Below are 58,187 nucleotides of genomic sequence, written 5' to 3'. Positions count from 1 at the left end.
GTTTAAATTGTTAAGCCACTACTTCGGCAAGCAAAAAAAAGAAAAGTGTCACGATGTGAGGCGTTGCCAAAGCTTGTAAATCTGCTATTTTGGCTATTTGGGAGAAAAGAAAATCACACCCGTGTGAAGTGAGGGGTGCTCTTATGATCATCGTACATCATGATGACGTAACAACAATAACGTCTATTTGCTCAGATACTATGACGTAAAATTGTCCATTCATTGTCAATTGGAATTGAATCTTTGTGTAGGACAAAATACCGATTTGCTCAGACACATATGACGTAAATTCTCCATTCATTGTCAATGGGAATTTAATGTTTGTGTAAAACGAGAATCTACACTAACAGCTAGGAGGAGCTAGCGCCCCTCAAAAAAGAAAGACAAAATTAGGCTAATGTGGTTATTCTGTAGCGAGCTAGCTGCTAAATCCTTTCACTTCTGGTGCAGCAGCTGTCTGGTTCTGCTGCTAATCACCAGTATTGTAGATTAGAACATGCAGGTCTTTTGCTGGAGTCACCTCGTCAGGCACACGCTGTTCCTGCCACAATTCAATAAACTTTTCTCTTCCAGCTCAATAGGCATTATTGGTACATTTCAGGAATAGTATAGATAATAAAGGATACATAATATTTCAAGGCCAGGTACTGCTTGGCTCTCATTGGCTGTTGCTTGGTACTTTCTTCAAGACCTTAGCCTTCTTCATTTTTATCTTTTGGGCTTGTTCCGTCTGTATTGATAGGCCACAGTGAAGAATTACAGGAAACAGGGAGAGAGAGTTAGACATTTAGCAAAGGTCTGCCCGGAACAGCTATGAGTGTGTATGTGTGTGGCACCATACAAATATTTAGATTTTTGATTATTGATTTATTTAGAGCAGGGGTTTCGCCAAATAATATTGGGGGTCCCCAAATTATTTTGAAGATTTTTTATTATAATTTTTTTTGCAACTGAATGGCTGGGAAATGGAAATTAAGAGTTGACATAGTACACATAGTTATGCATAAACTTTCCTTAATGATTAGATATATGGTTTCAGTATTCATTAATGATATATTTTCTCTATTATTAAGGTTATTTTTGCAGTCAGTTTGTCCCCAGCCAAAAACGTTGAGGACCCCTAGCTGATTTAGAGTAGCCAATAATTTTTTACCCTGTTTTTTCTACCCAATTTAGCCGTTAAGCCAATTAATTAACTCTCTCCTTACTGGCCTACCGGCACTTCCCAATATTGCAATCAGAACTGCAGACTCACTCCCAATCTTCCGGCATAGTCTGAAAACCCACCTCTTCAGACTCCTTCTTAGCCCATAGCACTTGCCATAGCACTAGCCTTGATGACCTTGCAGGCGTATACAAAGGCTCAACTTATGTAACTTAGATTTTATGTAGACATAGAACTCTATAGTTGTCTATAGTTGTTTCATTATTGCGACTGAAGGTTGCAGATTACTATATAGTCCATCCGTCGATCTGTCCGTCACGCCTCCATATATGTTTGTCAGTCCATCACGCCTCGTGACACGTCACGCAACCATATATTGGTCGTCATTCCGTCACGCCTCGTGACACGCTCCATGGCCGGCGAAAACTAGAGTTTTCAACAGGCCCGAAAATGAAGGCCTGGCCCTACCTGGGCCCTCATCAAACCCTGTACACTCAAGACACGCTCCATATATGGCCAGACCTCATCAAACCCTGTACACTCAAGACACTGCCCCCGCTACCACCCTTAGATCTCCATATGGAGCTGACCTGTTCTGACATTCCAAATGTTGATCTGACCTCATCAAACACTGTACACTCAAGACACGCTCCATATATGGCCAGTACAGAATTCATTCCATATGTTGATCTTACCCCCCATGCCAAAGCGCCAGCCCAGCAGTCTCCCGTCACCCACACAAATGCGTGCACGAGGCGCCCTCAGGGTGTCTTACTGGTATAGATATTCCACTGTTCTTAGCTTACCGGTATGTATGAGTCTTGATGACTGTATTTGATGTATTACCATGTTTTTATTCTTGCTTATTGTCAGTCGCTCTGGATTAAGAGCATCTGCTAAATGCCTACATTTTAAATTGTAATTCTCCCCACACACATTTCTGTGTTGTATCCCACTGACTCATGTAGGCCTACCTGCCAGTGAGGAGCCCCCATCGGGAGGACATAGGGCTTCTCTTGTCCTACTCTTCATATCCACCATCCCCACCTGGCTTCCCTCCCCTGAACACAGGCCAATTGACAAAGCCAGATGCACCATGATTTGAACCCACAACTGTGTGAATCTGCTTTGATTTCAGAGTGCAAACATTCTGGTATAGCACCAGTCTAGAGATTTCTGCAGGGTTGGTTTCAGGGTCCAGCATTCACTGCTGTATAGGAGAACAGACTTTACCGCATAGAAGAAGCTGAGCTTGATTTGACGGGGGAGGTTGGAGTTCTATACACTGGCAATGCTGTTCAGGGCCCTCCATGCAAGTGCCTTCCTCACGTTAAGATCTTGCTCAGTTGAGTTGACCCATGAGCCCAGGTACTTGAAGTCCTTTGACCAGTTTTATTGTATATTTTGTTTCTTTTCTTTTTCCCCCCATCTTTTTTTAGGTGTTAAAAAGGTCTTAAAAGTCCTTAAATTCACTGTCATCCTTGGATCCCCCCGGGCTACCCCCCATGTGTACTGATGATGTAAATTAGCCCTTTTGAAAGCTTACTGTACACCACTGTATACTGCCCGTTTGTGGTGCAGCTACAGTAAAGGTAAATATAATATGTTGCGGGTGGCATATGCTCTCAGAATCCTGCTGAGGCTCCCGAGGTGGACAAGTGCCAGACAACTGTTCGTAAACAGTGGTGTCCCACTCTGAATGCCGTCCTCCAGAATTTAATGTTCAGCTTTAAGACGAGGTTAAAAGTGAAATTATAATGACAATGAGCATGCCTATAAGAAGAGCAGCGTCTGCTACTCTTCCTGTATCTGGAAACACTGGAGAGAATGTCTATGTTTTTTAGATATTTGTATATCTTTTTGTTTTTAATTCCTGTTGTGTTGTCCCGTGTATTGTTTATTGTTATGGACCTTGGCGTCTGAAATAAAAATTGATTGATTGATTGATTGATTGATTGATTGATTTACCCTCCTGTAGTTTTTTTAAACTGAACTAGAAAATAAACTACAAAATCATCTCTGGTTTCATCACTCTTTATGTGGTGAATTCAAGGCTCATGATGAAGTTCTGGCAGGAATGTAAGGAATTATGTGCTGTCAGATGGTGTATGTCTCATCCTCCTGATTTAACCAATCATATCAACAGCAGATCAGACTGACCCTTGCTGGTTTGATGCAAGACTATCTGCTATCAAGTTTTTGTTTTCCCCCTCTTTGAACAATGATATATGATTAAAATAAATAAAATAAAGACAAAAGACAATCAAATAACTGTTTGTTGCCTTTGGCAGGATATGTGGTGACACCATCAATCATACATGGTATTCATTTTGAAACTTTCCTTGGCTTTGTTTACCTATTGCTTGCCATTTTATATTTATTTTATGACTTTTGTTCTGACAAAAAGGTGCACTTTTTGATGGCACCTTTTCATTGTACGTATATTTTTGACCAGCACCTGTAGAATTTCTGGAGATGTGCGTGCTTCCTGTTGGATCTTATCTCTAAAACGGCATTCCACATTTTTCTTGGCATAGAAGGAATTCTGTCTGAGGTTGCCTCTCTTGGAAAACAGATTTTTGATGTCAGCTGGATTAAATAATTAAACGAGAGGGGGTGGGGGGCAGACCATGACAATGCTGAATGTTGCTACTCTCCTGTCATTCTCATGGTTCAGGCCTTCAGGGTCATGTCACCCTCCAGTGGAGGTTTAGTGAATTACACACTCCAAACAAAATCTCCATGTAGTCACAGAAGGCTTGCATAGAAAGAAAGAGTGTATTTGATTGCTTACGTAATATGTGGCTGTGGAAGATATTTAAAAAAATGAACTATATTAACTAGGCTACTTTATTATCCTGTGAATGGGGGACTGGGATTATGATGCTGTTATTTTCTTATTTTATATAGGCCTACCTAAGACCGGCTGTCACAATTTAAAACAGGTCTTTAACCAAGAATTGGAGAGTCTGGATTGGTCTGATGAGCTTAAGAGCACACTTGTCGAAGATGCATGGCTTTGCTTCAAAACCAAATTTACAGTACTGAACAACATGGCTCCTTTGAGAACCATCGGGGTCAAAACCCGCTCGGAGCCATGGATGAATAGGCCTACTGACTGCAATGAAAGCCAGAGTCAAAAAATGCTCTGAATTTCTAAAATGCAAGTCAAAGCTTGTCAAGCGCTTCGACCGTGATCTCCAAGCTCAGCTGGACAACCTATATACCCAACGAAACAAGCTAAGAAACATTGTTACTGCCATGACCAAATCCGCTAAAAGAAACTGTATCAATGATAAAGCTGAGGAAAACAAAAACAATACTCGGGATCTCTGGAAGCTTGATGTGGCCAACTACTTGAATATCTTCTTTACAAACATAGCAACAACGCTGGTTAACAAACTGCCCTCCCACTTGTGGGCTCTTTGGTGTAGAGCACATTAAAACCTACAGAAACCTAGGTGTTTGTAAAGACGATTTTAAAATGGTAATGAGGTACTGATGAGGTACTTAAGAAACTGAGTGCCCTTCAACCCAACAAGGCCACTGGCCATGACAATATTTCCCCCAAATTTCTCAGAGACTCAGCCATCTCTATAGCTCCAATCATCACCGACTGGCGACATAATAAACCTCTCCATCAAACCGGGACAGGTCCCCCATGCACGAATTCCAATCTGGCTTCAGAACATCCCACTCCATTGACACATGCTTCCTCTATTTGAGCGACCACATCAAACACGAGGTGGATGCTGGCAAATACTGCGGCATGGTCATGCTGGACAAAGCTGGTCAAGCTGTCAAAAGCCTTTTGGAGGATTTTGACACTATGAACCACTCCATACTGGTTAACAAGCTAAAAGCAATTGGTTTTGATAGCACATCAGTGAGCTGGATGCAATCCTACCTGGAGGCGGTGCACGGAACACTGTCGCTATTGTAAACAAGTGTATGTATGCAGTGGTTCCCAAAGTGGGGTCCGGGGACCCCTAGGGGTCCTTGAGGGAGTTCCATTTAGTTAGTTAGTTCAAAGTTTGTTTAGTAAACGCAATAAAAGTGAAAATTTACATCATAATGTTTTTCCCGTCACTGTATATGTTTCTTTTCCCTTTTGACCTCCTTTATGATGAATTCTGTTCTTTGACTATATAGAAGTGTCTATTTGTACGTCTCTAAATGTTTTGATGAATTGAACAAGGTGGACCAAGTGTAATGCTTAATTGGGTCGTCCACTCACAGTTAACAGTCTTTGTATTGAGTTTGTGCTTGAAATGTAGGCTACTGTAATTCTGCAAACTGTTAATAAATATTTCAATCAATCAATCAATGTGTCGTTTACGTCATATTGTCTCTTTATTGTTAATGGCGTTTAATGTTTGTGTTGGCACCGTTTGTTTTACATCACCATCACCTAATCAACATGAGGGCTGGAGAGACATGGTTCTGTTACTGAACAATTTATCATCTATAGCAATGAGTACTATCAGTATATAAAGCTATTTAACACGTATTTAACCAAAACAAATTATTTTACTCTACCTTAAGTAAACAGCAGGCCACCAGTGCAGGGGGTGGGGGGGTATGCCTTCTTCCAGGATGCTCCTGTCCTGTCTGCCTGATACGAAAAACTAACGGACACCTTCTCGCGATGTTAGATGGATGTGCTATTGTCCTCCTACGGCGAGGTCGGCAGTCGCGCGAGATTTGGATCAGTTGACTAAATGCCACGTCTGTGTCTCTCTGTGTGAGAGAATGAAACAGACTTCCAGACTCATCAACAACACTGTCGTGGACCAATAACAGTTCAACATTTAGATCTGATATTTGACACGTCGTATAATAAAGAGTGTATTCAACGGTTTCTCCAGACGCTGGTCATTAGGAGCAGCCAGGTAAGAAACAAAGGAACATATAAGGAGCAACATGTCATGATGGTAGCAAGTTGGTTAGCCAGGGCTAGCATGCTAGCAGCTTTGATGAACAACTTGATTGATTGAGTTGGACTTTGTGTTTTGTTTGCGATCAGACTTATTTACTTTGCTTTTGTGAGCTTTGCGATCAACGAATAATAAGGACTTAAACCAACTAGGATAATCAATGCAATTACACCTAAACATAAGCTAAACATCACACACTGACTGGAGTTGTCTTGTCCAGCCTGCACGTTCCAGTTTAGAACATTATGTAGATTATGCCGTATGTTAATCATGGTTTGAGATAGCCTTGGATCAAGAATATATATATATATATATATATATATACACACACACACACACACACACATACATACATCAGGGTCCTCCATTTTCAATTCATCAGAACATTTCAAGACGTACAGATATACACTTGCAAAAAAAGAAATCATCATATATATATATATATATATATATATATATATATATATATATATATATATATATATATATACAGTTAAAATAGTACAAAAACATTCTGACTATGAGCTACCTTCTGTGTAAAGACATTCCGTGCATGTCATTATTTTCCAAGTGTTGGAGTTTGGAAGCTCCTGCATTTATTATGTGCAATTTAAAAACAGGTCGTACGTAGGGCCGTTGTGTGGTTAACAATGAGCGCTTCCAAACTCCAACACTTGGAAAATAATCACCTGTCCTGCTCTGAATTTATTGACACAGTCAATGTGTTTTTGCATAGTATAGTCTGTCATTAATGTCATTCAATGTTTTGATGAACCCCAATGGAAACAAGCCATAGTGCTTTCTCAGGTGTTTAATACTATTAGCACTAGCATCAGACCTTGTATTGAACTGTACTTTCCTGTGCTTGTCTTTGCAAACTGTTAATAGTGAACTTGTGTGATTCTCAACCCTTTACTACTGTTGTTGTTGTTCTGTTTGTTACAGGTGGGTTAACTATGGCCTGTGTACGTCTACTCACACTAACACTGTTTACATCATCATTGCTGCTGCTGCTGCTGCAAGCGACACAGCTGACAGTCGCACACGGCCACTCCCACGATCACCACGGCCACTCCCATGGTGAGGGAGGTTGCCATGGACACGGGCCTCAGGTGAAGATGCACCAGGGGGCGAGCAAGTGGAGTGCCCAAGCCAACCTGGACCCAGAGGAAGAGGAGCACCACGGGCACGCCCATGATCACGGGCACGATCACGGGCACGATCACGGGCATGCCCACGATCACGGGCACGCTCACGAGCACGGGCACGCTCACGAGCACGGACACGCCCACGATCACAAGGACGTTGTCCGCGTGCACAAGGAAGAGGAGGATCACGGGCACGCGCATGACGGAGGGGAGAGGGTGAAGAGGGACGCGGAGGGAGAGAAGAGAGACCTGCTGGAGCTGTGGATGCAGGTGTGTGATCACATTGAAAGAGCCTTGGTGTTGTTGATTCATTATCCCATTAATTTTATTTTCCACTGTTTGACTGATTCTAGAATTCAGTCATACGCAATGAGGACATGTGAGAATGTGAGAAAATAAATGTCTTCTTCTAGTTGTCCATAATTATATGGGCTTAATTAATGATATTAGTATGTTTTGGGTTATACTCCTGGCCGGGGGGGAAAAGATGAGAGTAACAGACCTGTCCATTGGTTCCTAACTATCAATAATTTAGCATGGCCTATTGGCCCCCCTACTAGAACCCAACTCAATGATCCCTGGGGTTCCCACGTTGAATACCAGTGCTAGTCTAGACTAGACACTGCGCATGTAGTGCCCTAACGAGAGAATCACCAACCATTACCATTCATGGCATCATTGCATGTCCCTGCCCTGCTCAGTGCTTCCACTGGACAGTTCCCTGGTGGGATTGTGTGTAACTGTGTCGGCGTCAGAGCATGTGCTCTCCTCTCTCCTTTAGTCCTTTCCCTAGCTAAATAAAAGATTACAATTAAAGTTTTGTCCAGGATGTAGGAGTGGCTCTGCTGAGCAAGGCTGCCACTTTCCCCTTGTTCTCAACACGGACATATTTTTACCTAATTGGAAATCTGAGAAAATGCAGAGGGCCACATGTTTTTGGCAGATGAGTACAAGGTGCTCTTGATTTATTGGGACTTTGTCGACCAAGTCACTCTTGTGGAAAAATGGGTATGAGGATGATGTCACACGCATACCCTCTAGGAAACTACACCATAGTCTCATAGTCATTACCATATTAGTTTTGAGGAGGTGACTAGATAAAACACACGTGTATGCTACAAAATAGCCTGTGGGTAAAACCCACCATGGAATTATTGACATCGTTCCGGTTGTTTCTCCATTCTCCAGGCTATAGGGGCCACCCTGCTGATCAGCGCCGCTCCATTCCTCATCCTCTTCCTCATCCCGGTGCAGTCCAACTCCGACCAGCACCAGAACCTCCTCAAGGTGCTGCTGAGCTTTGCGTCCGGAGGCCTGCTGGGAGACGCCTTCCTTCACCTGATCCCCCACGCCCTTGGTCGGTGGATGACCCGCTGTCTGTGTTTCTCTCCACGTGTCTCTCTCGCTTTGTTTTTCTCTCACTTTCTCTCTGTTTTAACACACCGCATTGCTTGCCAAAAATAGTAGATCTACAGTAGGCCTGTCACAATTATTACATAATCGTCTAATCACAATTATTTGAGATAATCGCAATTGATTTGCCATAATCATTTCCATGTTGGGGGGGGGGGAAACCCAAAAGCAGAAATAGCCAGTAAGCTTGTAGATCAGCTATTTAACTCTTATTTAAAAAAAAAAAGGGAAAATATAAAATTATTAAATGTCAGTCATTTCTTTGTATATTTTAGTTATTTGTCGTATGTGCCCTGTGCATTTTTTTATTATGAATCCTAAAAGAAATAAAAATATATAGGTTTTTTTTCATATACATACAAGCTCACATTGCGGTATGCTGTCGATTGTGAAACTTTCATACGACGTAGAAGCCAGGCTTCACTCTGTCTCCAGCCATCCCTCTCTGCCTCTTTCCTGCTTTTGCTGTCATGCTCATATCTGTTACATAATGCTGCATGCTGCTCAGATGAGTGACACAAGGCTAGGCCTGTCACAATTGTTACGTAATCGTCTAATTGCACTTATTTGAGATGGTCTTAATAATGTTTGTATGTCTTCCTATTTGCTCCTTACAGCGCCACACTCACACCATGGAGGCGAAGAACACGGCCATTCACACGCCAGTGAAGAGTCACATGACCATGGCCACTCCCACGGTATGGAATCATTATCTGATGGCATAGAACAGTGGTACCGGTTAATGTAACTCTTTGTGTACTACATATGGAACCAAACGGACCCTTACAGGTCCATTTGGTTCACACTTGGGGGGTAAGAAGGGGGCAAAGAAGAAGTGCTGCGGTCAAATGCCACCAGTGAGTTTCCCCCTGTAAAACTCCAGTATTGTTTCTGTCTGTGTCCAGGTGCGGCCCACGACCACACGATGTCAGTAGGCTTGTGGGTTCTGGCTGGGATCGTGGCGTTCCTGGCGGTGGAGAAGTTTGTTCGCCTGATGAAGGGTGGCCAAGGACACTCCCATTCCCATTCACATGGTACGCTGCTGTTAGCGCTGTGCATTTATCAAATATCAAAAATGTGTCAATGTTCCAGTAACTGACTGGTAGATTTCTATTTTATACTTCTATTCCCCATTATCAGATATATGGAACAGATATGCAAAGGGGCATAATTAGTTATTAGTAAGGGCATTTTATCAGGTATTTGACCAATCTGGGAACTAAATCGTTACCAAGAAATTTCTTCACCAATGTGTTTCTAAAGGTGTCTAATAACATGTACTAAAAGTTTGAAATTCAACTCCCGTGGGAAAGTTGAGTTATTAGCATAATATGTGACCATACCCTTAACATCCTATATAAGGCAAAAAAGTCCAAATTTCATCATTCTTTAAGTAGCATGTGACATATGCAACTAGGGTGATTTCATGATTCTGAATCCATTCCAAGCATTAGTTTTGCATAAAAAACACTCCTTGGGCTAAATTAGGCCATATCCACTTGACCAAATGTGCTGACCTCATCACGTTTGTGTGGCTGTTTTCCTCCCAAGGAGTGTTTTTTGTGCAAAACTAATGCTTGGAATGAATTCAGAATCATGCAAACACCCTAGTTTCATATGTCACATGTTACTTAAAGAATGATGAAATTTGGACTTTTTTGCCTTACATAGGATGTTAAGGGTATGGTCACATATTATGCTAATAACTCAACTTTCCCACGGGAGTTGAATTTCAAACTTTTAGTACATGTTATTAGACACCTTTAGAAACACATTGGTGAAGACATTTCTTGGTAACGATTTAGTTCCCAGATTTTCATAGATTTCTCTTACTATATTGATTATGCAAGTGTATAAAAATGTATGGGCCCATGCACAAGAATATTTACTACAGTGTAACCTACACAGTATGTATCATATCGTTGCTGTATGTCCATATTGCTTCTTTTTCCAATGGCATTACTCAAACGGTGCCGTGTCGTTAGTCAGAAGGTTCCTTGTTCCGAAATTACTATCCCTATCTCTAATCCTAACCTAAACATAACCGCAAGCACGGGAGCAGTGCATGTTCGGACTAACGGGACTTCGGATCTATGGGCAGTTCCCACTCAAACCACCGTTCTGCTGTTCTCAGCGGGAGGCATACTATAATCCGACGGAGCATTAGTTCGACATGCGTCCGCATCTCGGACTAGCGCCTGCTCCCGTGCTTGCGGTTATGGTTAGGTTAGTTAGGGTTTGAGGTGGGTTGTCGTTTTTCGGACCAATGACTAACTATGTCTAACTAAAGTACTGCACCCGTTCTCAGCTGCTACCAAGGCCAAAGACAGTGACACAGAGGAAGATAAGGAGGATTCGAAGGATGAGAAGAAAGACAAGAAAGAAATCAAAGAAGAGACTGCACCAAAGACAGAAGGTAAGAGCAGCACAGGTGAAAATAAAGAACTCATTGATTCGAATGATTTATCTTACTAACTTCAAACAGGCTGACACAATCACTAAACACATTTCAGACAAGCACACAAGCAACCAATCAATCACAACAGAAAACACTTGTGCTGACAATCATGGTCAAGTGACCTTAAAGGTGCAGAACACAAGCGCCTCTGAACATCCTAATGCATCATTGGAAATAATAAATTACGATAATGCACTTGCAGGGAAATTAACATGTCATGCCAAATTAACTATTATATCCCTGACAACCCTCTGGCCCCAAATAAACTAAAACATCTGTTTCTGATCTCCCCAAAGTGCAACTACAAAATAAAGTGACAAATGAATATGCAGTATATTAATTAACAAATGCAGAGACATTTACTTACTAAACTTTGTTTATCTTAACTCTTGATCTTAGTCCCAGACATCAAGGTGTCTGCTTACCTGAACCTGGCTGCGGACTTCACACACAACTTCACGGATGGTCTGGCCATCGGGGCGTCATTCCTAGTGGGGCCAGCGGTGGGCGCTGTCACCACCCTCACCATCCTGCTGCACGAGGTCCCCCACGAGATCGGAGACTTTGCCATCCTGGTGCAATCGGGATGCACCAAGAAGAAGGTACACCGGCTGACAGTGAATGGGTGTTAGACAAGACAAGATTGGACGACTTTAATTTATGATCACAGATCGCTTAGGGTGAGATTGGACGTGATATGGGTTTATAGTGTTCAAAAATGAATTTGACCGGCTTTTGTTGTGATCGTCGCTTGGCAACGGGTCCCTTCCGTGGTCGTGACATCATTGGTTATTTTCCATGCACTGGTCCTCGGCTATCGCGAATCCTAAAAAACGTTTTGTATTAAAATTGAGCTCAGATTGAGGTGATAATAGAAAACATCCATGTTTTCGGAGGTCAATAAAAAACATTTGTGACCGTGTGGGACGGTTTCCAGTGCTTCTGATAAAAAAGGAAGTATGTGCCCTGTCCGGTCTTGCACACCTCATGAAGAAAGTTTAAATTCAAGTTTAATTTTACTCTTTAGATTATAGTTAGTTTTTTATTTGATGTACCTTGGTTGTTGTTCTTTCTGATTTCAATTAAATTTCTCCTCTGACCATTACCCATCAGGCCATGTGTCTGCAGCTGCTGACCGCGCTGGGAGCTCTGGCCGGCACAGCTTGCTCCCTATTGGCCGAGGGCGTGGGTGCCGCGGCGACCGCCTGGATTCTGCCCTTCACAGCCGGCGGCTTCGTCTACATCGCCACGGTGACTGTGCTTCCCGAACTGCTGGCAGGCCGCTCCAGCTTTGGCCAGTCACTTATGGAGATTCTGGCCCTGCTGTTCGGCGTGGGCATGATGGTGCTGATCGCAGAGTATGAGTGAGACGGGGGGAGAAAAGAAGAGAGGGACTGATGCTAGCGTAGGGCAGGAGGGGAGACGGGGAGAGAGAATGAGCGACAGATGGTTGGAGAGAAAGAAAAAGATCATCATACAGAGACGAAATGGAAGTTAAAAGGGGTGAAAAATGGGATTGAATGTAGGAATGATAAAATAGCTCTTGAGGACATACTTTTGTCTTTTATCGATTCAATCCTTTCTGACGCACATCCCCTGTCGAAACGGATACATTTGTCATTTTGTTCTCTCGTATGTACTCCTGCTCCTGCTGATTTATTTTATTTTATTTGTACCTGTTGAATGAGAATGAGCACTGTGGAATTCAAAGAGTGAAGCTAAGAAGGTAGGCTTACAATTGGGGGGGGGGGTTCATAGTGTACCAACCGGCCATCGTGTCTCATTTATCCCAAGAGACATTAGCCACTTTCACTGCATTTTTCCTGCCAAACAAATTCTTACCCTTACCCATGACGGAACTCACAACTGAAATACTTAGTAAATTGATTAGTAAAAAAGAGAGGAAGATTACTTTGCTGAAGCTTATTTGCTTGTCTGCTCTATTGGATGGCTTCACAGTGAGTCAGGACGGAGGATATCAGTCAGTGGTGGCAATCATTTCATTTTTGGTAGTTTTGTTTTGCGACCTCAGAATTGTACGGTTGTATTTATAGACATTCCAGTGAAATGGAATATGACATTGTATTGTAATTGGTGTTTATTGATGGCTTCTGTTTTCAGACATTGTCGACAGTAAAGAGACCAAAATGTCCTAGCCGAGAGACATTGTGGCATATTGTCATCAATGTCGTCATCATTGCCACGGAGGAAGGTTTACATAGAAAGTGTAAAAGGTCTATGCTGCAGTTACTTTTGCCACTTTTTCACACCAGTCCACTAGAGGGCACCCATTCATATTACATTTTAAATTGAAGGTTCAGCTTCATGTGTTGGCTGTTTGAAGCTGTGCAAGTGTACATAGTGTTTCAGATCCCATGTTTGTGCTGACCTTGAAGTCAACGTCCAATATAATAATAATAATAATAAGACAATATTGTTATCTGATTCTGAATAGACAAATCCACAGAGCGCTGCCCTGTAGTTGTGCACTCATTATTTCCGCCTGACAACGCAGTTATGATTGCCGTTCTGTGCATTCGTCTATACTGTTAATTGTCTGCAACTCTGCAATAATATCAGATTAGTCGTGCATTCTGACCCATTGGTTGACAAACTATAACAGTCATCACACATGTGGTATTGTGGTTGAGGAATATGATCATGTCTAAAGTCTTGTAATTGGGGATAAAGTTGGGTGAGAACTTAATCAGCTCACATGCCCATGGTTACACAAAGGTTGCTGGGAAGTGAGTGTCTTCAGAAAAGACTACATGATGTAATTGTAGACCCATTCCATTCTCATTTGATTTTGTGATATCTGTATCTTGGAAACATCAGCTATGCAGTGATATGGCCTAGTTGAGCCATATCCCCAGCCACCATCAGTGCATCAACACCAAGCAGAATCCAGGTTAGGCTATATGGAAATGGCATTTTAAATGCACATTCAAACTGGATGAATGCATTTTGCAGCACATTTGTAGACATAAGATTAGCAGAATGACTTAAGTTGAAACTTCAAAATGGTTTTCTGATTTATTTCATTTTAATCATTCCAGACTTTATTTCTTTTACCTTTGCAATTCCAGAGTAGGGTTACTCAATTAGGACAATTCAGATAGTGATGTATTGGTTGTCTTTTTTTCTCCCGGTCAAATTGTGTACTGTAGGTATAACATTTTACCATGTTGGGGGTTTTCAACAATGATATTGGCAGATCTACAAGGCAAGCTTAGAGTGACCTGAGTTTGTACATGTACGCCATTTTCACTATTTTTTAAGTGAGGCTTAAGTCGTTAAAGGAGCATTTCACAATAGGCTACTTACTACTTAGCTATTTTTTGATAGAATAACAGTAGTTTGACAGAAAAGGGGGAGAGATGGGGGGGAAAGACGCAGCAATGGTCGTCGGGATCGTGACACGCTGCCAGGCGATTACCAGCCTAGGTGCCTGGACCGCCCGGTTGGCCCAGGCCAAATTGGCTCTCAGTCTCATTTCTTCATTCATATAGTCAAAGGAGTTGAGCTAAGACAGTTTATGGTCGTGGAAATCTGTTTTGAGTTAACGTCCAGAATATACTTGTTTTGATAGTGTCGATAAATGACAAGCTTGTCAGATTAGATGACTTCGCTGCTCCTCACTACGTTACAACGGGCATGAGACTGGACGTGGTACGCAAGTAATCTTGTGCAACATGTGGCGTGCTATCAAGCCAATGCTTGATTCAATCTGATTGAATTGAATTGACCTGTCCGGTAACAGGTACGCTCGCCCCTTTTCCAACTCGCCCCCCGCGAAAAGTGAAACGGTCGCCCCGTAATTTCGAAAAGTGAAGACGGCTCGCCCCAAAGCCATGGATAGCTCGCCCCCACAGCGTGGATATCTCGCCCCACAGCGTGGATATCTCGCCCCACAGCATGGATATCTCGCCCCATGTTTATTTCATGTTTATTTTACCTTATTACCTTATTTTCCACCTGTCCTAGTGCACACGTTGATGGAGAAGGAATTATTAGGCTAAATGTATCTGGGTCAGCTGGCTTGGAAGCATGGCAGCTGTGGTGTTTCAACAGTGGTTGCCAGTAGCTGAAAGAATACACCTGTTGGGCCAACAAAGAAAAGAAAGTTAACTGCATCGTTTCTCCTCCCAAATATTATAGCATCACCTTACCACAGAAAAAACAGCTTTCTTTGTCTTGTATTTTGTCATGAAGGAATAAGTAACAGTCACAATTTACTCCTGTTGTCATCACTTGACATTGGCATCACCATGTGATGGTTTTAAAGGATGTTCTGTGTCCAAACGATATTTTTAAATTGGGAGTGTTGGTTATGGGGCTGTAGTGCATGTTTTCTTTCTTTCTTTTTTTCTTCATTTTGTCGAGTTCATTTTTCGTAGAAAATATTAAATGAAAATGTGAACACAGTGTCATATTGAATGTTTTCCGTTTTATATCTGAATCAAATAAATATATACCAATAACAGATGTGCAGAACTGAAGGTGAGACATATCCAGCTTGCGTGTGTAGTTTCATTGGAAAGCCTAGAATTGACATTTTATGTAGGCCTACCTCTAGGCGTTCAGATAGTCTGGCCATGCCAGGCTAAGTACTAACTGCATAGATATTAATCTAGAACTTCTGTGTGGAAGCAAGACAGTCTCACTTTGAGGGGGCTCTCATTGGTCACCCACAACTCTGGGGTGAGCGAAATATAATTCAAACTGAAGAGTGCCAGACCAATCTCCCCAGGGAATCTTCTTTTCCTGTGGCAGATTTGTCTGGTTTTCAGGCTAGCGTTCAGAAAGTGATCGTATGATATCAAATCAAAGAAAAAGGCACCCTGTCTGGAACTTTACCTTTTTCTTTGATTTGATATCCGTAAGGGTCCATTTGGTTTCATTTTATGCTCTCAAGAGTTAAATGTCTAAGGGTCCATTTGGTTACCAACTCTCCATCATTTAGAACCCCCTCAAGGACCACTGGTTGAAAACCACTGTCCTACGCTCATGTCAGTTGTCACTAACCTTTAAGGTGTGCATCAGCTCTATGAAGTAAGTAAAAAGTATTGAAATACTCTGCAAGTAAAAGTCTCTTAATCCATTGAGACTTTTTGATTGATTGATTGAAGAATTTATTAACAGTTTGCAGAATTACAGTACATTTCAAGCACAAACTCAATACAAAGGCTGTTAACTGTGAGTGGACGACCCAATTAAGCATTACACTTGTTTCCAACAGGGTCCACCATGTTCAAATCATCAAAACATTTAGAGACGTACAAATAGACACTTCTATAGACAGAACAGGAATTCATCAAAAAAGAATTCATCAAAAAGGAGGTAAAAAGGGAAAAGAAATATATACAGTGAGGGGAAAAAAGGGGGGGGCGGGGGGGGGATTAAGATTTTACGGGGGCCAGTTTCGAATTGCAGCCATCCGTAGGTGCCCTTTGAGAGCGGTTTTGAAGGAGTCAAGGGATTCGCATGTCTTAATGACAGTTGGTAGGGCGTTCCACATTTTGGTGGCATAGGAGCGAAAAGAATTTAGTCCCTTGTTTGTGCCGAATCTGGGTTGTACATGGTTCGTTGCACTCCCTCTGGTGTTGTGGGTGTGGACTTCGTTAACATTAAGGAAGTATCTAGACAGGTACATGGGTATCTTGGTGGTGTATCGAATCTTGTGGACCAGACCCATTGCAAGTTGCTGTACTCTGTCGTCGACCCTAAGCCATTCCAGCCTGTCGAAGTGGGCAGGGGTGAGGTGGGTTCGGGGGGCTAGATCAAGTAGGAGCCTGACCAGTTTGTTTTGGGAAGTCTGGAGCCTGGTTTTAAGGGCCTTTGAGGTGCTGGAACGCATCCATGTCACGTTAGCGTTTAACCACATTAACCATTAATAAAAATGTACTACTGGGTTCTCCGAGTAGTACATCTTCTCACAGGTCCTCTTACAGGTCCTTCCTTTAAACGGCATGCCAGGAATACCAGTGTCATCTGAAAAGACAACAATGGTATTACAAATACACCATTGTATGAAATCTTCAGTTTCCTGCATGGCAGACTTGGCGGTCTCTGACAAAATCCTTTTTTTTCTTCTTTTTTGCAAAACAATAGACTGGTGTGTTGCTGTGATCCTTGGGTGAAGCCTTTTAAAGTATCAATTCCCATCAAAAATGTAAACGTTACTGTGTGCTTTTGTGGAAGCTGAGTGAATTCATGCAGTCCCTTTTAATCACTTTTCAAACAGCACAATGCGCTTCTGATTGGCTGTAGCTCTGGCTCACCACACATGCGGCAGTGGTGTTTATTGTAATTGACAGTGGTGTAACTCGCAAGTACTCAAATGTTTTACAGACTTAAGTAAAACTAAAGTAGCAATACTGCAGTGCAATATAGAAATACTCTGTTACAGAAAAGTCTGTGCTTGAGTAGGCTACAAAAGTAATTGGCATCAGATTGGCCTGCAATCTGCAGGCCACATATCTGTTTCCCAATGTTTATGTACTGTTTCTGACTCTGGCCGTCAGTAGCTCTGGTCATATAGCCTTAAGTAACAACTTAGTTTCTTTCCACCATGAAGTAGTGATGTTATATGAATTGAAAATGGTGGACCCTATTGTAAACAAGTTTTCTTTATGGTGTCGTCCACAGTTTTTGTATTGAGTTGTGCTTGAAATGTACTGTAATTCTGCAAACTTAATAGGCCTACTTCAATCAATCACTCAATCAAAGTCCATAAGGCTATGGACCAGAGCTATATGCTGTCAGTAATAGCGAAGGGGGCAGTCATTCTTCTCTCTTGTCCAGAATATTGTGCCAGGGCTGGCCTATATTCCGCCTATGATAAAGCAAAAACAAAAAAACAATAAAAGGTTTATTTCCACTGTGGTCCTGAATCTGGTGTTGAATCCATGGTTGGGATCTACTAAAATTATCTTTCACTGTACCAGCACATGATCATCTGCCTGACATAAAATTGATGTCAGGTAGATAGAAATATGTCAATGTCACAATAATATAGTTATTATTAGAGCATAATAGTTCTAGTCCGGGAGCTAGGCCCAGCCCTCATACTATTTTTTGCTACCTTTTTTTTCACTATTATTTCCTGTTAGCATATACCTTGGGCCATCTCAAAATGAAGGGACCACCCCCAACTCGGCTCCGTTTGGTTTCAGGGGCCCCAAAACCCCTTTTTTGGTATATGTCTCTGGTGGAATTGTGTAAAGGCAAATCAAAATTCACTAAAATTACATAAATATTAAATACACATGGAAGTGTGAAATTTGGCATGGAGTATCCTGAGTCCTGACACATAGGGGTAAGTAGCAAAATAGGATTTTGGGGCTATCTACCATTGTATTCTTAAATATGACCTACATCGTCTCCAGAAACATTTATTATGGGAGCGTTCTACCCATTGCTGGCTGTCTGAATACCAAAAAAATTAAAAGGTCATTAAAATTGACATATTATTGCTTATAGCAGCTTTAATTCATGTTTTAAATAAATATATCATTGTATACTTTTAAACAGCCGTGTGTCTTCCTCCTTTTGTTATGGCATAAGAGCCAGGTCATAACACAACAAAGATGGTTATTTTCCAGCACATTATGGTGAATATCACTGCCTCACTTATATATAGAAAACTTCCCATATCCTTAAGCTTCAATTTAAGCCCAAGATGACCTTTCTATCTTGAAAATTGCTCTTTCTGTAGCCACAATTCTGCACTATACCTCAAATCGGTCAGTCAGTATACATTTGGAATACATTAATGAATGACTGAGTTTCAACTCACTCCACATCATGGAATATTTCCTACTTGAATGAGCTATGTTAAAAAGCTGGCAAAGTGTCCCATCTGTCATTTTTGTGCCGCAATTATATAAAAATCATAGATATTATCCCATCTGAAGTGAGTGTACTGTACTGTACTGTACTATAATTCATAGTACTGTACTGTACTTCATATAACTGTACTGTACTGTACTGTGCTGTAGTTGTTGAGCGCCACTGTCATGTGGTGTGCACGGCAACACGTGAGCTTTCTGAGTAGAAATGCTGTACTGTACTCCTCCCTGGCGTGTGTGTGTGTGTGTGTGTGTGTGTGTGTGTGTGTGTGTGTGTGTGTGTGTGTGTGTGGCCACTTCATACATACACACATAGCTCTGCATAGCACCACTCAAAAATCTATTTTCACTATATATATATATATATATATATATATATACAGTAACTATATATATATATATACAGTAACTCAGCCAATATTGCATTTAAAAGATCAAATAAGGTGTCACTGTCAATGTTCTCTTCTATTCTTAAACGTTAATGTTAACTTATACAAGCGAGCTGATGAAGCTATTGTGGAAAAACCAAACCCCTATGATGAAGGGCAGGGATGGTTGAAAACCAAAGGGGGGTTGAATCCAGTGTGGTCCTGCAGTCCAGTCCTACCAACCTGACTGGCTGATCTCCTTGTCACTAGAGAGCATGGACAAGAAGACGAAGAAGAAGCGAGTTCTATGAACACGATGACTGATTAATGTGACTGTGCATTTTGTTCTGCATGGTGCAGAAGTCAGAAGGCAAAGCTCTCTGTCTACCGAGCAATCTTCGTTCCTACTCTCACCTATGGTCATGAAGTGTGGGTCATGACCGAAAGAATAAGGTCGCGAATACAAGCGGCCGAAATTAGTTTTCTTCGACGGGTGGCTGGCATCTCCCTTAGAGATAGGGTGAGAAGTTCAGTCACACGAAAGAGACTCGGAGTAGAACCGCTGCTCCTTCGCCTGGAAAGGAGCCAGCTTAGGTGGTTCGGGCATCTGGTTAGGATGCCTCTCGGGCGTCTCCCTAGGGAGGTCCTCGACGCACGTCCCACTGGAAGGAGACCCCGGGGCAGACCAAGGCGCAGTTGGAGGAAACACATCGACTCACTGGCCTTGGAACGTCTCGGGATACCCTCTGGAGAGGGAAGTCTAGAGCACTCTGGTGGAGCTGTAGCCCCCGCGACCCGACTACGGATAAGCGGTTGAAGATGGATGGATGGATGGATGGATGGTGCAGGCTAAAACATTGTAAGTTTTGGGTCTGAGATCAAATGGTGGTCCGTGGCTCAAATGCCAAACAAATAATGGAATATGAAAAGGGTTGAAAACAACAGCTATAATGCTCACTTTAAAATGCAGCATCTGTCTAGATACCATATTTGTAAAGATATGTGGTCACTTTAAGAATAGTTTCACTGAGATCCTTGACCCTCAAAACCTACCGGTAGGTCTAGACACCTTATTTGTTCATTTAAGTGCAATATTGGCTGAGATATATAGTGAAAATAGATTTGCATAAAAATGGTACAACATTTTTTAACATAGTTTATTCAAGTACGAAACAGCAAGAAATATTCCATAATGTGGAGTCAGTTCAAACCCAGTCATTCATTAATTTAATTCTAAAAGTAGGTCTATAACTGACTGAATATACAATTTTCACCGATTTGCAGTGCAGACTTTTGGCTACAGAAAGAGCAATTTTCAAGATAGAAAGGTCATCTTGGTCTTAAATTGAAGATTAAGAATATGGGAAGTTTTCTATATACAAGTGAGGCAGTGATATTCACCATAATGTGCTGGAAAATAACCATCTTTGTTGTTATTTGTTAAGCGGAAAGTATATATTTTTGTGTTTCTGGAGATGATGTAGGTCATATTTAAGAATACAATGGTAGATAGCCCCAAAATCCTATTCTGCTACATGTGTCAGGATACTCCATGCCAAATTTCACACTTCCATGTGTATTTATGTAATTTTAGTGAATTCTTATTTGCCAATTTCGTCAACAGGAAATAATAAGTAGGTTATAATAATATAATAAAAAGGTAGCAACAATAGTATGAGGGCAGTTCCTGACGGGAAATGTGTCCACAATGTGATAGTGATACCACATCAAATATGATCAACTTTGGCTAAAGTCTGCACGCCTTTTATGGTGTTGACAGAGGCGTAGCCTATGCAAATGCTGTGAATAGGCACCCACATCCGATCCAATTTAGTGGTATACCTGGGCCAAGTCTAGGGGCATGTTTTTCACAGGCTCTTCTATCAAGAAAAAAGGTAAGAAGTATATTTTAGAAAGGTTTTGTGAATGAGGCCCAGTGATTTTTTTGGTGATAGGATGTATGATGAATAGCACTACTTTGTTGCAGTGATGGACCATTTGGACTTCATGAATGTAAAACTGTTATTATCAGAATTTTGTGCATTTTAACGAAAAAACAAAAAACAAAAACAAACGTTTTGTTTTAACCAAAAAACATTTTGGCAAAGTTGTGTCACATCCTGGAAACCAGAATTGTCAGTGCCAAGAGCATTAAACAGGGATGGTGTTTTATCCAGTTCTGGAAATCTTTAAACGTTACAATAATTGATGGGTATGATTGGCTTCTGACTAGAGGTGCTCCAATCGATTGGCCACCAATCAGTGATCGGCCGATTTTCACTCCAAATGACTCGATCGGTGATCAACAATTTACCCGATCTGGAGAAACCGATCTTTTATACCATTTAAGTGGTATAAAAGTCAATCAGATATATCGTTTTGGATCTTTGTGACAGGCCTAAACATTCTCCCCTTCCTCCCCACACACACAGGAACTGTTTTTTCTTTAAGATTTATTTTTTTATTATTTTGCTTTTCTGCCTTTATAATTTTATTGATAGTTTCAAGTGAAGACTGACAGGAAAGAGGGAGAGAGAGGGACATGCAGCAATTATATAAGGGTCATCATGAACGGGACTCAAACACGCAACGCGCTGTCAGGCCAGAGCATGCGCCTGGACCGCTAGGCCAACGTGCGCCCCAGGAACAGTTATGATATATAATATTTTTGGAAATTTTCCCCTTACACACAAGATCGGTATTGGCCGGCCCGATCATGAGAAAAACAATCGGGATCGGTCCCAAAAAAACCTGATCGGATCACCTCTCCTGCTGACAGTAGAATGGAAGCTTAGGATGATATTCAGCAAAGCAAATGTAAATATTTATAACTCATCTGTTGCTCAGGACACATCCATCATCCACAGCTGGCATGTCTGAAGAGAAGGAAGGCATGTCTGAAGAGAAGCACATAGTAAAGTAAGTGCACCTTTGAATATTTGCATGCAGCACGCCACAAACATGCACACGCACACTCATGCACACACACACACACACACACACACACACACACACACACACACACACACACACACACACACACACACACACACACACACACACACACACACAACACACACACACACACACACACACACACACACACCCACACACTCAATACTGTACTGTATGTATAGGCTACTCAAGTGGCAGGAATTATGTCATTCCAGCACTGTCATTGCTATATTGTGTGTAGCAACAAACACAACACACATGCAATGTGATATTTGTTAGTAATTGGTGTGTGTGATGTAAAATAATAATGTTTGCATCTGTTGTTTTCTTTTTAAAATCCAACAACACATGTTGTGTTTAATAGTAATATGAATCCTTTATTCATTAGTAGACCTTGGGACACTTGTGTTTAATAGTAATATTAATCCTTTATTCATTAGTAGACCTTGGGACACTTGTGTTTAATAGTAATATTAATCCTTTATTCATTACTAGACCTTGGGACACTTGTGTTTAATAGTAATATTAATCCTTTATTCATTAGTAGACCTTGTGTTTAATAGTAATATTAATCCTTTATTCATTAGTAGACCTTGTGTTTAATAGTAATATTAATCCTTTATTCATTAGTAGACCTTGGGACACTTGTGTTTAATAGTAATATTAATCCTTTATTCATTAGTAGACCTTGGGACACTTGTGTTTAATAGTAATATTAATCCTTTATTCATTAGTAGACCTTGTGTTTAATAGTAATATTAATCCTTTATTCATTAGTAGACCTTGGGACACTTGCCGTGAGGTGCCAGTGGTCCATGATGAACAGACGCCTTGGAAAGTGATCAAGTTGCTTAAATTTGTCACTTTGTGTGTGGTGACACTGATGGTGTTTGGACTGGCAATATGCAGCAAGGTACCACACACGATTCATATTCAGAGAATATACAAAAATATACAATATGTTAGTTATTTTTTGGTGTATTATGACAACATGTGCTAAATCTGCTAATACTGTATAGCGCTATAGTGTAATATTGGTATCCTTGGTCTTAAAGGAGTAGTTCACCTAAATAAATACTTATTTTCTATCAATTACACACCCCACAAAGCCTTGAATTCATGGAGAATGTTTTATTATTGTCACATTCCGAAGCCTATAATTTGATGACCGGCAGAGTCGGGTTCTGGTCGGAGACTCAAAGAGACTCAAAGAGTGTCTTATACTGAGCCACCCGTTCAACGAACTTCACCACTTTTCAACCTATCTTCATATAATTGGTCCTCACTAATGTTCATGATAAAATAGCACCATTTTCTTCTACTTGGTCTGTGTCTCATAGGAGGGCTGTGGGCAGTTCAGAAACCCGTCCACACCATTGTTAGGTTGATTTGTTTTTTTGTTTTTTTTAGATTTCTATTGTCGTGAGAATGATGGCTTCCATTTTCACATTGCAACTTTTCAGGAATAGAAAGCCTGCAGTTAGCGTGGATTCCCCATTGATGATGTCACTGGTGGACGGGCTTCTGAACTGCCCACAGCCCTCCCATGAGACACAGACTGAGTAGAAAACAATTGTGCTATTTTATCATGATCATTAGTGAGGACTAATTATATAAAGATAGGTTAAAAAGTGGAGAAGTGGTCCTTTTAAGAATGTGACAAAAAACAAATAATCTCCATGAATTTAAGCTTGGGTGTGAACTTAATGCTCATTCTGTGATTTCAACTTCTTGTAAGGTACTGTGGAATGAGTGCTAACTAAATAACATTGTAAACTAATTTATATCAGCTTGTATAAAATGTGTTTTGACTGTTTTCAGACCTCTCTCCTGCTGCTCATCACGTTGTCAAGTAATGCCATGCACACGGTGCCTGCAGACCACAAACCCTTGACCCTGCTGTGTGTGGGCTGCACCGTGGTCACTCCCAGCATCCTTCTGCTCTTCAAGAGCCTCTGGAAGGCCTGCTTCAAAACCTCCAAAATACCAGCCAGAGCAACCTCTGTCTTTGTAAGAAACACTGATATTAATCCAAGTGCTTTGCAGGTATAAGAGTACAAAGGTGCATAGAACGATGCCCTACTTGTAATAATGACGTACAGTTGGAGGCCATCGATATTGTCCTTTTCTTTTTGCTGAGGTTTGCGTGATCTGCGCAAAAGGACAGTTAACCCATTTTGGGCGGGAACCCCTTTTGGTGTTTTAAACATTATGTTATAATTTAGCTATTGAAAAATAGCAGATCTACAAGCTCATAGCGCGCCACCGAGTGGCGCGCTACGAGCTTGTAGATCTGCTATTTTTGAAAAATCGTGAAAATATTTATTTCAGAAAACTGGAGGATTTAGAAGGATTTTTTAAAATTTTGAGGTCAGGCCTAAATGGGTCAAATGATAAGGGACAATATCGGTAGCACCCAACTGTATGCAGTTAAATTTCAGCTATGAAAGAATAACATGGCATATGATTACCAGTTGTACCAGTGTATTTCCCGTCTTCCCTCCTATCACTCTCTTAGTCATTGTCTACCTCTCTCCATATTTCTCATTGTCTGGGTCATGTAATGACAAGGTTTTGGGGTTGGGTATGAGACTGCAAGTATGAGAAGGCATTACATGGTGCAACCAGAGTAGATAGGCTATTATTTAAGACACACATACGGCTATTTGAGGGGGTGGTAATTTCCAACTGTGAATAACACAGGTATCAGCTTTGCGTTTGTGAGTCAAAGCGTTGACAGTGTTAAATAGTAGATACAGTATCCTTTTGCTGTTCTAGCGCAAAACTATTCCTGCAATCTCTGGGCCAATTCTGAAGGGTCACCATACCTGTGATTAAAACTAATATAGGCCTACAAGATAATACGATAAAGGTCCTTGCTACAAAATATTTTTGTGTGTGTTTACTCGCAAGTAAAGAAGACAGAGTGCAGAAGTTGTTTCTTCCACGCTGAGTTGTCGACCCACAGTGTACAGTTGAGTACACTCATAGAAACGTTTCAATGTTTAAAGACTGGCAAAATATTACAGTCCTACAGGTTTGATTTTCAGTCTAGGGGGGTCACTGTGACACTGAGTGCATAATAAAAATCTTCCCCACACTATATGCATTTTAATTGAAGTGAATTGAATAATACAGTTTATTGGGGTCACACACTGTATAGCCTCGGAAATCCAGACGTTTTAACCATAGCGAAAAGATATGTGAACCCCAACAACATTTTCCCAACAAATGAGAAACACCCTATCCACTATAGACAAAAATATGTTTCTATAATATGTTTTCTTGTCCACCTCCTTCACCAATACCTGGGTCTTCTTCTTATTATAATCTTCCTCTGATTCATGCTTTTTCTCTGTGTTCTTCTGATCTGCAGGTTCTCTTCATAGACATCCTGGTGGCACTGGGTTCAGCTGTCCTCCTCATCGTGGTGATGCCATCCCTGGATATCATCACCAATGTGATGCTTCTTAATAGCATTGCTCTCCTCTCCGCTGTCTTCCAGGTGGCAGCCCAGTGCTCTGCCAGGGAGAGGAAGCGTTTCCTTTTACCACCCATCTCTGCGTTCGTTCTCATCCTACTGGGACATGTTCTCTTTCTTCTCTCAGTGCGGCTGGATGAGAAAAGTGGAGAGATAGTCCTATGGTCGGGCGTGGCTGTTGTCGCGACCGTCTTGGTGTCACTCAACTGGTGGGAGAATTATGTTAGCTTGTTCAGTAGCAGCAGGAACAGCATTGGTACCTCATTGGGTATACTACATGGCTTTTTCTACCGGCTGTCTGAAGATTTAAAACACTCCCAGAACATTCAACACATCATGTCCAGTCTCATGAGGATCATGGTGACGGCTGTTGTGCTTGGAGCATTTGTCCCTCTGTCCGGTAGAGAATGGACCTTACTCGCCACTGTCCCTGTTGATGTGAAGAAAGTTTTGCTGACCCTCACCGTGGTCCAGCTCGTCTCTTCGGCCCTGTGTCACTGGTTTGCCGTGGCGGCCTGCAAGATGCATGCCGTGCGGCGGAGTTTCCTCCTGCCCATGTACCTCGCCTCCCTGGCCGTTCTGGTTCTTTTTGTTTCTCCGGTGATGGTTTCCTTTCAGAACCACAGAACCGACAACAAATTGACCCATAACTTCACCTTCACAAATTACTGCAATGACACTGTTCGTGTTTGGAACCGAGATCTTCAGGGCGGTTGGTACCAGCTGTTGGTTTTGGACACAACGCACACTTTGTGTGGTCGAGACCTAACCCAGGTGACTGAGATGGTTCTACTAGGAGGTATGAGAGTAATATTTGTCAATAATTTGTTATTTTTATGAAATCATAACATAAGTTTCATGTTCACAAATACAACAGAGCCAATTTGACTCGACTCTAATTGCCATTGTTAGTTTGTAGATCTGCTCTTTTGACTTGTTTGGGTCCCGGGGAGACCTCTGGGTCTCAAGCTAAAACTGGTGGAGGACACTGGTGTTAGGGCCTCGTAGTTGTGTGGAGAATATATATAAATGTGGTGGTCAGCATTAAGTGATTCTGTTTGATGATTGGACAAATGGGAGAAAGAAATTCCGATGTCGTCAAACTTCTTATCAAAGTTGGTGATGAAAGCTTCAGGGAGGGATGGGGGCAGGTACTGTAGAGGAAGGAGGAGAGGCATAGGTCTGAAACTGTACAAAGTGAATGAAGGAGTGAATCAAAGTGGGAAGAGGTCACCTAAGACGTGTTTGCCCTGCAGCTCTGAAGGTTTCAGATAACCAAGGAGCTGGCAGATACTGCTGGCTTGCAAGGGAGAGGACAGTGACAGGATATGAGGATGTTGCAGGGTCAGTAGAGAGGGACGAGAGGAGAGGATAGAAGAAGAGAGAGCCTCCGGGTTTAGATTAGAGAACTCAGGTTCCATCGAGACAGTTTGAGGTTGGGTTCAGGTGGCAGAGCGAAGCGAGAGAAATGGATAAGGTTATAAAGTGGTGATCTGAGACATGAAGTATAAGAGAGGGCAGAGGGATAGCGGAGAACACTAGCTCCAATACATTACCTGCCAGCCCTATGTTAGGAGGGGAAAGGAGGAGGTTAAAGGAAGACAAAAGAAGCAACATGAATATCTATGTGGGTAGGTGCCATCTTTTGTGAAGGAGCTGAAAAGAGCTATCCAGTTCTTCATGAATACAATGGACGTGCTCGTGCCGTTATATCAATGAACATACACATGTCTAAAATGTGCTGTTCTTTAACTTATCTACTCACTTTGAAGCACATTACATTTATCTCTCTCTGAAATGGGCATCACTTTAAATCGATTTAGTCTGGATGGCATGCTTTAAAGCTACTCTATTGTACTGTGCCATAGGTTCAGCATTGGCTTGGTGGCTGGGTCTTCTGCTGTCCACCATCTACATTAGCTCTCTGAAGCTGCAGCGTATCCAGAGAACAGAGCAGCTGTTTGTCAGGAGAATGTACGAGGGAGCATTTCTGGAGCAGTCCATGCTGCTCAACACACGCTTTGAGATAAAGACGACTGGCACACGCAAGTTGTACAAGTGAGTGTGTGCGTGCGTGCGTGCGTGCGTGCGTGCGTGCGTGCGTGCGTGCGTGCGTAACATGCTTTACTGCATGTTACCCCCCCATCTCTCTCCCCATTTCCTGTTAGTCTACTGTCTATCCCTCCATAAAAAATATAAAATAAAGGCGAAAGCCACAAGAAAAACATAAAAAAAGGCTAATCTACCAGTTGCCAGTTATACTAAGGCTCTACGGCTCGATCTGATCCGACCTGCCAGACCCAAATGACCACAATAAAACACACCCAAACCTGTTAGGGTTTTGTCTCGGTTCGGGTAGAGCAGTGAAGACCTATAGATTTGTACACTTGTATATCTTCATAAAATCTTGTTCTAGTTTCACAGAATCAGTGACCGTGTTCGTGTGTGCAACCATGTGGCACGAGAATTTTGATGAAATGATGAAGATTATAATTTCACTATTCCGGTGAGTTACTGTATGTTATATGACACAAATTTGATGAAACAATAGTCCAATTAGACAGACTATTGGTTCAGACCATTTTCGAATGCTTCTGCCTAACAATTTGTACAACGCAAAGAAATTTGTGAAATAATGCAGATGTAATGCAGATGTAAATAGTTTTTTTTACATACATACACGTATACTCACATACACACACATACATATACAATATAATTTATATTCATGTGCATACCACATTTCACATGTCAATACCTGCTATATGCCAAATGTATCCAGGTTGGACCGATACAGACCAAAGATGGCTCCAAATACCAGCGATGTGAGTTTTGAATGCCATGTCTACTTTGACGATGCTTTCAAAGACGTGCCAGGGAGTAAAGGCCGCCATGTCAATGAATATGCAGAGGACCTTGTGGAGGTCATCAAAGAGGTTTACAGGTACAATGTCTTCACATTTGAGTCAATCATAAAAAAATATTCTTTGTTCTTTGTTTGGAATATAAAACTATAATTACACAAAGTTGTCTTCTAAATCTTCGAAACAGTTTTCTGAAATACGTGTGTTGCTATATCAGTAGTTCTCAAACCTTTTCATGTCAAGGACCCACAAAATTTACCCATGTATTTGGCCGCCGACCCAATCTTAAAATATTTTTTAAGCAGTTTAAAAGAAAATCACTTAAAAAAATATATATATGCATTATGCATTCAAAGATTTGCTCACATTTTCATGATTTTTCAATAACAACAGAGCTACAAGCTCATAGCGCTGTCACTGTGTATATCTATTTTTGAATAAAATATGGTTCAAGTGCTTTAGGATGATTGTAACACTACTACTACTACTTTTGTTGGGGGCCCCACAGGTAATTCAAGCCTATACCTAACTGTCTTTGATTTGATGGTCAGTATTTTCACACAGGTCAGTGGGAGACTGTTCACATTCAAGCCACCGATACCTGGACAGCGGCTGTTGAGGACGCCGTATGGAGGACGCCTGGAGGTCACAATGCCTATGGGGAACAGCCTGGTAGTTCATTTTAAGGACAAACACCTCGTACGCCACAAGAAGAGGTGGTCCCAGGTATATACAGATTTGAGGCCTGAGTGCCTTACCCCTTATTCCTAAACTCTTTGACTTTTTCACAACGTGCCGATGTAGATAGGTTAGTTGAACAAAAAAAGGCTGTTTAGGGATAAGGTGTACACTGTACAGCATGGCGAAAATAGGGAACTAAATGCTTATGTAGTACCCCAGAAAAGACCCGGCCACAACAACTCAGCTCTAGTGGCATGGTCTTCAATATATTTTCAGGCCAAAGCCCCCTAGCTGATAGAGATGAAGCAAAGATTCTCTACTACATATTGGGTAAATTGTGTTACATTTCTTTTTTTTTTCTAATCATAGATTTCGTAGATAGACTTGTTTGACATACATTATCTTTTTATTAAATTGTTGGATTCATGCTAATGTGTATTTTTAGACAGTTACCTTTTATACCCTCAATGCTCTTTTCCACTCAGACAATAGCCAAGCTGCGAGCTTGTAAATCTGCTATTTGTGGCTAATGTTCCCCATCACACAAATATTTGGCGGACCCCCCTGGCGGTCACATGGACCCCTGTTGAAGACCCATGGCTTAGAGAGATGCAAGCTATCCACCTTTTCATTAATGAAATAGTTGATACTGATGTCACTTTGTTACAGGGTTCTGTGGAGATTTGACCTAATTCCATTGTTGAAGTTGCTGTTGAAATGAATAGGAGATCCAAGCAGGCACATATCCTTCTTTCCATTTATTGGTCAGCAGTCAGTTACAGGTTACAAGCATTCGTTCCATGGCATTGGTTACAGCATATTGAGGCCTTCGTCCCAGGCAGAGCGCCTAGGTCCCCCCTTGTCTCTCTGCTGTCTCTCACTCACTCTCACAGTCCTAACTGATTCCCTGTCCCATCTTATACATCGCTAATATGTGGGTGTCACCTTGTTCGTGTGTGTGTGTGTGTGTGTGTGTGTGTGTGTGTGTGTGTGTGTGTGTGTGTTGACCCTTAAGGCTCAGTCAAGTTACCACAGGTGGTCTGTTTTGAAAGCATTCTTGAGTCATAAAACCTCACAATGTCCACTATATAGCAGGATGAACTCACAGCTGTTGTAAGCTTTAACAGATCTTAAAGTGTCCCTATAGGCCATCTTTAGTGACTTGCTATCCTAGATGAACTCTTCACTAAGGGCTTCCCTGCATGTGACCTATAGGCCGAAGTGTTGTGTGTACAATTATGACATTTGTTGAGAGGCATAAGCTATCAAAATATACATCAATACGCTTTTATTAGCAAAACTGCTAAGTTTTGATAAGACTTATGATAAGACTGGTTGATTAACAAAGATTCCTGGAATACCTTACTGTATGAAAACAAGTGAGATTTATTTTTGTCAGGTGAAAACCTGACCTAACAGGCCAGTCTTTAACACCTTAATTGCCCAGGGTTATTTAATCCATTAAATAAATGTGCCCAGCGATTTATAGCAGCGGAGCACTTTTACCGACGGACCGGATGTTATCCTGGATGTGGGTGTAGCAGCTAAATGTAGCCAAAACACTAACGGCAATCGACAACAATGGGAGGTATGATTAAATCTACCGCTACTAGCGACTGGACAGCAGGGGGCCACATGATCTTTTCTTAGAATTAGACGGGATGATTTAGATCGCGAGTTATTAACGTTTTAAGATTTTCAGTCTCGTCGGCTAAACAGGGGGGAACATTTTCGATGACGTCCCACTGTTGTGCAACATCGAATGTTACACAACAGACGCTCCTAGCCTGTGTAGCGATGCGATCGGTTTTGGAGACCTCCGTCTGGGGCCCTTAAACTGTTAATAGTGACCTAGTCTACCTAGTCTTCATCAGTCATCATCATCCTCATGCTGCCTAAGCCAATGGGAGTCTGACCCATACTCTGAACCGCAGCCAGAAACACAGCCAGCCAATCCGCGTAGTATCATTGCCTGCCTCCGAAGCTATGACACACACACACCGTGGAAGGGCTGATTTCCGCACCGCAGCCAGCCACTCTACGACCGCAACTGAACACAACGGAGGCAAAAACACATTGGAGACAGCGCTTCTTTCACCTGACAAATATGACTATGTCATCATTTCTTGTTTTTGTTTTATTTCTCAGTGAAATCTGTTGGTTTATTGTTTTCTAGGTCATGTACATGTACTACCATCTGGGCTGGAGGCTAACCACTAAATACTGGATGAGTGGACGGAATATGAATGAGCTGAAGAAACAGATGCAGGTTCGAAGTAGAAAACATACCTGCTCTTATATCAATATAGAAGTACATAATAATAATACAAATGCTAATATTACTATACTACTACTACTACTACTACTACTACTACTACAGTACTTGACTTACTTGACTTAATCCTCTTTACCCCGTCGAGGGGCATAGGGCGTCCACCAGAGCTCTCCATCTCACTCTCTTCTGGGCCTGCGCTTTTGCTTCCTGCCAGCTCATTCCAATGTCCTTTAGGTCCTGGAGAGTGGAACGTCTCCAGGTGTTTCTTGGCCTGCCCTGTTTCCTCTTCCCCTGTGGGTTGTAGTCCAGGGCCTGTCTTGTGGTGTTATCTGTGTCCTTTCTAAGGGTGTGGCCTATCCAGAGAATTCCACACCCACAATGCAAATAAGCACAATGCAAATTTTATCGCAGCTTTGGGCGCAGTTCTGGTCACCAAGTCATAGATAGACAATAACTAAAAAACATTGCATGGATGCACCTGGGACGTATCCTCAGTGATGTATCCCAAGGTCATCAGGGTTTCGGGTCTCGCAACATCATACCCCTCACTCAGGTGACCCAGCCGGGATGATCAAGTCCCGACTTATGTCCCAGTAGCTACCCACGATTAGTCCCATTAGGGAAAGTCCGCCGCTCCCGAACTACTCTGCCAGGACTGGGAGGTCTGGCGAGTGGAAGGACTAGGCTCTGTGGGTTGACTCCTGTCCGGGCCCCTCCTACGTCTCACCAGGTCCACTCCTGCTCTTACCGAGTGCAGCGCAGGACCTGTGCGTTGTACCAGACTCCCAGCACCAGACATTCAGGAGCGGTGGATTATTAAGCCGCAATGGTTCCACCGGCAGGGAAACGGTGGTGCTGCAGGCTCCGCTTGCGGCTTGAATGGCCCTCCTAAAGGCCTTACCGTGGGCTGTTGGGCCTCCTCCTCCCGGAAGGGGCGCCAGGCACCAACCCATACTGCTCCCGGGTGCCGTCTACATTCCGGCTGCCAACCAAATCTCTCGGGTGACAAGAGATGGCGTATGCGGAGTATGCAGAAGTGCCTTTTATGCCGGTGCTTTCTGTCCGTGATACGTCACTGACGTTACCTCTGCTTCCCTACAAGCAGCAGTCTCTGTGTTGAAAGTGAAAGTAAAAGAGCCCTCCCCCCAGATTCATGTAGATTTCCATTTAACATAACAAAGTGTTAAGTAAAGAATTGATAACTAAAACCCATGCAGTCCACATCCTAACTATCAATTTGTGTGTCCCCCCACCCCAGAAAGAGAAACAAAACACTTACATCCTGGCTTTAGATGGAGACACAGACTTCCAGCCATCTGCAGTGATGGTGCTCGTGGACCGTCTCAGACAGTACCCCCGGGTCGGTGCAGCCTGTGGACGCATCCACCCCACAGGGACAGGTTGGTGCATGGGAATAGTAGGAAATTCAGAAAACAAAAATCACACCCGTGTGAAGTGAGGGGCGCTAATATATTAAAGTCTAACTCATGTTGATTAGGTGATGTAATAGTGATGTAAAACAAACAGTGCCAACACAAACATTAAATGCCATTAACAATAAAGAGACAATATGACAAACATTGAACTAAAAACAAACTATTGTTGTCATGATTACTGTGTTATGTAAGGTTTTTCTTTTTTTTGTTCTGTTTGTTTTTTGTATATGCATATGTGGAAGTTTGTACAAAAGTACAAACTATTATGATGTTTTTGATAGGTAAGTAAAGTATGTGTTGTTGCTTACTGTAAATTGCTCTGGATTAAGAGTGTCTGCTAAATGCCTAAATTGTAATAGTAAGTAAATATTATGTTCCATGTATGACATGGCCTTTCTCTTGAATGCCACTTGAACTTTTGGATATTGATTAAGCTAGAAACAAAAATTATCTAGGATGTTTATAAGGTGTTAATAAGAATCATAGAGCGTTTATTATTTTTCACTTACTCATATAGGTACAAGCATCAAAATGTTAATGTGTGGTATGTTCTGCATAACTGTGCTAATCATTACAATCTAGGCCAGGCTACACAAAATAAGAATAGAGCAAATACTTGATTAACTGAAAAATAAGGCAGGACCCACATTTTAACACATAGACACCGTGGAAAGCATCTGTGTTCATTTTAGATTTTAGTGTATTAAAAAATAGCATATACAATACAGGCTCACAGCATGTCATAGCTTGTACATCTGCTATGTTTGACATTAAACATAATGTTTATGTCATCCTGTCACTCAACCTCTACTGTCTTACTCCATCAGGTCCCATGGTGTGGTTCCAGAAGTTCGAGTATGCAATGGGACACTGGCTGCAGAAGACAGCAGAGCATGTGCTGGGCTCTGTGCTGTGCAGCCCAGGCTGTTTCAGCCTGTACAGAGCAGCTGCTCTCATGGATGACAATGTCATGAAGACATATACCAGCAAATCCACAGAGGCCATACACTACATACGCAATGACCAAGGTAGGGGAGCTGCTTATAGTCTCTGTTGTCTCTGTCTGTGTCGTTTCTTGTATACATAATCTTTTGTCACACGCCTATCACTATAGTAAATGGGCAGTGAGCACAATGAGCTGAGCACATTTTCAGACACCAGACTTTCACATACAGAGCTCAGCTCACAGTCACACAGCAACAAGAGGTGCATCAGTAACAATCCGGGCGTGTCTTTTAGTTTCCAAATATGGGACAATTGGGGGACAGGAAGGGGTGGAGGACAGTGAAAGTATCGTTAATTTCTCAAACTAGACCTGTACGTGCCCGTCGCAGTCGGCCACCGGCCTACTTGGGAACGATGCAACTTGGGAACCTAATGATATACGTTGTCATAGCACCCGTTTTAACTGTCAGATCTGTGTACCTGTATGTGCCTGTGTCTGCAGAGGGGCTGAGGCAGAGGCTGGAGATTGCACAGGTGAAAGGAGTTGGCCTCATTAGGCCCACTGGCAGAGCCTGGCCCAGGTGAAAGGAGTTGGCCTCCTTAGGCCCACTGGCAGAGCCTTTTGTGGTGGTTCTGGACAACCGTGGGTCCGACCGACTCGATACCGGGCACTGCACTCCCTGCGGGGGTGTGGAACGCGTGTGTCGAATTTGAAGTCGGTGGGGCAAACGGTTCTCGAGTTACGTGCATTACACACACACGCAGACGTGGCACATTTTAGTAGAATAAACCATATGTATTCCCCGCCCCCGAAATACGGAACCAAGTGCATCAGTAACAATACGGGCGTGTCGTTTCCAAATATGGGACAATTTTGTATTTTTTACGTGACGTTTAGTAACCTTACTTGTAGTGGTCTCACTATTATAGGCTACTATACTCACTATGAGTGTAGCATTTGTCTTTCTACTCACGGAGACATGTGGATGGGTCAAAATCGTAGTCTACCTGCCAATAACATCATGGCATAGCGTAATGCATTTTAAGCCCGTTCGCTATTCTCAGACATTCCATTATTATGTAACTCGTTCATTCTACCCATATCCCTGTTTCTCTGTTTGTGTTCAGGTGAGGACCGTTGGCTGTGTCTTTTGATACTTCGGCAGGGATGGAGGGTGGAGTACAACTCTGCATCTGACGCCTATACCAATGCTCCAGAGGGCTTCAAAGAATTCTACAATCAGGTGAGGGCACGCTAATTCAAGGCAAAGCCACTTTGTCACTTTGGATGAGAGTGTGCGCTAAATCTATATGGTAAATTCCTAGCGTCGTCGATGGATCCCGTCCACCATGGCCAACACTGTGGAGTTGCTAGGCTCTGCCTTTCTGACCTCTACGAGGAACCCATCCATCTCCAGACTCTACATCTTTTACCAGCTGATGACCATGGTCACATCCATACTGGGGCCTGCTACTATGTGCATCATGATTGCAGGTTGAATTTGATTTTCCTTTAATGTAACGTTAAGAGGACATACATAATTTAACCTTCTGTACAAAGCTCTAGTCCCTCTCGGTTTGTTACCAGACCATGTCTTGCAACTACTGCTTGCAATAAAAAAAACAAGCACTCTCAGTTTGTATATAATGCAGTTTACAGTTGCCAGTTTATTTGTATGTATGAGGAAACGCTATGTATGCTTGACGCTGAAATGCTTCCTTGTATGCTGTGACTGTCCATGCGTATATGAATTAAAAGTACCAGAATAACTTCGGTTTGCTGGCTATTACTTTCTTACTGTGAACTTCTGGTTGCAAGCCAACAGAAGTAAAAACAGTAGCTTATTTATTTTATCTTGGGAATGGAGAGTCGATAGATCTGCAGCACAGTGATTATGTAGCAAAACAATAAAGAGTCGTGTTCTCTCCTCCGTGTCATTACTCGAGGCAGGGTTGGCGAAAGGGCCTTTCTGTGTGGAGTTTGCATGTTCTCCCCGTGTCCCCTAGGGTAGGTTCCCTCACAAAAAACAACTTAGTCTCTAAACTACCTCCCCCTGGCCAGCCGGGGCGCCTGATGGAGGGGAAAGAAACTGGTTGGAATAACGTGTTCCTTCCACGCGCTACGTCCAACCGGGGAAGCTCCCCCCTGTCAGGTGAAAAGAAGCAGCTTGGACTCCTCATGCATAGAAGGAAGCATGAGGTCAGTCCGCTGCCTCATGCACGCCCAGGATTACATTAGATAATTGACACTGGGTGAAAAAATGGGTTGCAAAATCGTGGGATAAAGAAATAATAATAAAACAAATCATTGAATTATTTCTACACCCAAATAACAGCTTGATGTAAAGACAAATCATGAGGTATCCTAGGACCTAGGCTATAATGTGTATACTTTATAAATTAATAATGGTTTCTTTAAGGAACATGCCAAAAGACTTGTGTACAGTTTAAGGGTAAAAAATAAATCATTCTTTGGGTATACTCACACTGAATGCACTTTACTACGCACCAATGAACTGAACCAAAGCTAATCTAGACCAAACCTATATCATCTACTTAATCAAAACTGCAACCAATCTACGGTACTTCTTACCTAAACTAAACTAACTCCAGTTAACCTAACCTACTGTTAAACTAAACTGTACTTTTTATTTATGTATGTATTTATTTTCTTTCAGGAAGTTTGACATTGATGTTAAACATAGAATTCAACGGTGCATTGATCCTGTCAGTATTACCCGCTGCCATCTACCTGGCTCTCTGTTTCAAGCTGAAGTCAGATACACTGATCACTATTGCTGCTGTCATGAGTGTCGCCTATTCTATATTGATGTTGGCGCTACCCATGATCTTAATCGGCAAGTAGTGATTCAATTGCAGATTCGATGCTCACGTATATGTGTGTAATAGGCTTTATGAAAAGAAAAGAGAAATATTTTCTTTATACTTTATGAATAATAATAATCTATTTCTTTATGTACACATTCTTGTTTTCAGTGTTTTATTTTCATGACCATCATTGCTGTTTTAACAGACACCATGATGACTGAAGACACCATTTTGAGTCCCAGCAGTCTTTTCTCCATCTCCTTGGTGGTCATATGCATTGTGACTGGGCTGATGCATCCACAGGAGTTCCACCTTTTGGGCTACGGCGTCATCTACCTCTTGAGCGCCCCCAGTGCCTACCTCCTGCTGATGATCTACTCCATGACCAATATGAACAATATTTCCTGGGGTACCAGGGAGTCCATGCCCTTTTCTGGGGCAGAGAGGACTGCACCTACAGGTGTCGTATATTTCCAAATAGTAGCACTACTGCAAATAGCCGCCCAGTTTCTTTTAAACGCCCGGGGTCTGACACTATTTTGCATATTAAACGCCCCGTCCAAATAAATGCCCCGGTCTGTAACAATTCTAACAAACACCAGGGCTATTATTTGTAGTTTCTTCAGCCTATGTTACATAATCGGGGTGATTATGGTAATTTGATTATTTATCAGTCACATTTATCAGTAATAACCCCTAGACCTAAGGGAATGTAACAGCCTAATTTGGGTCTGTGCAAACATCGGGCGGCTATTATTTGTTTCTTCAGCCTACTTGGAAATTTAAACAATATTGGCCTGGTGTAGGATGGTGCAAGAATAATTAAAAGCCTGCTGCAAATAGCCGCCTGGTTCGTTTTAAACGCTGGGGTCCAAATCAATTTTGCGTATTAAACGCCCAGGCTACAATTTGGAAATGTACGGTTGTTACCACGGTACCACGGTTACCACGGTAACTACAGTAGAAACAAATTAGATTTTTATGGCATGGCGCTGACTGGGCTTACCAAGGGTGCACTGGCACTGCACACCTGTCCTTGCGAGGTGCCAGCCAACAGATTAAACACAAAAGAATGAAAGAGAATCGCTGCAGTGTTCTTCCCTTTATGTATAATCAGAATCTGAACCACCCAGTTTATTCAAGACCTTCTCAAGACAGCTCTGGAGTTGAGCGGGCCGTTCCCTTGATGTGAGTCTACAAAAGTAGGCCAATCACCCCGTCACGTGCATGCAGCGAGCAAACCACAAAGCTGGTATTGTGTCGATAATCGCTTATAGAAAGACCTTGATCTCAGATGCCCAGTGATTGTCTAAGATGGGCACAGGAGGCCTGGGCCGTGTCTCAGCGGTCCAGGCACCGTGGCCGGTAGTCCAAGTCTGGCAGTGTGCCGCGGGTTCAACTCCCAATCCCGACGGCCTTTACTGCATGTCACCCCCCCATCTCCCTCCCCCATTTCCTGTCAGCCTACTGTCTGTCCCTCTATAAAAAATATAAAATAAAGGCGAAAGCCACAAAAGAAAACATTATTTAAAAAGATGGGCGCAGGAAGCGCTCCTTTTGTTTAATATGATAACCTATTCCATCCTCAACATGCCTGCGCACTGCAGGCGGCCAACTTGTCGACATGTGAGGCCATTGGCTACTTGGTGCGGACACTTGCTCGCCCTGCTTGTTTTAACGTGGTTCAAAAAGAGATCAATTTATTGTTAAATCTTTCACTAACGCAAGACGTTCATTCATTGAACAAAAACGCAGCGTTAGGTGAACCAATACGAATGCTCCTCTCCCCATGCCATCCAAGAAAAATGAAATCATGCAAGTAACATTACATTGATCCACGTTGGCCAATCACAGCTATGCATGTGCAATTGTGCATACAGCGAAGCACAAGTCCTAGCTGTATATGCAATGTTATCGGTAGAACTTAGCACACAAAGCTCACGTATAGTCGACCATTCAAATGTATAATAGTAAATTAGACATTTAATTTCTATGTCTTTTTCAGTTTTTGGTAGGAGATTCCTCCATACCCTCCCAGATACGAGTCCAAGCTTGACCAAATGCTGTAATTGCCTCTGCTGGAAGCCTGGTAAAGAGAACATGGTATCTATAGAGGCAGTGGAGCCTGTGGATGGTCCCCATCCCATTATAACAAAACACATAGAACTGGAGAAAGAGAGGCAAGTACTCATTGTTGGATAATGGGCATTTAGGATGTAGATTTTTTTTAATCATAATATGATATATGCTATATGATATACTGGTACTCATATTTAAAGTTTTCAATACATTTAGTTGCAGGTAAATAATATCCTCAGGTTTCTTGTCTCTCCCTGCAGTATACTACTTAGATTTAAAATGATATATATGTATGCCACTTCCTTGGTTTTTATTGTGTAAAGAAAAAGATTGTTGATTTGGAAAAAGGAAAATAATAAATAATTATTTTGATGAGATGAGGACTTGGTGAATTGCTCACATTAAAATCAGTTAAATATAATAGGCATGAAAGCCGGTAAATAGTAAATACAAATAAATATGCACATACAGTAACAGCCTACTATTGGTGCACTGATTAGTCATGGATGACAGTAGTACTGTTACTGTAAGAGTGATATAATATAATACAATAACACTTACATTTTATTTTCCTCAGGGAAGAAGATCCTCCTTTGACATGTGTTCATCAAGGTAAGACCACATATATCCCCTCACTTAAAAACACATTGAATTCATGTCATTCATGTCATATCAATTATGAAATATCACCTTTCTTCTTTATGAATTACATTAATTTATACTCTCGTTTCTGCCCCTTTGACTTTGACTACAGACTGGATCATGCAGTTACAGACCGTGTCAGAGGAGATGTCCCTACATGAACATACACTTGACACAGTGAGTGGAACATTGTATTTCTTTTCTCTCCCCAATTTTGTCATTATGCACATTAGTTCCTCCCAACACACACACATTTGTCACTGTTCACTACTGTTGTATCGTTCTTGATTTATTTGGTCTCATACACTTTTAAAGATTTTTATTTTTTTTGCTTTTCTGCCTTTATTGATAGTATCAAGTGAAGATAGACAGGAAAGAGGGAGAGAGAGAAGGGGAGACATGCAGCAAAGGTCGTCATGAACGGGACTCGAACACGCGACGCACTGTCAGGCCAAATCCTATGTGGCATGGCATGCGCCTGGACCGCTTGGCCAGCGGGCGCCCCGGTCTCATACACTTTTAAAGCAATTAAAGCAATTGTATGCTTATACTTTTATTAAAGCTTCACGTGAAAGGGAGCACGTTACATACTGGCTCTGTCGGCTCGGCTGCTCTGGTGTCTCACAGTGAAATCGGACTCTGGTGACTCAGTGAAATCGGACTCTGGTGACTCAGTGAAATCGGACTCTGGTGACTCAGTGAAATCGGACTCTGGTGACTCAGTGAAATCGGACTCTGGTGTCTCACAGTGAAATCGGACTCTGGTGACTCAGTGAAATCGGACTCTGGTGACTCGCAGTGAAATCGTCTGTGTCGAAACACATAACAATCCTATTGTTACACTACTGACTCACCTGCCAGTGAGGAGCCCCCACCGGGAGGATGTAGAGCCTTCGTCCTTCTCCTGCCAAACACTCCCTGCTGACAGGTGCCAATGTAGGAAAAAAACTAAAAGGGGATATTTACCTGCGAGTCGCGACCCATTCAAATTGGTCCACGGCCCAAACATCGGTCCCGAGTCCCAACCCACTGTTTGGGAACCAGTCAGTGCAGTACAGTATACGTAGGCGTTGCACCTCATTTAAGAGTTGCTTTGTGTTTCTCCACAGGAAGAGGAGGAATTTTGGAAGGAGCTACAGAAGAAGTATCTTGAACCACTGGCAGAGGACAAAGAGAAACAGATGAAGATCACAGAGAGCCTCAGAGAACTCAGGAACAAGGTATCAAAATGTCACCAAATTTAAGAACTTGAAACACATCTATGGAAATCTTTTGCGTGATCACATCCACAATGTACACTGAATAAATAATTGAATAGAACAGGGGTTCTCAACGTTTTTGGCCGGGGACCCCCGGAAATGCTTTGGCAACGTCTCGGGACCCCCGCCCCGCCCCCTCCCGACCCCCAATATAAATTGACTGCTACAATAACCTTAAACCATTTTGGGCGGGAACCCCTTTTGGTGTTTTAAGCATTGTTATAATTTAGCTATTGAAAAATAGCAGATCTACAAGCTCATAGCGCGCCACCGAGTGGCGCGCTACGAGCTTGTAGGTCTGCTATTTTTGAAAAATCGTGAAAAAAAATAAAAAATAAAAATCTTTTTTTTTTTTATATAATTTGGGGACCCCCTAAAATAATTTGGCGACCCCCCGAGGGGTCGCGGCCCACGGGTTGAGAACCCCTGGAATAGAGGAGAGTATAACTCAGACCATCATCAGGCATCTGAATGAAGTTCCGACTTCCGAGTGACCAAAACATTGTATTTAATACATTTTTGTAAGTGAAGGATGCACCTATATCTCCGTAAGTGTGCAAAAGGAAATATGTGCCCCCACCCCCTTTTTATTTTAACAAATGGAACCCTCACCGTATCCCCACTGTAGAGTGCAATCACATTGATGGCTGGTCTGAGAACAGTGCCCACAAGCATAATAATCAGTGTTGATTTTGACAGCAAATTTTAAGTCATAGAAGTTTACTTACTACAGAACAAGTTCACAATGCATTGCAACGTAACATAAAATTACTTGTCTTTTAGTTCTACTGGATCTCTTCTCCACTGCCTAACATTTTTGTCTAGTTTTTATTTGTTGACGGAATTGTCAGTATATTTAGTCTTAGATTTAGTTATCATAGCTTCCTTTGTCTGCTGTTAATGTTCGATGAACATTTTTCATCAGTTTTAGTCAACAACACGGATAAGAATGTAATTTAATTGTTCTGTCACACAGGTGTCTTTTCTGTTCTTTTTTGCCAATGCCTTGTGGCTGGTGGCAGCATTCATCCTCCAGTTCATCAACCTGAAGATTCCCATCCCTAAACTCAACTTAACCATCATGGAACACACCGGGGACTACATTCACATCGACCCCGTCGCCTTCATGTCTCTCATCAGCTTTGCCTTGTTGATCGCTATTCAGTTCCTGACCATGCTCTATCACAGGTGAGAGCACCGCCTCTGCTTCGCTGGATCAGACACATTTCTTTGTTTCGCTCTCAGCGGTTATGTTCTGATTCAGTGTAAAATGATCACAAATGACCTCATTTGAAATAAGTATCTCATTATACTCTAGTCTAGACTCGAGTATAATATCTAGAGTGTTATCCTTGGTATGATTTATATTGTATTTTACATAAAGTTTATATCAAATAAAATCCATCCATCCATCTTAGATATGAATGATTATGTCATTTTGCTCATTGCCCGGCATCTGTTACAAACATTGATTTCCAAAATATGTTAAATATATTTATTGTTTATGCGACTGCTATATTATGCCAGAGGTACTTATATCTAATGAGATTTGCAGTCATCTAGTCAAATCGCAGTCAAAGGTTATACTAAAAGAATAACACAAAAGGTCCCAGGAGGCTTGTTTCCATTGTGGTCCAATGGGTCCATCTAGAAATGTAATGTTTTACCAATTTTATGCCCTTGAAATCCATACTATGTTTTAAAACATTTTTCATTTGATTGTCTGTTTCTTTACTTTCTTGTCTGTCCAGATTATACACACTGATCCATTATGTGGCCTTTGAGGACACTGAGTCCAAGTCGAGAAAACAAGCGAAACAACATCTGGTATATTTACCACAGGACAATGAGGTAGTAACAGTACCACAGTTATCGTATTGCCTTTTGGGGGAAAGCGTCAACCATCGGTGCAATCTTTTACTATTTCAACAAATAATTTGTCAATTATATTTGATCCAGGTCCATACAACCCTTTCCAAGACCCTGGAATCTGACTTTGAGGATGTAGGTGATCTATCTGAGGTATCATTCATATAGATTATAGAACTATACGATATCTTTTCAGGTAGAAATATGTTGTGAAATCCAGTGTCTTTGTGAATGTATTTTATATTTTTAACTTTTGATGATTGAAACGGTGCAAATGAAAAATAATCTACAGTGGATCCTTTCTTTCTTGGGTGTTTGACTACCTTTGTACCCTTAAAAATATGTTTGTTAATTCTGTCGTATTAATAAGTTGTTAATTTAGTAATAGTAATATGTAAAGCACTTGGTGATGTAGTACATTTTGAGATTTCTCGTCTACTTTTCATAGATCGCGGACTCTGCCTTTTATGAAGCCACCACTGACATAAAGTCGAGAAAACAAGCTAAACAACATCTGGTATATTCACCACAGGACAATGAGGTAGTAACAGTACCACAGCTACTCCTAGCCTTTTGATTTGAGTCAAGTTGGTCATCCATTATAAAATGCCTATTTAACTATTTGCTAGAGTACCAAATTGGCAGTTATCGTATTGCCTTTTGGGGGAAAGCGTCAACCATCGGTGCAATCTTTTACTATTTCAACAAATAATTTGTCAATTCTATTTGATCCAGGTCCATAAAACCCTTTCCAAGACCCTGGAATCTGACTTTGAGGATCTATCCGAGGTATCATTCATATAGATTATAGAACTATACGATATCTTTTCAGGTAGAAATATGTTGTGAAGTCCAGTGTCTTTGTGAATGTATTTTATATTTTTAACTTTTGATGATTGAAACGGTGCAAATGAAAAATAATCTACAGTGGATCCTTTCTTTCTTGGGTGTTTGACAAAAAAAGATACGTTTGTTAATTCTGTCGTATTAATAAGTTGTTAATTTTGTAATAGTAATATGTAAAGCACATGGTGATGTAGTACATTTTGAGATTTCTCGTCTACTTTTCATAGATCGCGGACTCTGACTTTTATGAAGCCACCACTGACACGTCAAGCCACTACGGCGGGTCCAATGATGGATCGAGTAGAGCATCATCAATCATCATCAAATGAAGATCACATATAGCAAACGTTTGCTAGGAGCGAGGTTTAAGTAGTGACTTCTGTGACAGAAAGGCTCTGTGAACTGATCACATCACTATCCTGTGTGATTATGTAGCCTCGACTAGTGTAAACATGGGGTTCCCAAATTTTTCCTCTGTCAGAATCCCCCACATTTTCTTTTCTTTTTGTCAGGTCTAGAAATGTCTACATCTTGAACAATGCCTATACGTCCATGCTGTCTCATCACCTGATGAATGTAAAAAAGAATATACCGGTATTTCTTGTAATTCTTGTCTCCTTTATTTGTATTTATCATTGCTGCACATTCTGAGGAAGGATCCAAAGATAATATATACAGTAAATGCATTTGTTTTGTATTGTTGTGCAATGATAAGATGATTTTGTAAAACCTTATATAGCTCATTATGTACTTTTTATATTTGGTACAGTAAGAGCAGGGTCAGTTTGGCTACTGTACTATAATGTTTCCAATGATCTAAATTGTCTAGCCGAGTTCACTTTGAATATAACTTCTCCAGGGGTCAATATGTCTGTACACGGACATGTCCGTGGCAAAGAGACTAATTTTAGATTTTTTTTCTTTACACACCATTACAATGTTCTTATTTTGATCAATACCCAATTATGTATGACTAGAATATGTATGACACTGATTTACTATGACACATGTGAAACTAGTACTAGTGGTTCTCAAACGTTTTATTTGCAAGGACCCCCATAACTCGGAGTATACAAATGGAATCAAATTCACCCATAGGGTCCATTTGAACACTCTCAGAGGTATAACAGACCTGTTTATATGATCTTTCAGGGCTAGCCCTTATTTCTGATAATATTATTGTCCCTCATTTTGTTTATGTTATGGCAGAAAGATAATTTTGACAAAAATGACCACCACAACTTCCACAAGCCAGCATGGTAATGACCTGATTTTCCTTATATTATACGATAAGGAGAAGGTGGTCAATTCTATGCAATGTAGCACCTTGGAAAGGAGACATTTTGTCCCAGTTCCAGTTCTTGCTTCTGCCCCAACATCACTGCTTTCAGTGAAACAATAAACTCAATAAAAGGTTTGATGCTTTATGAACTCATTTTTGTTGGGGAATCCCCTGGAATCCTCTCAAGGACCCTGGACTTCACTTTGAGAACCCCTGCTCTCATCTGAGCAGTTGAAGCATATTTTGAGCACTGGCACCCCCACCTGTAAGTTGCTGTGTCAGCTAAACATGACACAATTAGAACTTTAAAACCTATCTGGATAAGAAGGGCAGCCAACTAGCTCAGATGTAAATCATAATACAAGAGGATCAAAGATTGATCCAAGTCATTTAGATATTTATTTACAATTTACTGAAACAAGGTCAACTGGTCAACATTGAAGAGCAACACATCATAATGCAGCATACAACAACAACACATTCAATTAAATCACATTTACAATCACGTGAAAAAAAACAAGCATTCACTAGAAAAGAAGAGGATAGAAACATGAGCAGCATGGCAGTCAGAACACTGCACTCTTATAATTGAAATGTTTTTGGCACGTTTAAAGGTATATTCAGTGATTTGACTTAATTCAAATATCACTTATTTTTTCTTTTTTTTCTGGATAATCCTCCCTACTATAAAGTGTGCTGACCATATAAGGAGTTCCTCCCTGTCCCCAGTGAGCCCCTGGGGTCAGAAAATCCTAGTTTCAGTTTTGGTGGCGGGTGGCAAAATCTTCATCCAATCAGGATGAGAGGGGCCTTCCTCCAATCATGATCGAGTGGGGGCGGGCCTTGGTGCACATGCTGACGGCCTGTTGCACTTCCCCCCACTGTAGAGCGTGCATGTGCACATTTTGTTACCGGGGCGGACTGGGTGGTTTTCCAAATCACCCAAATCACTGAATGCTCCTTTAACCCATTAATTACAGGCCAGTCAATCTAAGCTAAAAGGAACCCAAAATAAATTGTTCAACGTTTTTTATGATTCTTAGGGTCATCCAAATAACATTAAAATTTGTTGTATTGAAAAATTGTCGATCATGGTAAATTCAGGGGTTGAAGGTTGCTATTAAAAACCTATATACGGCAAAAATGTCAAATTTGAATCATGTTTTAAGTAGAATGTGACATGTCAAACTAGGTTTTTCATGATTCTGAACCCATTCCAAGCATTAGTTTTGCACGAAAAACACTCCTTGGGCTAAATTCGGCCATAGCCACCCGCCCAAATGTGAGTGTTTTTTGTGCAAAACTAATGCTTGCAATTGATTCAGAATCATGAATAACCCCTAGTTTGACACGCACATGCTACTTAGCATAATTACATTTTTATTTTTTTGCGTTATATAGGTTTGCAATGGTACCCCAACTTTCAACCCCTGAATTCACGATGACCCACAATTTTTCAATGCAACAATTTTTAATAAATTAACGATTACTATTGCAATTTATTTTGGGTCAAACCTTAAATTGACTAGCCTATTAAGACCTGAGGCAGATTCTACAAATGCCTTCTAAATCAGTTGTTCTAAAAACATTTCAGACAAAGGAAAGGACCCCCACAATGATATATATTTGGCCGTGGACCCCCCCCCCCCCATATGAAAATGTCTTGTGCCAGGTACCCCCACAAGATAAGATTTGTATTCAAGATTTTTCCAAAATGTTCAAAAATAGCACATGTACAAGCTCGCAGTTGCAGCGCGGCACAAAGTTACGTGCTGTGAGCTTGTATATCTGCTATTTTTGAGAACCACTGTCCAAAACCACTGTTCTAAATCCTAAGAGCTTTCTGAAAAACGCATGTTGCTAATATACAATATAAAGCTCAAATCTAAAATGACAGATGCATTCCCGACTATAGTCTGTTAACACGCTTTTTTTTTTTAATGAAAGGAATTCATTACGATAATCCAGGGATTGTAGAAATTGGATTCCATCCAAAGAGAAGATATAAAGCCTGTTTAAAAAAAATAGAAAAAGGAAAGAATGTCAAAGAATAACAGTAAATAATAATACACACATGACTCAAACTGTCTTTCACAGAAAAATGACAAGGTTCTCCCCACAATTAGTATTTCCTTCTTTATTGAGACAGGAGTAAAGTTACCGTCCCAATCCTAGACCTTTGGCCTTTTTTGTCTTTAGACTTTTCAAAGACTAAGGTGGTTTTTACACGAGAACGGTGTTCATAAGAAACGGCAAAATAAAGTATCGTTTGCTGGGGTCCGTTTAGACGAGAATGGTGTTTTCAGGAGGTGAAAACGCAACAAAGTGAAACCACCTCCCAGAGTGGAAATCTTTGAGAACGCCGTTTTATCCCTTCTCCGTGTAAACAGGCAAAACGGTGAATCCGCAAAACGTATGATCATGGCTCACGTTGGCTCGCAGCGCATATATTATTACATTGATGCAGAGCCATATAATTATGATATAATGGAGTTCCTGAACAAGCCTCCCTCCTCGCCTACAAAGCGCTGCTCATCAGCGATGGTGAATGTAAAACCATGATGTAAATAAAATGCCTTAATTGTGATAGGTGGCAGCCGCGGCAGCATATACATTATGCATACATTATGTATATATAATGTATTATACTATACATTATGTAGCCTAATGTATTATAAAATATATAACCATCCCGTGGCGCGCTCTGCCTGCTCTGGGCTGTCTGTCAGCCTGTCTGTCACCGATGCGTTATAGAAAGCAGGCAGCGAGCGACGGCCACGGCCACAACCACGTTGTGTTCTGATTTGTTATAGATTTGTAATGTTCTATTATTTTCTATACTAACTATTCTCCAACACATTTCCCAATGGAAATGGAGACATATACGGTATTGTTTACTGTCGTGTCTCTTTAGTTTCTAGAGAGACACAGATCAATATTATTAAAATTAATTTAACATCCAATATTCAGCTATAATGTAACATTAATTTTGAATAGCAAAACCCCGATAGGGTTGCGTGAAGGGGGAGCTGGCTCTTCTTCTTGTACATAACGTGGGTGACTGGTCTATTTGGCAGCCCGTTACCGCCACCTAGCGATATTATAGCGTTTTCATAAAGTGTGCGTTCTCGTGTAAAGGGTCAATAAAAAAATGAGAACGCAACGGGACTTTGCCGTTTTATCTGGAGATGGTCGCCGTGTAAAAGGAGTCTAAGTCATATGTAAAATACTGCATTCTGCAGCCTTTTTCTTTTCTTTTCAAGAGTGGCCTACTGGTTTTAACCCTTTTATCAACCAATTTAGTCACCATTGAACCCACCTCCACACATTTCTTCATTTCACACTGCTGTTGTACCCCACTGTTGTACACTACAGGAACCATCACCTGTCTCTACACCCGACCCAAGACAGAATTGCAATGTATTTTAGCAAGTCTCAATTTACTTCTGCTTTCTAAGAGAATCCTACCTGAGAATTCAACCACCTCGTAAACCCAGGGTCAGCGGTGGTGGCGAGTGCGGATCTTGCGGCTGAGGGTGCGAGCCAGATGGTCGATGGCACTGCCGATGTGGCCCCGCTCTTTACGGGAGGAAAGACCCTCGATGTTCCCACTGTACCACATCACCCAGCCCGCAAGGGACATTAGTACAAAGAGGGCCCCTGCAACGACACGGCAAGGGGGTTATGGAATTAAGGCCAGTTCACATTAAAGATTAAAGTGGCAACTATTTGCAAAGGAATTCAAATACAAAATATGGTCTACATATATAATATTCTGAAAACTAGCAAACTCAACTTGACATAATGAGCCACCAGCAACGCCATCGACCGACTTCCTACACCGACTTCTTAAATCATGGATCTAGAGATTCGAAACTACACAGAACTTCACTAGAAAGTTGCTGAGCACTGTGGCACAGTTGGTATTGCTGTCGCCTCACAGCTAGAAGGTCCTGGGTTCGATTCCCGCTGGGGAGGCTGTGGGCGCTGGGGGTGTGTTCCCTCCTCCGAGGCATCAGTACCCATACCCGAGGCGGGGTTGGCGAAAGGGCCTTTCTGTGTGGAGTTTGCATGTTCTCCCCGTGTCCCCTAGGGTAGGTACCCTCACAAAAACATGCAGTAATCCTGGTCTCTAGACTACCTCCCCCTGGCCAGCCAGGGCGCCTGATGGAAAGGAACTGGTCGGAATAACGTGTTCCTTCCACGCGCTACGTCCGGCCGGGGAAACTCCCCCCTGTCACGTGAAAAGAAGCAGCTTGGACTCCTCATGCATAGAAGGAAGCATGAGGTCATTTTTTTAACATTAACTACAGGAGAACCATAGTGACATCAATCAAGGAATTTCTCTCATTATTGAAACAGGGATGCACACTGCACACCCTATTAAGCTGTTACAAGTAGTTCATAAATAATGTCTGTGCCCACAACTGCTGTATGCACTACAGGGCTGTATTTTACACTTAGCTTTCAGTTCACTGTTGTTTCATTGTATATAATGCTGTATGTATACCGTACATTTGTATCTACCGGAACAACCCTTTAAAACAACAAAAACAATAACATAGTACCTGTATAAACAAGCAGGTCTCCAAAGTCTCGACCTTTGATTTCCAGGGGAGCAAAGACTCCGACCAGCAGGGCTGCACCACCGAATATATCCATCAACACTGCAAAGGCCAGGGCTATCTTGCAGTGGGACAGGCGGTCACATAAACCCATGATGAGCTGAAATGAGGATCACAGTCAGACTGTGGGACCTGCAAAGGAGAGGTTGCAATGGAAAACATGATGAACATCAGAATTACAAAGCAAAGTTCTTTGTTTACCCAGGGAAGTGGACTAAGCTCGAGATGCTTGTTTACAGCCACACCCTGCTCATAGAACATTTCATGGTAGGGGTTCAATGCCTTGCTCAAGGGCACTTCAGCGGTGGAAATTTTAACGTGACGGTCCGGGGATTCGAACTGGCGACCTTCCGGTATCAAGACCGCTCCGCAAACCGTTCGGCCACCGCTGCCCTACAAGTATGAGGGTAGCAGTTAGGATGAGGCAACATAATCATTATACTGACATCAATGTGACAATCTCATTCATATTCTACGTTTCCCACTGCCAGTAGGCCAAAGCTGGGACAAAGGAAAGGAAGGGAACTCAAAACTGGCAAAAATGGATGATGATCACTAAACATTATGTATGGCCAGGCTGCCCAGGCAGTTGTGATGACTCAATGAAAGGCATGATGGAAATGCCTTTCAGCAAACAAAAGCAAGTGTGTGTGTGTGTGTGACTGTGTGTGTGTGTTTAACGGGAGACAACATAACATTCTCCAGATTCCAATAACCAAGATATATCTACCTGCATGTTTTGAGTCTTTGAATGTAGCCTATAACGCACAATAATGATGAGCTGCATTATGCGAATACAACTTGTGCTTTAAAAGTAACCTTTGGCTCAAATTGGCTGTGATCGCTAAGCTAATATCGCTGTCTGTGGCTGTGCAGGGAGCAGCTACGTGTAGGGTAGCCTACATCCCTTTACTACAGTACAATACGCCCTGATGCAGACACGATCGTTGCAACTTCATTGTCAAGCGTTGCAGCCTGCAGGCGCAAATAAACGCAAACCTATCGATTCTTTTAAATTGTATTTCAACTCACTTGGTTCCGTCCGTGTACCTGCAAGAAGACGCTGGAGAAGTTTTTGTTGCGTTCGTTCAGTAGATATCTCTGGGCTGGAGGTCTGAAGAATCACCTCCGATCCCTCCAAGTTCCTTCCGTGTTGTTTTTTTTCTTCTGCCCCCTACCTGGCTGTAACCTGCCCGGAAAGCCTGGTGACGCGAGGTTAGCCTGCACCGCACCACACCCAACGGTGTCATGTTTCTATCTGGCTGCTGGATCTAGGGACCCCCAGGCCAGGGGTCTGCAGGAGAAGTTCCCAGCCAAATGAGAATAGTAGTTTATTATTACTAACTCATGGCTCATGTAGCCTTATGTAATTTTAAACAATTTAATGTCATTCCCAAACCTCTGTACCTACACTATACATAGGGAGGCCATACATTTGGGGTACCAGTCCCATGCATGGTCTAATCTCAATGTTTGAAATCCACATGGTCTAGCCATTCTCTCCTTCCTCTTTATTTCCAGGTGAGGTTACACTGACCCCTAACTGTATTTTCCACACACTGCAGTAATGTGCAGTTAATTATGTTCAGTTGCAATAGTGTAGCCTAATATAATAGGCTTATATCTATGACTATGGCCCATCAACCTTGGAGGTCCAGCTGTGGATAAGCAACCTGAATAGATCCGAATACCTGTTGATTCTACTATATAGATCTCCCAACCAATGTAAGTTTACTCATTACTATTTAATAGTAAGTAGCACACAGTACAATTTACGTCTGAGATTAAGCTATTGGCATTGAAAGTAGCCTAAAGTTGACAGCTTTAATTATAGTTACTTTGCACAGTTTGCAGATTTAGAAAATCGGCCTATACAACTGAAAACTTATATTAACTAATTATGTATTATTACAGCTCCACAGCAGTAGGCTACAAAGTAGCTAGGCTAATTAAAATCATGATAATCATCCAAAACTTTACCAGATGCAACGTGGGCTCATTCGTGCGTTATATTAGGCCTACAGTCCAATAAATGATTATGAAATGGGACGTTCTGCATAATAAGTAGATTTGCTACTGTATGAATATTTTGCAGCCCATGCTTTTGTACTTTTCCTCAAGTAAAGATATTTAACTTTAAATGCAGGACTTTTACTTGCAACAGGGTACAAGTAACATTGTGTGTCATATTAAATCAGTACTAAATGTCTAGTTTTGGATGGTTAAGAGGCGACAGTCGTGTGCGCATGCGTACACGGAAGCGTTCCAACTGCATTGAGTTGTCTTAATAAGCAGGTAATTGCAGGAGGCCACATGTGTGCTGCAGTGAGACTGAAACACATTACTGCACTATTACCAAACACATACGCACACTTTACAACGTTCTTCTGCGCCAAACAGACGTGGTAATAGTGGGTTCCTGCGACTGTTTTTCGGTTAAACATTCACTTCATTCATTAAGTTAAGTTTTGACGGAGTTTGAGAGAGATGAACCCTCCGACTACTTCACGGAACACCAACCCTGCAGGTAATAACCAACGACTCAACGAGCTACCTGGTGCCTGCTTGGCTGCTTCCACGAATCCACGTTTCAATGTAATTCCACCAGTTTATTAAGCTGTGTTGTTTAATGATTTGTTTGACCACTTTCCCGGCGTCCCTAGTTTGGGCATGTGTTTTCTAAAAGAATATATCTTAAAATAGCACATCGCCGCACGCATTCAAATTCACACGATACGGATACGCGAGATCTTGGATCTGCAATTTTCACTAAAGTCGTAGGTAGGGCAAAGTAGAGCAAGAGGTGGGATAGTGGGATACACTTATTATTTTGTTAATTTTTGCAATTGTGTGCGACTGTGCGTACATGTGTCTATCTCAGGTCATTATGTCCCTCGAGGACCTGTAGGAGTTGTAGGTGGAGCAGTAGGTGGAGGAGGTGGAGGCTTGTATCTGGATGCTTATGAGGTCTCCTTTCCTTATGAGGAGAGAATGGACAGAACACCTGGCCGCTTCCACCTCAACCTCAACCAGAGCCAGCACATAATGGAAGGTATGGTGATGGCAGGTTGGAATATATATATTGGAGCTCACTAGTTCTCAACCTTTATAGTTTTATACTTTCAGTTTGAAGGACCCACAAACTTAAGTAAACCCTGTTATGTCAAGGAACGCCCACTTAGAGAACCACTGGTGTAGCTCATTGTGTTATCATGCTACTACAGTAACATAGCAATTATGTTATTATAGCCTATTGATGGTGATGCCAATATTTACAGTGTTAATACTAATTAGACAAAGGCCCGGGATTCATGAAACATAAGCTATAAAGTCTAACATTCTTCAGAGTTGCTAACTTCACCTTTCTCAGTTTTCTTCACTCTTGCTCTTCTCTTCTCTTCTCTTCTCTGAATAATGTAGCTACATCATTCCACAATAAATGTCTCTGTATTACATAATTTATTTCACTATTGACAAAAAACAAGGACAACTCTCCACCTCAAGGGGACTTAAACATATAACACTGATGAACATGACTATAATGTGCTGTTTGCTTAGCTGTTCCAGTGTGATAAATAAATACTCGAAGGAAAACAGCATTGTGTCTGTCTGTGTGGTTGTTCCAGAGCCTCAGCCTGTGGTGCTGGATCCTACTCCTCAGTACAGTCCGTTCATGCTGATCTCCAACCTGCGCACCCACCTGTACGTGTCCCTGGAGAAGAACGCCTGGCTGCAGAAACGCATCGAGGAACTGGAGGAGGAGCGAAACTTCCTGCGCTGCCAAATGAGCTGCTTCATTTCCAACATGAGAGGCCACTCAGGCCAGGAGGGTAAGTACTAGCTAAGTAGTCCCAAATGGCCACTGTGTGTGATGTTCAAATAGCCCAATGAATTGTTGCATTTGTGTTAACAATAACATTTACATTATAGGGTTTATGTAGGGTTAATAAGTCTGTAAGTCTATTTTCATTGTCTTTATGTAATGTAGACACAAGCCCACAAAGTAAATTTATATATTTATATATAGCACCTTTATCCAAAGTGCTTTACAATGTTGCATTTCATTCACCCATTGACACGCCGACGGCAGGGGAATCCATGCAAGGCAGCAACCTGCTCATCCGGAGCAGTTATTGGTTAACTTTGTGATGCATTGTGTGACCTTGTAGATCTGTATATTTGTTGACACAGGCGTACAATTATAAGTATATACAAATCACCCTTACGTCACAATGTTACAATATGGACGTCTACATGGCTTCTGCCCTCTAATGCTGTGCCCTATCTGTGTATGATTATTTATTTATTTTCTTTTTGTTCCCTCTTTTCCTAAAACGATACGTATGTATAGCATTTAGGAAATGGCCTGTTATCCCTTACTACATCCATATAACTGCCTGCAATTTGTGTTTCTTCTCTGTGGAACTGGTCTGGGTCTGGGAACCCCCAGTTGCCCTCTGCTCCCAACTGAGAAATTGTTTTTTTTCTCTCTCTCTCGTCTCTGTATGTCTGCCTCTCTCACTGACCAGTGGACCTCCAGCATGGCGTGTCAGTGAAGGAGCAGCCAGCCAGTTCACCGTCTCCTCCCTCCCCCATGACCACCAGGTCTGGGATGACCCTCAAACGCCGGGCGGTTCCTCGCCCCCGACGCAGCAGCACAGCCTCCATCCCTGGTGAGAATGCATGTAGGGTTTGGTGAAGGGGAGGGCTTATGGGCCGTGAACATGTACACAACTAGGGATGTTAATAGTTCATCGTTAATCAATGAATCGATCGTTAAGAAATTATAACTTGATTGGACGGTATTCTGTTAATGTAATGCTGTCTGCGCGCGCGTGTGGCCGAGGAACGCACATAGGCCGGTTAAAGAAAGTCCCCCCCATCCCCCCACCTTGATAACCACAGAAACATCTCTGCTTTTGCATGTGACAGAGACACTTTTCATTTCATTTTATTCCTCATACAAAGATGCCTGGCCCTGTATCTCAAATTGTCAAATAAATATTTGATTAAGAAATATAATATGCTTTTTGTATTCTTTCTGTATATCAGCAAAATCTAGATTTTTATGTTAGACATTGAGAGAAATTAAGATTCACGAAAAAACGCAGCGTATCAACTAACCGGTTAATTGATCGATAAGGTTAATAATCAATAAATGAATTAATCGATAATTGACATCCCTAGTACACACGTACACAAAAAAGTACTTATGGCTTTTGATTTGCTAATAATCTCTCATTGTTGTTTATTTTTATTTTATTCACTTGTCTATTGATCATTTTTTTCTTGGCTGTAGTCAAACAAGAATTTGATTTGATCATTCTTTTTGTTCCTTTTGTTTTCCCATAGTCAAGCAAGAGTACTATGCAGAGGAAGAATACATGGAGGAAGAGGAGACAGTGGATGAAGAGGAGGAAGACTCCTCCGTGGAGAAAGGGCAGAGGAAGAAGGGCAGATGCGCCAGAGAGCCCATGATGAGGAGGGTGTTCAGGATCACCCATGGACGCGAGAGGCAGAGGGGTGAGTGGGGCTGATGCCGCGCTGGAGAATACACCAGAAAACAAGAGAATAGACTAGAAACCTTTTCATTTCCACATATACATGGACATGGTATAATTTAACCACTTAAGCTATATTTTATAGGCTATTCAAAAATAGCTCATCTATAAGCTCACTACGCATCTCGACTACATTGGGATCTTATACAGTAGATCGGCTTTAGATCGGTTTTCGATAAAAAAAAAAAAAAAGCTGACTGATTTTCAACTATAATGACGTGCCCAAAATATGGACGCAGGGGTGAAAGTGGTTACAAACTGATCCTATACGAACACAACTAGTTGCCTAATAATTGCACTTATAAATGTGTAAAGTCAACTCAGCCACTTTGTATTTCACTAGACAAACTAAATATTAAAATAAAAATGTTTGAGAATTCTAAGTCCTTGGTCAAATGTCTACTTGCAAAGTTCCATCCAAATCTGTTTGGCTGTCATGGTAACAGAGACACATATGTACAGGAATGACTGCAATATTACCCCTGTCCGCTATGTGCACCCAGTTGTAACTCCAAATGAAGAAACAAACATGCAACGGCAATGGCATTTACAATTTAAGTAGATAGATGTCTCTTTACTAGATTACCATCTACTTGCAACCTCTCATTACTAATGCATCATCCTTCCCATATCTCTCACACCTACAGTGAAGGACCCGGATGGTGTGCTGATGCGTTACAAGAAGATCCTGTCGACATACCAGCGTGTGAGGAGCATGTCCCGAGCCTTCCAGGTTCATGGGGTCGACCGCAACACCATGGCCTCGACCTCCCCCATCGCCGAGCTGCTGCTGGTCGCACCAGAGAAGGTACTCCTGGCTCTCCCTTTCCTTCATCTCTCTGTCAGTCTGTCTCTTTCTTCTGTCTGTCTGTCTAGATCCCCCTCTTCCTTTCCTTCATATCTTTGTCAGTTTGAATACTTTATTAGTCAGAAATGTAAACAGCACAAGGTACAGTCATAGAATACATATCATTTTAGGGGGTCCATGGCACAAAATCTACTAATTTTAGAAGGTATTTGAAGAATCAGCCTCAGGTCTTAATGGTTTATAAACCTTGTGAACTTTCTTGTCCCCAGGTAGCTGAGGTGGGTGAGTTTGAGGCCTCGAAGGAGAAGCTCTTGGACTACGCCAGACGCTGCTACAAGGCCATGGACGAGCCGACTCACCTGCATGTCCAGGCCATGAAGAAAACCCATAAGCTACTGCCCATCTCCTATAGGTTCCGTAACTAACTGACCTGTGGCACAAGAACAAGAGTTGAAGCCTAATTTCGTTAGCCTCATAGCATAATTGCCCTAAACCAGATTTTTAAAGGAGTGCAGTGATGTTCGTACTGTTTTGAGTCAAAAGGCCCAATCGAAATACACCACTTTAGTGTCATCATGAAATCATCCCCTCTCCTAACCCCTCCTCCATTATCATACAACAACAGCTTTGGGCGAGGCTTAAGTTCAGGTGGGTGGTGCTCAGGTGAAAACCAGGTATACATAATGAACTGGTGGGTGTGGCCACATAAAAACACTTATTTTTTGTTGTTGAAAAAAATAGTATAATCATAGTACCTGATGATCATGTTTTTAGGGACGAAAAAAAATATCATGGCACTGATATTTGGCACTCAGCAAATTAGAAGGAAAAAAATCTAGATGCCCAAACACTGGGTTGGGACCCATTTGACACCGACAAAATGTTATGGATCCCTTTATTTTTTTGTTTCCTACATTTTGTTGTGAATTAATATTATTAAAATAAATATATATTAAAAAACAAAACAAGCAAAATATTTAATGGAATTACTTTTTCAAGTAATTTCATGAATAAATAAATAAAATAAAAAAGAATCTAAGAAATTCCATAAATTAGAAAACATGTTTAAGAAGTAGTGAAAGTAATTTGAGTCCCGGGCAAACATCTAATTTCTGTTTTGAGTCACGGGTTAAAAGGTATGGGAACCACTGATCTAGTTGCCTTGTATCTACCTGCCGCAGCCTAACTACTACTATCAATGCCTGTAACATTAAAAAAATTGTTTCTGCCTAAGAAAAAAAGTTGACTTAGGCAGAAAGTGATTTTGTGTAACAAGCATTCTGATAGGCGGAGGACATGGGCAATAAATCACAATGGAGCAGCAGTGTTAGGAGAGTAGAGTTAGGCAGAAATGTCAATTTGGCCCAAAAAATATTGGGCAATTAGGCTATGAGGCTAACGATATATGCTCTGTCACACAACGGTTTCGTGTGGCAAAAATGGCACCTCAGGCGTCGTGAGATTGTAGGTCTGTTACTTTTGCACAGACCTACAGACCTTGCAAGTATGAATCAGATTTCGGTAAAACAATGCTTTATAGTAACAAAGATGTCCTACATGTACCTCAGCAACACGATTTCAGTTGATTCTTTATTTTACGTTTTCTTTCCTATAGTGTAGTCTAAGTTGTAATTGAGGGGATTTACTCCAAATACTGTATACATGTTGTGTATATTTTGTGCAGATTTTGTTTTATTTTTTCCCCCCATACCCACGTAATAGATGGGTCAAATGGACAGTTGTATATTTTGGATTAATATAATTGTTTTCTTGGGAGTTTTCACAATAAGTTGGCTATACATTATTTTTGTAGAAAAGAAAAGTTGTTTGTGGTAATGTTGTAATTTAATTTAGTTGTGTGTGTGTGGTTGATAAGCTTTATGCTATAAATCTGTTAATGTTGTAAGAAATGACAGGGTCAGTCCCACAACCCACACAATAAAGCACTTTGAAAACAATGTCGTCTTTAATTGCTATATTATAAAGATAGTGATTATGTAACATAATCCCCCCCCCCCCCGCCAAAATAATTATATTACAGTGACCCCCAGGGGTCTTTCTTTGTAGCTCCAGGAGATCCAAGAAAAACGAAGAACAGTTTACTTTAAGCCCTTATTTTTTGGGCTATTTGAAAGTAGCCGATCTATAAGTTCACAATGTATTGCACCACGATTCATTGTATGATTGCATATATAAAGCTATTTTTGTAAAAGAATACTTGACAAATCTTTATACAGCTTTATCTTATGGGGCTCCCTGGCACAGCCTTTTTTCAAATGGGGGTCTACTCTGCAGCCAAATTAATAATACATATACATTTGGGGTATTTGACATATTTGAGAACCACTGATCTAAGTATCCAGAAATGCACAATAGAAGATGTGTGTATATTTTATTGTCCAGTATGT

The 58,187-nt window shown here is 41.6% G+C and overlaps 4 protein-coding genes across 8 annotated transcripts; 3 read left to right on the top strand and 1 right to left on the bottom strand.

Annotated features, from left to right (window-relative positions):
- Nucleotides 1-5,805: 5,805 nt before the first annotated feature.
- slc39a7 (solute carrier family 39 member 7) lies at nt 5,806-15,634 on the top strand. Its single transcript, XM_079522709.1, has 8 exons — nt 5,806-6,057; nt 7,048-7,520; nt 8,439-8,607; nt 9,281-9,361; nt 9,569-9,697; nt 10,972-11,079; nt 11,521-11,723; nt 12,235-15,634. Exons 2-8 carry the CDS (start codon nt 7,059-7,061, stop codon nt 12,487-12,489), a joined length of 1,407 nt encoding a protein of 468 aa, XP_079378835.1. The 5' UTR covers nt 5,806-6,057; nt 7,048-7,058; the 3' UTR covers nt 12,490-15,634.
- A 6,580-nt stretch (nt 15,635-22,214) lies between these two features.
- On the top strand, nt 22,215-41,980 carry LOC306937989 (chitin synthase chs-1-like; the record flags this gene model as incomplete). Its single annotated transcript, XM_079522011.1, has 18 exons — nt 22,215-22,261; nt 23,075-23,210; nt 24,119-24,307; nt 25,674-26,577; nt 27,647-27,836; nt 28,195-28,284; nt 28,561-28,722; nt 29,194-29,368; nt 31,500-31,592; nt 32,857-32,998; nt 33,862-34,062; nt 35,108-35,223; nt 35,306-35,474; nt 36,712-36,837; nt 37,014-37,268; nt 39,642-39,706; nt 40,639-40,749; nt 41,765-41,980. 18 exons carry the CDS (start codon nt 22,215-22,217, stop codon nt 41,978-41,980), a joined length of 3,387 nt encoding a protein of 1,128 aa, XP_079378137.1.
- A 3,195-nt stretch (nt 41,981-45,175) lies between these two features.
- tmem238a (transmembrane protein 238a) lies at nt 45,176-50,637 on the bottom strand. 4 transcript variants are annotated; one of them, XM_079521918.1, is made up of 5 exons: nt 50,443-50,637; nt 49,612-49,803; nt 49,354-49,510; nt 48,254-48,445; nt 45,176-46,796 (listed from the first exon to the last, which is right to left on the bottom strand). In XM_079521918.1, the coding sequence occupies exons 2-4, from the start codon at nt 49,669-49,671 to the stop codon at nt 48,285-48,287; spliced, it is 378 nt and encodes a 125-aa protein (XP_079378044.1). In that variant the 5' UTR covers nt 49,672-49,803; nt 50,443-50,637; the 3' UTR covers nt 45,176-46,796; nt 48,254-48,284. The 4 variants fall into 4 exon arrangements, with proteins under 4 accessions (XP_079378044.1, XP_079378046.1, XP_079378047.1 ...); XM_079521920.1 differs by lacking the exon at nt 49,612-49,803 and having other exon boundaries at nt 49,354-49,542; XM_079521921.1 differs by lacking the exon at nt 49,612-49,803 and having other exon boundaries at nt 49,354-49,542; nt 50,461-50,637.
- Nucleotides 50,638-51,688: 1,051 nt separating this feature from the next.
- On the top strand, nt 51,689-57,737 carry ccdc106b (coiled-coil domain containing 106b). 2 transcript variants are annotated; one of them, XR_013791755.1, is made up of 8 exons: nt 51,689-51,937; nt 52,292-52,462; nt 53,037-53,240; nt 53,940-54,083; nt 54,763-54,933; nt 55,619-55,779; nt 56,049-56,869; nt 57,119-57,737. XR_013791755.1 is itself a non-coding variant. In XM_079522828.1 (7 exons), the coding sequence occupies exons 1-7, from the start codon at nt 51,898-51,900 to the stop codon at nt 56,202-56,204; spliced, it is 1,047 nt and encodes a 348-aa protein (XP_079378954.1). In that variant the 5' UTR covers nt 51,689-51,897; the 3' UTR covers nt 56,205-57,737. The 2 variants fall into 2 exon arrangements, 1 of the variants encoding a protein (XP_079378954.1); XM_079522828.1 differs by having other exon boundaries at nt 56,049-57,737.
- The last annotated feature ends 450 nt before the right edge of the window (nt 57,738-58,187 follow it).

Source organism: Electrona antarctica (genome assembly GCF_951216825.1).
Source record: "Electrona antarctica genome assembly, chromosome: 15".
Lineage (NCBI taxonomy): Eukaryota > Metazoa > Chordata > Actinopteri > Myctophiformes > Myctophidae > Electrona > Electrona antarctica.
Note: the sequence above shows the minus strand (reverse complement) of the source record. Positions and strands in the feature narration are given on the sequence as shown.

Coding starts and splice junctions, on each gene's coding strand:
- slc39a7 (XM_079522709.1), top strand. CDS start 7,059: ATGGCCTGTGTACGTCTACTCACACTAACACTGTTTACATCATCATTG. Junction 7,521..8,438: donor TGCTGGAGCTGTGGATGCAG/GTGTGTGATCAC, acceptor TCCATTCTCCAG/GCTATAGGGGCCACCCTGCT. Junction 11,080..11,520: donor GACTGCACCAAAGACAGAAG/GTAAGAGCAGCA, acceptor TCTTGATCTTAG/TCCCAGACATCAAGGTGTCT.
- ccdc106b (XM_079522828.1), top strand. CDS start 51,898: ATGAACCCTCCGACTACTTCACGGAACACCAACCCTGCAG. Junction 52,463..53,036: donor GAGCCAGCACATAATGGAAG/GTATGGTGATGG, acceptor TGGTTGTTCCAG/AGCCTCAGCCTGTGGTGCTG. Junction 54,084..54,762: donor CAGCACAGCCTCCATCCCTG/GTGAGAATGCAT, acceptor GTTTTCCCATAG/TCAAGCAAGAGTACTATGCA.
- tmem238a (XM_079521918.1), bottom strand. CDS start 49,671: ATGTTCTATGAGCAGGGTGTGGCTGTAAACAAGCATCTCGAGCTTAGT. Junction 49,511..49,611: donor AGCTTAGTCCACTTCCCTGG/GTAAACAAAGAA, acceptor TCCTCATTTCAG/CTCATCATGGGTTTATGTGA. Junction 48,446..49,353: donor AGACCTGCTTGTTTATACAG/GTACTATGTTAT, acceptor GTGTCGTTGCAG/GGGCCCTCTTTGTACTAATG.